Source organism: Ambystoma mexicanum, chromosome 4q, assembly GCF_040938575.1.
Source record: "Ambystoma mexicanum isolate Mex_15411 chromosome 4q, UKY_AmexF1_1, whole genome shotgun sequence".
Taxonomy (NCBI): Eukaryota; Metazoa; Chordata; class Amphibia; order Caudata; family Ambystomatidae; genus Ambystoma; species Ambystoma mexicanum.
Window position 1 is genome coordinate 175,764,497 of NC_090928.1, and position 72,089 is coordinate 175,836,585.

Here is a 72,089-nt window from a genome sequence, read left to right on the forward strand (position 1 = left end):
GTAAAATATACTAAACACATAAATACATATCTGGGTTTGAAATTGCTAACTCTGCAGTGGATTGTGAGATGATTCGCACTGCATCTCCCTCAGCCCTCCCTTTCGAATTTACTTTATAGAACTAATGGGAATCATAATCTAAAATAATTGTGACTACTGAGATAATGTGTGACATTTGGGAACAATTCTTTGTGCTGTGTTCATCTACAGTTCATTTAACCTACACTATATTGAATAGATTTGTCACATGCGCCTCTGCTGTTTTTCTAGTGCTCAGTGTTACAGTAGTCTCAAGCAGACAGGCAGACAGGTGAGAGTCCCCCTCTGTAGTAGTAGTCTGTTTATTATTTCATGTTGTTATGGCATACAAACTCTTACAGATCTAATAATCTTTCTACTATTGGCACACCACAGACATTATTTCAAACATTAGTACAAAAACTGTACAGACCTAATTAACCTTGATCTGGCAGCTCAGGCATATGTCTAGATTACTGGATAGTGGGAGTGAAAGTACATGGGCGACACAATGATACAAAACAATGAATTGTTTCCTGGATGAAGGTAGTGAAATTATATGTCAATTAATTCAATTTAATCAATATTTATTTTTAAAAATGTTTTTCTTTCACCAGATTTTCAATCCTGAAACTCTTCTTGACTTGTGCACTGTCTTCCATTTTGTGAACTGGCTTTAAACATTATATTAGGAAATTACATTAGAGCATCACAGGAAGTGTTTCAAATCCATGAGGAGCATCAAGAGTAAAAAGTTGCAACGTTGCAACATTTTTGCAGTCATCCTATGCATTTCTTTCCCTCTGTCATTCTTCCTTTCTTTACTACTACCACAGTATTGGACAGAGTAATGATGTTTAGTTAACTATTCATACTATGGCTGATGAAACTTCTGGTTCATTGCTGGTTATACATTTTTCTTGACAAACCACTTTCGGACTGATGGCTATTTGTGACAAGGTCCAAGACAGTAATTCTTTGCGAAACCCGCCAGCTCTTACGCCTGCAAATCCATGGTGGATATTACGATTCCTCAAGAAGGGGAGCACATCAATGTTTAATATGTCTTACAAAAGAATAAAACATAGAAGGCAGACTCTGGTATTGGTGAGAAAACTGGCACAATGCTGTTGAAATTTCTCTTTGTCTGCCAAGCAAGAGTCAGCGTCTGGCATTAAGATTCAAAGAATTAAAACAGTGTCTTGTGATTTGGACTTGTCATTTAAAAATAAACTGTGTGTGAAATGGGACTGATGTCTTGAAGGGCTTGAAATTACTTAAAGTGTTGAATTGTGGGTTCCATGTGATATTTTAGAATATTGAAGCTTGCGAACAAAAAATTTATTTTGGCCAATTTGGTGCCTTCTGTATTCCAAAATAGGGTTAGGTCTGGCAGTAGCTAGGTTAAAGGACACCAGGGAATGGTCTGTCCAGGGTAAGGGCATTATAGATGAGATAGTGGCTGTACAGTTGCAGTCAGCTATCCAGTCTAATGTTCTTCCCTTCAGGTGCGTAGGCTTGTCAACTCTTTGAGTTAGGCCAAGTGCGTGAATAGTGTTGGCTACCAATGTAGCATTGGTATCTGTGGTGTCATGGAGACCTAAATTAAAGTCCCCAAGAAGGATTGATTGAGAACGAGGTTTGAGGTTATTTGTGAGTAAGTTATGGAGATCCTCTTCAAAGGTGCCTAGAGGGCCAGGGGGTCTATATAAAAGGTGAATGATAAGTGTTTGATTATTATTTAGTTGACGTTTAGCAGATAGAGTCTCACAAGATTGAATTGATTGGGTGGGTACTAATCTGAGTGAAAGGCTTGTTTTAGAGATTATAGCAATAACGCCACCTCTAGCACCTTCTCGGTCGTTAACTATCGTGTAGCCATCAGGGATAGCTAGCATGAGCGAAGGTCCTGCTGCATTGTGTAGCCAGGTCTCTGTGATAGCGAGAAAGTCAAGGTTGCCTTCTGTAATTATGTCGGCAATGTCTAGGGCATGGGCAACAAGCGATCTCCCGTTAAGGAGTACTCCAACAATAGTTGGGGTCTTAGTGACCTCTGTGGCTTGAGGGGGTAGAATAGTGGACATATTGGGTGTTTTTGACTTATTGTTCTGAGTTAGGCAAATATAGGAATTAGGTTGTAAAGGTCGTCTAGTATGGCGAGGTTTACAGACCTGCTTGAGGTTTGTTTTAATGTTGGTAGAGGGCAGAGATCTGCGGAGGGGTTCATGCAGTTTAGATAGTCTTGCACAGAGTCTAAGGTTTCTGCTAGGTGTATCACATGGGTGAGATATCGCGGTGGCTGTCTCAAGGGGCTCATAGCTAGGATGTAAATATTGGTCAGGAGAGTTATCGTTCAAGTGTACTACAGATGTCAAAGGTGGCAAGGAGTTAGGTACGTTAACATCTGGCATGATGAGTAAGTGTAGGATAGTCCTCAGTAGGGTTGTGTAAATGGCTAGTAGATACATAGTTGTATAGTGGTGGCCTATCTATAATACCACATTAGTAACCAGTACGTGTGCAGGCAATCAATGACTTAGAGGCAGTTACTCAAATATGGCCGACTAGGTAAGTACATGTGCAGGCAATCAATGACTCAAAGGCAATTATTCAAATATGGCCGACTAGGTAAGTACAAGTGCAGTCAATCAATGACTCAAAGGCAATTATTCAAATATGGCCGACTAGGTAAGTACATGTGCAGGCAATCAATGACTCAAAGGCAATTATTCAAATATGGCCGACTAGGTAAGTACATGTGCAGGCCATCAATGATTCAAAGGCAATTACTCAGATATGGCCGACTAGGTAAGTACATGTGCAGGCAATCAGTGACTCGAAGGCAATTACTCAAATATGGCCGACTAGGTAAGTATATGTGCAGGCAATCAATGACTCAAAGGCAATTACTCAAATATGGCCGACTAGGTAAGTACATGTGCAGGCAATCAGTGACCAAAGGCAGTTACTCAAATATGGCCGACTAGGTAAGTACATGTTCAGACAATCAGTGACTCAAATATGTTATGTCCGTAGTTTCAGTTATGCAGTAATAGGTAAGCATAGGCTAAAATCGAAATTACTGGCAAGTTGCAAAGACGCAGTTTCAGTTATGCAGTGACAGGTAAGCATAGGCTAAAATCGAAATTACTGGCAAGTTGCAAAGAGGCAGTTTCAGTTATGCAGTAACAGGTAAGCATAGGCGAAAATCGAAATTACTGATATGATGCAAGAAGGGCAGTTTCAGTTATAATGGCAGCTAGAGTCGGGTGGGCACAGGAGGCGGAGAAGTACTACGGGTCACAGGAGATGTGCGTAATAGCACAAGCAATTAAAAATGCTAACTGTTAAGGAATGTGGAGCAGCTCATACAGGCACTGCGTGGACACAGGCAATGCTAGGAGAGAGGCTTAGTTCAATAAGAGAGGAGCTGGTGAGGCATACAGTAGTGGCAGACAGGATGGAAGGTAAACAAGCATACTGTAGAAGAGTGCCAAGTACGTTGGTTGGCTACAGGTGTTAGTATAGTTCAGGTGCCGTGGGCGCACTGTAGTAGGCAAGGAAAGTGAGTCGGTGGCAGGGTGGTGGGGAGGCCGTCTTTAAGTCAGTTGGCCACTGGGGTTACGGCGGTTATACGGGGCGGCGTTTCAGGGGATGTAGAACAAGTGTCTCACCGTAGTGTGCTGATGCCGGACAGCGGGCGCACTCCAGCACGGCAAGCTCGGTCAGGCTCAATCAGTAGAGTAGCCTTTGTCTGTTGCCTTCGTCGGGAGCCGGCTTCACCTGCCGGTGCACCCATGATTTGATAGGAGGTAACAGGCAACCAATCACGGGGCAGCAGGCTACTGGGGCTTGGCAGAGAGGCAAGATGGGTAGAAGGAAGCAGCGGCGGCCATCTTTAAATTGCAAAAACCTCGTGTTTTTGCATTAGCAATTCTGGTGGATGTGGGCTTCGTTTTCTGTGCCCATTAAGCTGAAAGGGCTGCTGTGCTTAGCAGAGCTGCACAGAGGGGGTGCCTTAATTTTGAAATAAATTTGGCCAATTTTCGGGTGGTGGAGCGCAGATGCCTAAAAGCATGAGGTGTAGCCTCCTGGCTTACCTAGCATCAGGCAGGGCTCGAGGCTGCATGGGGCTGCTCCTGCAGCTGGTGGTCGAGGGAGCTCCTGCTCGACCTCATGGAGCACGGGAAAGACAACCAGGCTCAGTCAGTGGAGTAGCCTTTGGTGAATCTGGCCGCCTTTGGTGAATCTGGCCGCTCCCCTACTGTTGAAATTCCCCTACATCATTGAGCTTGGAGATTTCATCATGTCAAAGAACGACATGCAAAACACTGGAACAGCAGAGATGGAGGCAGAATATCGAGGCACACTCTTATCCATGTTATTCACAAAAAAATATTGTGCAAATGTGAAGGTTCTTGCCTCTCTATCCAACACGAATGGATGTCAAGGACAAACTTGATAAATGTTCTTGATCCGTTTTGATAAGTAGAGGATGGTGACAGTGTAGTGGCATTGATCCTTCTTGATCTTGTGATCTTGTCTCGGGAGGATAGCCCAGGGGTAAAGTGCTCGCCTTGAAAGCAAGATGACACAGAGTACCACAGGTTCAATTCCCTGGTCCGCGCTTAGAAACCTCTGGTTATTAAGCACGCTATAATTATCATATTGTATTTCATATCTATTGGTCAACTTTGACCCAGCCGACAATCAGTCACTTGTCACCTGACTCTTCCACCTGGTGGTTAGTGGTTGAGCACTAAACTGGGTTCAATCTGTTCTTTCTGACCAGTTTATATCTGTTCCCATATTCCTCTTTCTCTCTTACTGTCTCCGGGGTCAGGGGGCTCCAGCTAGGATCAGTCTTATCCATATAATTTGTATCTAACCCCAGATTCACTTGTGAGATCAATGGAGTCACACATTTTTGTGTATACCATGATATTCAAATATTATTGCAACTGGATGTCAACCAAAAAGCTGGACATTTTAAATCCTGCCTCACAGTATTCGATCGACTCTTGCATGGTCCACAATTGGCTTAAACTCAATGGCTCAAAGACTGATATCTTGATTGCTCACTTTTCACAACTTGACTTTTGATCCCTTTTTTTCTGACCCCTTTGCCTTGGCACTGGCTACTCTATATAAATCCTTTCTCATTCATATTACAAAAGGCAGGGGTCTGGACAAAACACCTCTTTATCACACTCTACCAATATTCCGTCTGTGGTTCAGTCGTTCTGCTTGAATCTTCGCTCCCAGTGTCAAATTCTTCATATTTTCTCTTTCTCCGCCAAAGGTAAAATTATCAGCATTTTTACTTAGAGTAGCCTAGGCTAATGTGCTGCTTTCTCTCTAAATCTCCCCAAACTCTCTATCAGCTGACACTCGTGTGTGCAAAACGATGGTAAGAGATGCGTTTCCTTTACATCCACATGAGAGTTCTGTCTGCAGGGTTCTGCACCTTATTTTTAAATGCCTGTAGCCCTGCATTTTAACTCCTCAGCTTGAACCACCTAAAAGGCTAGAGCACAGCAAAATACCATTTCGTGGTGCTTACATATTTGCTGGATGGGAGTAGATTAGCGGGTTCTCACCCATTGTAGTTTAAAACCACAGTTTTAGTCCTTTTACCATTTCCTATACCGTTGTCAATTGAAAGTAAATATGTATATGCATCGGTCATCAGGATCACAGTCCCTGCCATGACAACATGATTAAATATGTGTGTGAGACCGAAACACTGGGATGTAATTATGTATCATGGGGCTAGTAGGTGGTGTATAATATCACACGCAGTCCTCTACAGCATTATCTGTCTTTCAGCTGATCACATATTTTCCTACTCCTGACTACAATATTTTACACTTGAAATGTGAAAAAGGATTTTCTGCTTGTTCGCATGAAATCAAACTATCAGCTATCTTTTAAGTCGTCCCTGACTTGAGTCTCTGTATACATTCTGGTTTTGCCCTTTTATAATCTTGTATCTGTTCAATCAATTTTCAATATTTACCTCTGTACTTCATCAATCTTGGGCTAGCAAAGACAGTTTCTTTTCTTCCAGTTATTTTTTCACATACTTATATCAGATTAATAGAAGCTTCCTTGCTTTTCTTTTTTTATATTTTCAGACCATAATTCACAACCTTCATAATGCTCCAACAAGATAAGTTCTTGGTTGAAAAGATTAAACTCTCGGGCAGACCTTCTCTATGACTCTTCTGTTGATATCTGTCAACTCCATACACTAGTGCACACATTGGCCAATGAAACTGAGTACCCTAAGGAAATGTGTGGCCAGGACTGTGGCGGCCATTCGCCTACTTTCACTAAGATAAAAGCCACCCAGCCCTTAATACACTACAAAAGAGGTTCTCATTATTGACATCGATTTGGCTAAGATTCTCACACAATCGTTTAATATGTAAGGACAGGGGACTACTTAGAGACCACAGATGAAAGTAGACTATTGATCCAGGGAATTAATCTATTAATGTAAATCCATAGAGGTAATTGACTTCTTCAGTCTATATATGTTCTAAATTAATAGGCAAATTAATTATGCCAGTGGCGAAATTTTTTATTTTTAGATCATCAATCCTCTTTAACAATTTGGACTACTACAAAACATGTGAGTTAATTTATTGCCAGCTTTTGGACTACTGGATAGTGTGGGATATCTGTTTTAGATATGTTCCTTGCTTATAATTAATCTATTCAACAAAGGTAGCAGGCGCCCCTCTCTCGGAAGAAGATATAATTAATCTATGAATTACACCGCCTACAATTAGGCATTTTGGCAAATGCAATTTTAGGGTCTGCTGTAGGCATCTGCATCTCTTGGTACAAATGCCATTGGTTTGCCAACCAATGCCAGCACTATCACTCCTGCAGCAAGGGAAATTAAAGGTTATGTAAGAAACCTGGTAAGGACTCATGCAGTGATGAAGAATAAACTGTGTTAGTGGACAGTTCTTAATGACAGCCCAGTTTATGAAGGGCAATGCAGAGAGACTATAGGACCTAATGAAGCACAGACTCCACTGTGATGTAGGCTGTCATGCGGCCAAATTCAAATGATGCAGGAGAAAAAACAAACAAACTGTCTTCAAATGCAAGAACAACCCACAGATGCAGCTGGACACGTCAAAAGGCATACTAAACCAAGAAGGAAAGAGCTCAGCACAAGAAAAGCTCTCACCTAGTTTGGTACTTGTTGCCTAAAATAAGGTGCATACTGAAAGGGAATCTCAATACAAAACAAGTAGCAGGAAAGTAAACAGAAACAATTAACCTCAAAGGGTGAATAGGCCTTGGTTAAGAAATCACCATAAAGCCATGACAAGGAATTACCAAATCAGAAGACACAACTTTGAGCTACCCAGGTGAACCTCGTTAATCTTGCACTCACCGCCATCCAACACCCACAGACCACATGCACATGCCCTCTCATCTTGCTCAATGCTCACTCCGCAGAAATTGCTGATCTCATCTCTTACAACAACCTTGAGTCCCTGTTCATCACTGAAACATGGTTTACCCCATCATGCCCCCAAGTTTTCCATGTCCTCCTACAGCAGGGCTACTTCATCCAACATACCTACTGGCCAGGAAGGACAGGAGGCAGAGTGGAAATCATCCACAGGAGCGATTGCCCATGCTCGATCATCCCCTCTCCCAGTACAAGCTCATTTGAATCACTCACCTGGAGGTTTCCTTTATCACACAAGGAATCAATCACCTTCCACCTCATCTACAGACCATCTCATAGGATGACTTTTTTATTGCTTCCATCTCCAATTTCCTCTCCTCTGCCAAATTAGCAAACTATATTAATGTCTTTCTCAGAGATTATAACATCCCTGAGTCACATACTCACAACCACACATGAAGCACACTTTTCACACTGACTGGTTCCATGGACCTTAAGTCAATTTTGATCACCCCCATGCACAACAAAGGCAACATCCTAGACTTAAGGCCTCATTCCGACTTGGGCAGTAAGGGATACCGGGCACCGGTAAGGAGACGGGTGCCGGTAAACCCTTTACTGCCCAATTCTGAGGTCCCTTAGCGGGAACCGTAAAGGACGTGTGGTCTGACCACACATCCTTTACGGGTCCCGCTAAGGGACCAGGGCGCTAATTACGGGCCGCTATTTGCGGGCCCGTAATTAGCACCTTCCCCATTCCCATTGAGCCCTATGGGGGCCCAATGGGAATGGGGAATGGTTGGTTGAATGGGGACTTATCGGGTCCTCCAGGGTCGGAATGACCCGGTAAGTCCCTATCCAACCAGACCGGACCCGGACCCAGTATTGGAGGCAGCCATGGCGCTAATAGCGCCATGGTTGCCTCCAATTTCGGAATGAGACCCTTAGTCTTAACATCATCCCCCCTCTTCACCTGCGCAGACCCTATCCCACTCATCTGGTCTTACCACGCCACCTTCCCACTATTAGTCCCCTACACCCACAAAGGTCAGGCTAAATGCCCCCTCACTCAACACCGCACATTAAAAACCTTCCGGTTCAATGAGCTAGAAGCAATCTTTGCAGACTTTCCCTTAAGAGGGAATGCCTCAGGCCCCCTAGAAATATTCAACAACTCTGCTGTGAAGCTGGTGGTCACTCATTCCCCCATAAAACAGCCACGCCATGACCAAAGCATATGCCCTTTGGCACACCCCGGAGCTCACCTCCAACAAACGTTCAATCAAATCTTGAGAGAATGGTTCACAAAAATCATAACCCTGGAGACCACATTAACCTCAATTTTATCTGCTCCAACTGAAGATTTCGTATCACTGAGGCCAAAGCTGCCCCTTGCGGCAGACTCTAACAGGAGCAAAGCCCTCTTTGAAGTAATAAAGCAGTAAAGCATTGTTACAAACCTTCACCCGACCTTGTGGTACCAGTAGCTCAGGAAAATGCAGCAGAATCAACACATTTTCAATTGAATAAATAGACAAAAACAGAGAGACCATTGAAAGAACCTTCCACAGCATTAGCGCTCCTTACACCCTAGCATGCACACTGCCCCTCTGGACTGAATTCCCTCCTCTCTGTCCCCCAAATCTCCTAAAATAATTGCATCCCTGAAACCTACTTCTTACTCTGATGATCTCAAACTTGGCCTCCATTATTAAAGAACTGACCGGCCCGACACTCAGCATCATTAATGCCTCCCTCACAGAAGGGTCATTCCCGACACATACAAGACTCATATGACCCTAGATCCAGATGACCTGGCCAACTACTGGCCCATTAAGAACCTCCCATTAATTAGCAAAATCTTGGAAAAGTCATTGCTATACAACTACTCGCCAGAATCAAACAACTTCCCCTCTTAAATGACTATCAGTCAGGGCTCCGCCTTAAGTGTAGCCTTGAGACAGCCACCATCCAGGTGGTGGATGATGCCCCCAAAATAATGGCTAAGGACGACTCATCCTCCTTGACCTCTCGACTGCACTGTGAACCACCACATAACCTCTCCCTCCTTGCTGACAGGATGAAATATCTGGCACTGTCCGGAATTGGTTTACCTCCTACCTCAAGGGCAGACATCAGGTCATCCAGATGAGTATTTGTTTTAAACAAACACTTGAACTTGTTGTGTTCTAACTGACTCCAGGTCCACTGCGGAGTCCCTCTCTCCCCCTCCCCCCCGACTCCATCTTCTCACCAATCCTTTTGATCCTAGACATTGAGCCTCTGGGCACTCTCCTCAAAGATCCCAATATAGCCATACAGTAATAAGCGGATGATACTCTGTTCTACATGAGAGTAAACAGTGCTCAGGATATCACGCTTCTCTGTGATTACTTCGCCATCATCCAGTCCCAGGTGCCAACTACTTACCTCAAACTAAACCCATCCAAGACTGAATGTATCCTCATTGGTCAGCCCACTAACCAATACATTGACCAACAATGGTTCAATGATAGGCGCCTAGAAGGATTTGATCCACAACTCTTGGACTCAGAAAAATCCTTAGGCTTCACCATTAACAGCAGCCTGTCCTTTGTGAAACACATAGCCAAGAAGGCCGAAGCAGCCAGTCTCTGAATCTCTCCCTATAGCAAATCAAACACTTCATCCTGCCGCAGGTCTTCTGGACCTTAGTGCAGGCCCTTGTGGTCTCACACATCATTGGGGGAAATGCCCTTCTGAAGGTGCTCCAAACTGCTCACTTGACTCCCATAAAAGCAGTCCATCACACTGCAGCACATCTTATTACTCGTGCATGGATATTTGACTGAATCACAACCATCCTACACAAACTACATTGGCTTCCTTTTCAGGCCTGGATACTGTTCAAGACTGCATGTATCATCTACAAAGCAGTCATGAGTAGCACACTAGCGTGCTTGGTGACAAAGCTCTACATATCTGTAGCAGACATTCCACAAGCAGCTAATTGACCAACCCTCTTGAATTACAACTAATTTGCAAAGAGAGGGCCTGCAAACAATCCTTGACTTGTCACTCACCCACTCTGTGAAATTCGATCCCAATGTCAGCTCTGAATGCCCTAACAATTCTCCAATTTTGCAAATCCCTCAAAACATGACTTTTTCAACAATACCTGACTAAGTACTAATTCCAATGGATGCACATACCGACGCAAAGACATAGGGCCTCATTACGATTTTGGCAGTAGCCGTGCTGCTATTGGCGGCATGGCTGCCGCCAAAATCGGGTCCAGGTCCGGGTTCCCAGAATGGGGAATTACTGGGCCATTCCGAGTTCGGATGGCCCGGTAATTCCTCCCTCCAGGAACCCGGGCACGGACCTTCCCCATTCCCATTTCAGCCCTGTGGGGGCTGAATGGGAATGGGGGAGGGAGCAAACAACGGGCCGATTACGAGCCGCCCTTTGTTTGCTCCCTCTTCCCCTCGCGGGACCTGGTAAGCACGCCTGGTTTGACCAGGCGTTACTTACCGGGTCCCGCGAGGGGAGCTTGTAATGAGGCGGAACAGGTTCATCGGGTCTGCCTCCTTCAGCGGGTCCCATTAACCCATTCCGCCTCACTTGTAATGAGGCCCATAGACTCATAGTACTGAGCTACTGTTAAAAGACGCCAGCCTAAACGCTGGCTGCACACATTCTGTAGATGCTCTGGTGCTCTCAAGCTAGGACTGCATTTTAAACAATAAAATAAAATAACATTGCCCTTGGTCATTCACGCTCCATGATCAGAACCTTGAGGAAAGAGAGCAACAGTGAAGCAGACAAACTGAACCAAAACACCCAGGGAATTGGTGAATAGATACTGCAACAAGATGAACAAGAAGTGCAGAGTTTTTGTTAACACAGTCAAATGTTCAAGTTCCCCCAATAGCACCTGCTATATTTCCCCCTTAATTCTCTTCCTGCTTGGCCCTATCTCATTTTTTCCTCAACCCTCCTTCCCTTTTTCCCCCATTTCCCATTACATTTTTCTCCTCTTTCTTCCAGTATTATTTGTTTTGCTGTTGTGTACTCCAATTATATTTTGATATCTTCCTAGGCAAAGGCTAATTAGCACAATGCAAATAATTAAAATGCAATTAATAGAAAAGGAATAATGAAAATTAATGTAAAACAAACAACAACTATCTATGGTGAAAATCCAAATCCAATTAATTCTCTTCTCATATGTTTTAAAAATTATGAACAGAGATGAACAAATTTGCAGCTTAACCTCATGCCAACTCATTTGGGGAAATATGCTCCTGTTCACTGCTAGCCTAAAATGGAAGGTTCACCTACAAAGTGATCAAAGTTGAAGGTAAAAAAAGGACAGATTTTCACTGGAACGATGAAACTAACTAGAAGATTGAATGAAAACATGTACATATTTCTTGACATAGTATTGCAGCTGATAATCGATAATGATGGTGATTAATAATACATTGTAGACTTGAACAGATTAATGGGAAAGTAATGTAAAGCGGAATGAAACCTGAACCTCTGGCTACTTATTGCATATGCATATGTAAGTAATCCACTGTGAGCACAAAGGACACCGATAGCCTCAGTGTTAGTGCTAACTTTAAATGTATTGTGTTGTCGAGGGAGGAACCTTAGATTATATTTTACTTGCCCAATGTGATGATGTGGATAATAATGTTATTATATTTGTTATGCTGTTATTGTTATTTACTGTGCTTCTATAGCGTTTTATTCCAAAGGGGTTTACACAATTATTGAATTGGTAAAACAATAGAAATAATGGCAAACACAAATGGAACAGAGAATAAAACAACAAGACAACAGAGTTCCTTCAATATTTAAATGTATGGTTAATCCAATAAAAAAATGAATAATGACGGTATGCAAAATATAAACACACATTTTGTAATACAGCAGACTACAGCTAACCCTCATCAAAAATTCTAAAAAATAAGCGAACACCAAAACATCTGTGAGACATCATTGGTATGTAAATAGACAGACCTGGGCATAATTAAGGTCAGTGGAATTCAAAATGACGTTAAAAATAATTCACATATGTTGCTGGATTATAATAATGTATTTGCATTATTTACAAAAAACATTTGTGGGACTTATATTAACAAATAATATTTAATTATTTATTTTAACAAAGGGATGGGGAATCAGAGTGCCAAACAAAAATAGGGGAATTTGGAAGTTGTACGTTTTCATAATTTGGAGATTTCAGGCTAGAAATGTCATCAAACATGCTTATTATAATAATGGTCAGGCAAAGATTGGGGTGACAGGTACAAGTGAGGCAATGGAAATCAATATTACGGATTACATGATTCTTTACACCCCTTGCACTTGCACGAACTGAATGACACAGGGCCTAGTAAGACTGTTTAGTTTGTTCCCCTTTGTCTTCCCCTTCCTTGTCTTGTCACAACTATAAACACGTGTGTACAGGCACTTATATCATATCATATCATTACACAATTCGATAGTTTAACAACTTGATTTTTTAATTCAGAGTATATAATTCATTAATGTGTGTTTCAACATTGCCCTTAGTCCGTCATTGATATTTGCAATTGCTTCCTCATGATTATTGTCCTGAATGTTTCCCTCTTGAACTTTGTGGAGAATAAGATATATGGAAAAGATGTTATTTAATAACTGATTGTTAACCTGCATTATTTCAGTGCATTTAAATATATATTTGTGTATTTCCCATGTCATCTTTAGGAAAGTACTCCTCCAGCCATTCAAGTGAGCATACCATTTCTGTAGAAATATATCATGGCTATTTTCAGTTGTTAAATATTATCATACATTTATTTACTTCCTTTGGAAAATATTTTCAATAAAAAGGAAGGTAATGTTTACTTGCTAAGTACAGAGAGTCTGTTTTCTTGTGTTGTGTTCTTTTTCTTCATTTCGTATAAGGTGTTGAAGTGCATTGTTTACATAAGGTGTACAGTTATGCTTAATATTTTGTATAATCCATAATATTGTGTAATGTGTAAATAACATATTTTTTAGATTTAGAGCCATATAAGGGTGTATACGTGTACATTGGGGTTGTATCAATTGTTTTTAATGTTGCTGTATGTATATTGTTTCTGTTAAACCAAAAGATAAAAATTGTGTTGTCCCCTGTGTTTTTTGGTTGGGTTGATGCCACCTGCTCCCAGGTATGCCCACGGATGCACGATACAGTCTGCAGACTTTGGAACTGCTGCATAGTGGGCAGAATGATGTTTTTATGTAAAGGAGGTTTATAGTTGTTTCATATAAGTTAAAAGAGAACATATTAATAACGTATATACAGTACTGTAACATCATGAAACATATTGACTTGTAAAAATGATTGAAATTCAGTGAGAAACCTTTGTTAAAGAGATGTCATAATTAAGTTAAACTAATAAAAACCTATCAAATTCAGTGAAAAAACATTGTTAATGGGATGTTATGCTTACAAGTAATATTGGGAAAAAACCAAGAAATTCACCAGTTATGGTAAGCTATGCAAATATAACTCGTGCCACCACCATGAACTACTAAAACTAACACCCAGGACATCAAAGATGACATCACAAATGACACCACATATCCAGGGAAGTTGTTTTTGTTCAGTCACAGTGAGAATGTTAAGCGGACGACTCAATCTGGTCACAGTGCATTGAAAACATACTGTGGTATCCTGCATGTGTATGAATGAGGTCTGAGTCAGTGTAAGAGGTGAGTGGAATGTTAGGGGAGCTTGGAGGGTTCAGGCTCTTGGAGATTCCAAGGGAGACGGTTAGGTACTTGGAGCTGGGCAGGGAACCAGGGAAGAAGCTACTAATGATCTCTCTCTCCTATATTCTATACTGAACCTGTAACCAAGAGAATAAAGCGTGTTTCCTATTTTCTACATACCTGAGTCAGCCTGGTTCCTGCTCCTTGTTATTACTGGCTCAGGGTAGATCCTGCAGGAGGCAGGATACATCATTTGGCGACGAGGATGTTAGCGAAGTGAACTTTGGAGAAAGCTGGGAGAGTGAAGGTTTGCTGGAGAAATGCCCATTAGCAGCATCAAGCAGCGTCGAAATTGGTGAGCTGGTAGAATTTAATGGGGAGTTGATGCCATTCAGGGAAACGGCTGGCTGTGGCATCAGGACAGACGAGGAGCTTGTGAGCCCACCCATAGGACATAAAGAATAGCCAAGAGCCGTGCCCAAGCAACATGAAGGAGACTAAAGTGCCAGGAAGAGATTGCCAGAATCTGCCAAAACTGAACTGTGCATTAAATAGAGCTGAGCGCCGTCGCGCTCATGCAGAGAAGAGGATTCTGGGACTTGCAGTCCAACGCCAGGATATCGTGAGTGGAATAAAAAAAAAAAAAATAATAATGTTTTGGGCAGTCCAGGAGGGTTGTATGGGGTCCTGGTTGGCGCGCACCCAGTTGAACCCCTGCGTTCCAGCTCTGCCGTTGAGCTGGAACGCATGTAGTCTGCCCTCCATTGTTGCTGGCGAAGCTCCGGAGCCTGCGATGTGATGAAGGCCGCTTTTGAGGAAAGGCTTTCAAAACGTGTGCAAACGTGATGACGTTTGCGGAATTGAAGAGCATCTGCTTCTATATGGAATGTTGGAGTGAATAAATTTAAGTCGGCAGCGGCTGCTCGAAGACACGTATTATGGACTGCACTAGTACAGAACATTCAAAAACAAGCAACGGATTGCAGTTGTGGTGTTTAGTTTTGTGCGGATTATCTAATTATGGCAGCACTGAACGGAGGATTTCTCTAGGGTCTATCAAGGTGCTGACAAGTGGATGTTACGAGCTTCCCAAATGGAGAGTGAGGTACATTTGTATATGCGACCGCAGAGTTACGGCGCACAAGCAAAGGAGTTGCATATTATTTTAGTGACACCAATACTGAGCCACAGGTTGGTCTCATAGTATACTGACACCTGCGGTCGAATTTCTGTTTCTGCAGCATTGTGGAGGCAGCATTTGATATGGGGAGCAACATGTGTAATGTTTTGTTTAAACTGACACGTTTAATTCTGGGAGAAAATGTTCAGTATAAAATGAACATTTGATGCTGAAATACAAATTATGCATTTTAAGCTATTTTGTGGGATTGTTGCTGAACACTGGCATTGTGTTTGAGTTTACGGATTATTAGAGATGAATGATGTGACATGCATGGGCTGTTAAGTACAGTGTGAGTTTATAGGCACTGTATAAAGGAAATGCAATCGGTACGATTTGCCCTGTTTTAGATAGGCACAATTGGAGATATTGTGAAGCAAAATTTTCTTTTCATAGTGATGAGATTTTTCTTTTGTTGCAGAGGACTTTGATAACACAAATAGGCACTTTAACGGAAATTGAAGCACTATACACACAATTTTTGAAGTATTTATGTAGAATTGCTCAAATTATTGTAGAATTGCACATTATATGTTGTTGGGGTATCATGATAATTTTTATACTTAATGAGAGGTACACTTTGAAAAAGGCAAATTTTAGGAAATGCAAATTTTAGAAATGCAATATTTATATGTGTGTATTACATATATTGAAGTTATGGTATCAATGTGAATTGAAGCTTGTGTATGTGTGTGCAAGTGGAGTTTAGTAAGTGGCGCAAAGGTGCGCACAGGAGGCAGCTGGTTCTGCAGCAGTGTATTTGTGTATGTAATCGCGTATGTGTAGTAGGTGTGCGTGCTTGGAGTTGCACGTACTTAGAGTTGCACATTGTTTCTAGTTGTTTTGTTGACGTGTGTGGGTATGCACGTTCGTAGTGGAGTAATTGCGAAATATGACGGAGTATTTAGTTGCATGCATGCAAAAAGGGGTTAGGCTTATACACTTTGGCCAGGTGTATGTGGCAGTTGTACTAAAACCTTCAGGAGTAACCCCAAGGAGTTTGGACACAGTAGAGTGTTCCATTATTGGATACCTAAGGGCACGGGGCCCGTTTTCTTTTCTTTAGGTTGTTGTAGAGTTCAACGCAGTTGTGCGTAAAAGGAAGGGAAAGGAGAATTTTTTTTTTCTCTAGTAGTGTATATTTACATATTCGGGGCTACACTAGTTTGTCTGCGTTGTAGGTAACCGCACGGCAAGATGCTTCCTTTTGTTGAGTTTAGGGTTTTCCCTAGTTAGTTCTGTGATGCCAGGCGGTGCATGTGGGAGGAGGATATTTGTTGTTTTTTTTGCACGCCAGTTTACAAGTGGTATTTAATAGTAGTGGAGGGCACACAGTGTTTAGCCAGTATTTATGTAGTATTGAAGTTGTGGACTGTACACTGGCATGGGTTACTGAATTTAATTTCAGTTTGAATTACATTTTTTCAATATATTTCCAGAGTTTTCAGGTCACACCATTTGATTTTTCATCCCAGTGGTGTGTCGGAGCTTTTGGGTTTTGCAAAATTTTGAAATTGCACTACACTACTGGTTTCTTTTCATCTGGTAGTGTCAAAATGTTTACATCTGAATTTTTGGTTTTTGCAAACGTGAATGTGCAACGCATTACTAATTTTGTCATCTGGTAGTAATTGCAGGTTAACAATTTTCATAGCTTGTGCTATGCAATTTTTAAGCCACAAATTCTTCCTTTTGTGGTTGTGTTTTCCGTGATCTTTGTGTTGTATGTCTCTTTCCTAGTTTTTCATTCCTTTTTCATGTTTTCCTTAGGAGAGGAGGATGAGGCATGGTTGTTGGGATAGTTGATAGAGTACATGGGATCCTTGATGGCATGTTTAGGACTATTGTGATGGCCCTGTGTAAGTTTGCAAGATTCGTGGCTACACAGTTTTGGCAAGGTAGTTAGCCTATTTTTGGGGCGTTTTGGGTTGTGCTCAAGTGTGGCAGACTTGAGGCCAAGAGTGGCAGTCTTGGTGGAAGGTGTTTAGTTTAGGAGGGTCGATGGCTGTAGTTTTGTTTTGTTTGTCCATGTGGCAAGGTTGTGCTTGGTGGTGGCGGCACCAAGACCCTGGTGTGGCAGGCCAGGGTGGAAGGAGCACTAGTAAAATATTGTGGTTGTTAGTCCTTACGTGGTTGTGAGTTTGGGTGTTTTCTTTTGATTGAAAAAGGGGGGGGATATGTGGTATCCTGCATGTGTCTGAATGAGGTCTGAGTCAGTGTAAGAGGTGAGTGGAATGTTAGGGGAGCTTGGAGGGTTCAGGCTCTTGGAGATTCCAAGGGAGACGGTTAGGTACTTGGAGCTGGGCAGGGAACCAGGGAAGAAGCTACTAATGATCTCTCTCTCCTATATTCTATACTGAACCTGTAACCAAGAGAATAAAGCGTGTTTCCTATTTTCTACATACCTGAGTCAGCCTGGTTCCTGCTCCTTGTTATTACTGGCTCAGGGTAGATCCTGCAGGAGGCAGGATACATCACATACTCTAAAGATGCTATGGTCTTGAGATACTTTCCTTAGGGTTTGGTTTTTCTCATTGCTCAACACATGTGCTAACATCTCAAGCTGAAGTTGTGTGTTTCAAAGTGATTTTAGCCTTCAATAGGCAGCTTCAAACTCTGGGAATGGAGTTGTAGCAGCCAATTAGACACCTCAAATCACCAAAGGGTGATGCAAAGTTTTAAAAAGCTGAACTCACTTCTGGTTTTCTTTGTGGGTTTTTCTATATGGGTTTTTAAAAGGGTGAGGTCACACTTTGAGGCATACCACCATGCTGTTAACTTTATGAAGGCATTTGTGGGAGTTTTAGGAGTGTTTTTGATGATTTGTTAGAGTTAGGATTATTTTTCTTTTACCCATTTGTCTCTTTCATACCGCTTTGTCATATTCCTCTGCCTGCTTTGTGTTTTTGTAACCAAAAATCGCAAATCTGATTCTGCGGTCCATGTTTCACTTCACTTTCCCTAAAAACAAAACAAAAATAACTAAAGGATGCCCCCTTTCCACATAGGCTCTTAATTTTATGACCCCTGTACTTGTCAATTGTTTTGGTCAAACGTTTTGTGCTTGTGTTTTTTGCATTTTATTTTAATATTAGGGATCTTTTCATGGCCTGAGAGAAATGATTTTTCATTTTGAGGATACCAAAGAAAGCAAGAGAGAGAGAGAGAGAGAGAGAGAGAGACGAAGGAGAGGTGCATTTCTTGTCTAAGGAGGAGGATGTGACATTGGTCATGCAGGAGGGTGATGAACCCTTTGCGGCTGTGGGTGCAGGTGTGCAGCGACATCATCCACAACAACAGCAGGTAGAAGAGGAAAAGCCTTTAGGGTAAGCTCAGCCCAGAAGATAGAAGAAGGGCCATTAGAGAATGGTCTGGCAGAGGAAGTCAAGGCAGAGTGCGTGAAGGATGGTTTTGCAGGTGAAGAGTAGGCCAATGTAGGGGGCATGACATTGTAGGAGGGGGTAAATGTAGTGGAGTATGAATTCATGGAGCTTTCTGGTAAATACCTTGTCATGTTGCTCATACATGAGCAGGTCTTAATTGCTACTGAGACTTTGGATTAAACAATGGAAATCATTTCAAGTTTGGTGGAGCAGTAAAAAAAGTGGCTGTAATTCTGTTACCAAAACAAAAGAGGTAATGGCTGGAAGAATTAGAATTAATCTTAACCTCAGGCATTGCTCTGTGCAACCCTCTAAACCAGTGTTTTTCACCTGCTAATCCATTACAAAAGGGGAAAGTCCTTATGCAAATCAGGCTTGGTCCCCACCCCAAAATGGTCAGTCCAGCCTGAACTTATTATTATTATTATTAACTGCTTGGCCACATCCCTTATGGATGGGACCACAAGCATCCCCAGACATGTATCCACCTTGATGGCCTCATCATTGAGAAGACGCTCAGGTCTCTAAGCCCAGCATGTACCGGCCCCACATCTGGGCATACCCTTCCTACTCAGGCTGATTATGACAAAACAAAAGAAGTGAAGGCTGGAAGGTTTGGAATGAATCTCAAACTCTGGCATTTCTCTAGGCAACAACGTGTTTTGGCAGTAAAAGGAATGACTTCAATTTTTACCACCCTACCAAATCCCTAATTTGGCCCTGAAGTGGCGGAATTCTCCATTTTAATGCAAACAATGGAAGATTCACTATGGCGGAAGCACTACTCGCATTCATTCTGCCAAAATCCCCATGGAGTCCTATGGAGTCCAGAAATGGGGACTAACACAGCCCTTTCCCAACTTGTAATACTGTGGTAAATCCACGGGACCATGTGGCGGTGACAGTTTTTCTTATAATTACAATTGTTCTTTTATAACACGCTTAATACCAAAGATTGGTTTCTAAGTGCAGGATCGGGATTCAAACCTGTGTTGTGCTGCGTTGTCTTGCTTCCAAGAAAAATGAGTTGCTCCTGACCTATCCTCCCCACCAACAGTAACACATTTTGGTGGTAATTAGTGGATTTACTGCCAAATTACTGCCAAACTTGAACTGAAGTCCAGTGTCTGGGCTCACACTCATGCTGAGGAAAAAGGTGAGATCCATCGGAAAGAAGATCCAGATTAGATGTGTAAAGTTGAGGAGGAGCGGATCACTAGGCATGAGTGAAGGTATATATGGCAGTAGAGACAATTATCTAAGTGTAGGTGAGCAATGTGGTTTGTATCCTCTGCAACAAGGAGATGGTCACAAGAGATCAGACAAGTAAGGGCCACATTATTGGGTCTGATAGCAATGCGTAGCCACAATTTCTGATGGCACCATGAAACTTACAGCTTGCATGTGTTGCTCATCAGTATGGACCCTATCACTGACCACGTCAGCGCAGGACCCCCCAGTGGTGCAGGAGAGGTGGATGCTATAACATCAAGTGATCCAGTATGGTGTCGCGATTCATACCATAACGAGTACCAGTAAGCACCACCACCAACTATGCCTGTCCTTTCACAGCCAGTGTTAGATGTGTCATCAAGCATCAGCAGGTGCATTTTGGTTGGACTAACTGACTCTGGGTCAGGTGATGGCTGTGCTTGCATATGGGCAAATTTGGTGGGACCAGATGAAGAGGCGTGCATGCGCTTACTGAATGTATTGTCCTGTTTCAGTCAGGCGAACCTGGAATACACAGCAGTACATGATACAGAGAGGCACAGTATCCAACACCATCCTTCCCTACTCTATGTGGTTGTGAAGGTAGAATCTTTAGTGATGAGGATCTGTGTCAAAGCCAAATGAATTGCAGGAGTAGCTGCACTCAATGATGAACCCTTTGTTAAGGTATGAGTTTTTTCGCTAGGTGGTGACACCTTACAAAGTACATAAATAGTTCTGCTCTCTGGCTAAACCTTCAAAACTGATCATGTAGTTCAGTTCTGGGATGAATCGTCATAACATATATGAGTGGTTCGGCTCGAACAGAAAATTAAAAATTGCAGCAATAATTCCACTCTGTTAAGAACTCTATTAGTTGCAGGTTTTGTTCCACTCTGCAGTGGAGTCTTTAAAATTTCAGGAGTTGTTCTCTCTGTGGCCAAGCCTCAAAAACCTGATGAGTAGTTCTGCTCTTGGTAAAAGCCTTCAAAGTTGTACCATTAGTAATTAGAGATCTTTGGCAACAGCCAGCAAATTGATTGATTGATTGATTGATTGTTTATTTATTATGCGATTATACACAAGTGTTTCTAAGCACAAACATGAATGGGGGGGAGACATAAGGAAGACAAGAAAAACAATCTTACTAGGCGCGGTACATTCAGATCATGCAGGTGCACAGAACAGGAAATGCATGAGGGGGGTAATAGGGACCAAGTCTGCCCAGTCACGTCAGAACATGGTTTAAATGCAGAGAGATACCACTCTCATGGGTCGAAACTGAAGTGCAGTAGTGCTGCAGCAAGTACAAGGCCAGGAGGCAAGTGCAGGAGACTGGCAAGGGAGGTTTGGGACCTGTGAGACTCTGAATGTACACCAGGCAACCAGTCAGCAAAACTGAGCAGAAGTAGAGAAAGAGAGTGATAGAGCAGAAAGAGGTGATTAGCAGGGGAGAGGGAGAGAGAAGGAGGAGGCGAGGAGGAAAGTCTTGGGGAGTTTCTAAAACTTAGGAGATCCGACTCAAGGTGGAGAGAGGCAGGTAGGCTGTTCCAGAGGGAAGCACCTGCAGTGGATAAAGATCTCCCCTCATCTCTCTGCTTGAAGAAGCAGGTCACCCACACAGAGTTGCAGGAAGACTAGCGGAGGCTTCGGGAAGGAGAGTATTTAGGAAGAGAGTGTTGCAGATAAGAGTGGTCCCAGGCCCCATAAAGCTTTGTGGACAATGCAAAGGGTCTTGAACTTAATCCTTCCAGCCACGGGGAGCCAGTGATGGGATTTCAGAGCTGGAGAGATGTCGTCCCTGGGCTTGAGGCCAAGGATAGTCACAATAATTCAATTGAGATCAGATGGGTTGCGCCACTTTTGTTTATTATTAGTTGTAACAGTTCATTGATTTGCAATAATTTTCTAATGCACACAATAGACTCTTGATTTTCAGATGGGCTTGGTTTGCCAATTAAATAGAAAATGTTTAATGTCCATCGACACATGACTGGTATGAGTGAGAAAGAAGCCGAGGGTAGCCTGAGGAAGAGCTGTGCGTCATCCGCGTACCACTGAACGTTGGAGGTGAAAGTGGCTATCCTACAGGCCAGAGGGGCCATGTAGCCATTGAAAAACCAGGGGGATCGGTTAGATCCTTGAGGGACACTGCAAGTAGAGTGAGTGATAGGGGAGAGAAAGGACCCCATTTCAACATGGGATAGGTGGTCTGAGAGAAAAGAGGTTAGCCACACCAGGGCCTAATGAGTGATACCCAGGGTATCATGGAGACATACGATCAGGGTGTTGTGGTTTACCGTATCGAAGGCAGAGGAGAGGTTGAGCAGAATGAGGACAGAGAGAGAGTTAAAATGAAGATTTGAGAGCAGATCTTCACTGGTGTTCAGAAGAGCAGTTTCTGTGCCTCTGGATGCTCTAAAGCCAGACTGATTGCATGGAAGCAACCAACAGATTCAGTGTGGAGGGTAAGTTGGGAAATAGCCAACTTCTCCAGGAGTTTTCCCAGGAACGGAGTGATGGAGATCGGGTGATAATTTGCTGGAATGGATGGGTCAGCAGAAGGTTCTTTGAGGAAAGGGTGTACAAGGGAGTGCTTAAGAGCAGTGTGGAAAACTCCAGTGGTGAAGGAGAGGTTGCAGAGGTCAGCCAAGGCTGGCCGAGAGAGTCAATGTTGTCCTTGATGGTGTTGTGGTTTTGGAGGGACAGGAGTCCACCTATCTGGAGGAGCCTTTCATAGACCGGACTTGTCTAGTGACCTCCTCAGGAGGTGATTCAGTTTTCGGTGTCGACACAAAATCTGCATGAATAGTTCTGCTCTATAGTTAATCCTGAATAAATGCAAAGTACTTCTTCTGTGTCGCATATCTATAACACTTGCAGGAGTAGCTTTGCACTTTCCCGACCAGCATTGCGAGCGTGACATTACGCTCATCAGCACCTCTCTCTCCCGGCCAGCACAATGCATCACTCCATCAACTGAAACTTTCTACATACAAAGAGGCATAGGCAACAAGCAGAGCGCAGGAAGAAAGAAGGACTGATAGCATTTCAGGAATTTCAAAGTACAGATCATTAAGGAAACTAAGAAGGAGAGATAGCATTCAACCAGGCAAATTACCACAGTTGGAAAGCACAGTTTATAAAACATACAAAGACTGATAGCATTTCATAAACCCAGCAATTTTAAAGTACAATCTATTAAGGAAACAAGGAAAGTGTGATAACATTTCAGCAAATAAAAATCAAATCCAGCCATGGCAACTGCAGCGATACCTCCCCCACCCCCATTCCTGGCTGAACCTCGGACACCACCAATACGATGGGAGAGATGGAACAAAATGTTTTAAACGTACATTGTGGCCATGGGTGGTGACAAGTTTAAACCCTCTAGGAAACAATCCTTATTCCTCCACAATCTGGGCCCGGAGGGGCGCAGTGTATTTGATGGTCTTCCAGAACCACAAAGTGAAAGAGCAGGGGGCCTGGATGAATTCACCTTGGCTGTGAAGATAATCGAGGAACATTTTGAGCCAAAGAAAAATGTGACCTTCGAAAGACACACATTTTTCCAAAAAGGCAGAAGACCAGATGGAACCAGTAGAAGGGTATGTGGTGGTACTGATGACATTGAGCCACACTTGCACGTTTGATGCCTTAACAAATTCGCTGATCTGAGATGAACTGGTCAGGTGCACCCAACAATCCCAGGAAGCAAGAAAAAGTACTAGCAAGGGACTTGACCCTGGACAGGCTGTGGAACTGACCAGGGGCATCGAGCAGACGAAGCAGTATATGAAAGATATGTAAATAGAAAAAAACAATCAGGAAGAGTGCGCAGTGAGCCAGAGAAGACTCTATGGAACAAGGAAGGAGCGAACAGGACACAAGTGCTTCAGATTTGGCAACCCAAGACATTCAGCAACCAGTGTGTTCTGTCCGGCGAGGAATGCAGAGTGCATCAAGTGCAGACGCAAGGGTCATTTACAAGCAACATCATTGTAAACAAGGGAGTGCTCCATCTCTCCAAAGTGGGGAAATCAACCCTCTACACATATTTGAAATATCAGCAGTGTCTGGGGGAATGGAAGGTCCTGTGGACGTTTTTCATATTGATGGCTCAAAGATACCAATGAAGGTAGACAGTGCCTCTCCATGGACTATTGTATCGGAGGAAACCTTGACAGGAACTTTATCAAGAGAATTACAGGAATTGGCACTGCCTCAAGTCCAGCCATGTGGCTACGATGAGTGAAATAGAGCTGCTATCAAGGTTTTGAGGGCTCATTGGCTATAAAGGTAGGGAATGTGTGGCAAACATTTTAGCGGCAAAGAAAGGATCATCCTTGTTGGGAGGGGAGGAGCAAAGGAACCTAGGGGTTCGCATTCAGGCAAACCCACCTATTCCAGTGACGATAGCGGAAGTGGATGATAATGGGCCTCAGAATTTCCAAAGGTGTTCACAGAGAATTTGGGGAAGCTAAAGGACTTTGAAGACTGTATCAAGATGAAGGCAAGGACACAGCCTGTAGTGCACAAGGTGCGGCCAGTTCCCCACAATATGAAGGAACAACAACATAAATCACCCCCAAAGAAAACTACCTTTAAGAATCAATAAAGAAGAAACTATAGTGACAAGTAATAAACATAAACACAATTACACCATTGGTGTTGAAATCTAAGCACAAAGTAAATCCTTAAACTTGACTGGAAATGTCTTAACTCTTCCACGTACACGTCCCCATTCCAGCATCGTACTTCTCTCATCACAGCTCTCCACTTCTTGACCACCGCCTCTTCTTTTATCTTGTGCTCTTCCTTCCGCCGCCTTGTGTGGACTGAACTTCGCCACCTCATCGCCACTGATGGGTGGAATGCCGTAAACAGGACACAGTAAGTTTGGCAGGAATACGTTTATTTCAGAAGAAGCACAGAGCACCTCTGCCAAGCTCCCTTTCAACTGCCGAAGGTGTTCCAGAACCACTGGTGGTTATGGAACACCTTCTGAACATACCACAGAGCCTTAATAACTGCAGCAGTTCTCCTCTCTAACAAGGAAACACTTAACATGTACAATAGTTCTACTGGTTGGCAAATCCTCAAAATTGCAATCGAAGTTCCTCTTTTCAGGACCTTCAACATTTTGGGAGTAGTTGCACTTGTGGTGGCGAATGCTGCGCCTCACAAATAAAACACTATCTTCCTAAACATGTCATAGTTTGAACTGCCTTTAACTGGCAGAATAAATTAAGGAACTCTCTATGTCACACATACTGCAACATTCAGACAGAACTAGAAATGGACAGATCAAGCAGGAAATTAAAAAAATGGCTGTGCCAGTCAGAATTAGAAAAACAAATATCAGACAATATTATGAAACTGGGGCAATCAAGAAAACATCATCACCACCTGGGCCACACATAAGCATTAATGCACAGACTGTATTTGTAGCAGCAGTGCAAGTCTGCCTTATAAAAAATCAAGTATAGCAATCGAAACAGATGTGCAAGCTTCATGCATATAATGGGGTAGTGAGCCATAACGTTATTTCTACTGTGAAAATCCCTGGGAATTCCTCATACGTTTACCTCCACAAAGATATGGGGTAAATTACTTTGTTACCAAACATTTTTGCTCTCTACTAAACCACGTGTATGAGCATGTGAAGAGATGAACGATTGACATAAGACATGACAAAAGATGAACGAAATGTGCAGATTTGAAGGTGCCCTTATGTTCCCCTGAGTAAAATGGAGGAACATTTAGTGGTAATAAAGCTGCATTTGTAGGCATTCCAATGTGAATCTCATATTCAGAAAATGGAAGCATCTCGCAAAGAAAAGTACAGCATGCACAACAGGTTCAACATGGGCGAGCTTCACTCGACACAACCAAGTACAGCACAATGGAAGCATGCCGCATGTGCAGGACCAATGCAAGCTTCCTTCTGAAAAACATATGCAACACATGTACACGCTTTAATCTCACACATACAAGTTTAGCATGGGCAGGACCAGTGAAAGATCATTTCTCACATTAAGCATTATATAGTCAATAGTAAACATTACACAGCATGGCCTCATGTGTGGGGCAAGTGCGAGATTCATTATCACACAGAGAAGCAGGAACAGGGCAAGTGTAAGTTTCCTTCTTACATAAACAGTATCATGTGTGAAGGATCAGTGCAAGTGGCCATCTCACAAAAAAAACTGCAGGCTTCCCTCTCACACATACCATACAATATGGACAGGCCCAGTGCAAGGTTCCCTCTCACACATACAGAATGGCATATACCGGGCCAGTGCAAGCTTTCCTTTCACAGAAATAGGTACAGCAAACATACCTCACATATATAAGTACAGTATTGACAGGAGCAGAGCAAACACATTCAGCATTGGGAGAACAAGTATACGTTTTCTTCTTATATAGGCAGGTGCAGCAAAGACTGGGTCAGAGCAGGATTCCATCCCATGCAAAATAGTGCAGCATGTGCAGGGCAAGTGTAGAATTGTCTTAAACACAACATGTACATATTGTGTATAGAGTGTCAGACCCCACCCCTCCTCAACTGAGTACAGATAACATGATAGGCACATCAATGGTTCCAGTATTGCAGAAATCAGAATTATAGTGCCATTAATTTTCGGTAAAAAAGAGCATGTGGGGTGGCGCATATTTGGGTTAGAATGACCCATGAAGTGAAAAGTGATTCAAGTATTACACACACAACATAAATATGTAAAAATATATTATGACAAAGAGATACAAAGTAAGAAATGAAATATTGACTCACCGCTGGGTAGCAAGGTAGGCAGACTGGGATATATTGTAAAATAGATGCTCAAACACAAAATAGCGTCTTAAGGGCAGGTGTGGAAGCCCTGACTCATGCTGGTAAAGGAATGATCTTTGGCAGCATCTCACTGTGAGATTATTATGTTGGAAGGTTAAATTTGGCAGGAAAACCAGACACAAGACATAATAATGAGGACAAAATCAGCTGCAGTACTTGCCATCAAATAAATTAACTTATTTGTTTTTCCATGGTATGAGACACTGACTAAACTTGGCAGAACCTCGAAGAGTAGATAAGAATTGACAAGTGATGTTGTTATAATTGTTCTTGGCAAAAGATGAAGAATGTGTAATTGTGTTCAGCTGGGATTTCAAATAGCCTATCAGTCTATGTGTCAGACAGCAAGTGTTTGCCAAATATGAGCTAATGTGGGCTTGGTGAGTAACAGATGACCGACCCAATCAAAAGATAAGAATGGCTTTTCCATGGACCTATCAGATATATGCTCTGACAAGGTAGTAATTTGCATGGGGGTGTTGCATCATTCAACTAGGCCTATATAAGCAAGGGAGGGCAGAATGACTGTGTGTGCCTTCCAGAGTGTCTTGTAACCTGTAATAAAGATGGCTGTGAAACTCACCCGTGCGTTCGTTCGTTTGTTCCCGTCTCAGAGTTCACAGATGCCAGAAAGCTTGATGGGATAGAGAAGGACCCTCATATACACTTGGCGACCACAAAGGGACTTGAAGTCTTTCTCAAGATCCACGGACAACAAGCCAGGCTTCAAGTTGGCGTGTTGACAGAGATGGTGAGATGCCTGAAAGAGATGGGTGAGTGGCAAAACTGCAGTGTGCTCTCATACTTTGTCTTGGGCATCTCCCCATGACTGTCAGCATGGTGCACTTGGCATCTGTGAATTATGGTATGTATTATAGGGGACAGAGGCAAAGGAAAAATCATGTTATGTATATGTTAAGGGGATTGTGGTAGTTTAGAAAGTAACAGGAAAGTAATGGGGAAGAAATACAAGTAACACAAGATTTTGTTTGGTTTTGTGTAACGAGAGAGAGAGAGAGAAAGTCTGGGAGTCCTAACCCTAGTGGATTCAGAAGAAATTGCTATGCACTTCAGTTAAAGTAAAATAGGCCATGTATAGGACAGGCCGATATAAGATAAAAATGTAAATTCTGTGATCAGGGTATTATTAGGGGCAAGATAATGAGGGTGCTCACCATGATTTAAATGTGAAGAGTCGACCACTTTGTCTGTTTGTGTATTTATGTTGAAAAGAAGTCAAAGAGCGACATATGTGTAAGGAAATTGAGGAGAAGTTAAGAAGTTATATTAATTATTTAGGGAAGTGGTTGGCGGCAATCAAAAGAATAGATAGGCTAATGAAAATAGAGGTTTGAGCAAGCCATTGATGGGGCGGGCTCATATTTGCTGTTTTGAGATGTTCCAACGCTGCTGTTAAAACAAACAAAAAAAGAAAAAAATGCAGTCAAATTATGACTCCACTTTGCACCTTTAAAACACGTGAGTGAAGGCAGGCAAACGTTTACATTTTATGTACTCACAAAGATAAGACTTTTAATGATCTAAAACATTTAAAACGATAGAAAACTGACAAGCTAATCAGCAGAGCGAAGAGACAGATAAAAGACATATAAGAGACTCTGCAGGCATTTTCATAGCTAGGGGAAAAAAGTTATTAAATTGAGTTATGACTCAAAATCCGACAGTAGGTTCTCATTCTGGTTAAGCAAATGAAGGTAATTTGGTACATTACATGTTTTAAAAAATGCATCAAAACAGAAATATAGCCACTTTTGCCACAGTACACAGCTGAAAAACATCTAGCACTGACATACACAAGTGAAATTTATGTTCGAAACCACGATGCAGTTGAAAGATTAGCCAAGGCTCTTCTTCCAAGGACTTTGTTTCAAAGTTAAAAGATAAAAGCTGACTGAGCCAAGAAGTAATTAAATAAATTGCAGGAATCTAAGGCTGCATGAATTTTGAAAAAAGATAGCTTTTCCAGTCAAAACAGCTATGTATCAGTTTGCACAGTGAAGCAGATAATATATTTTTGAAACATTTGCGAAAAATTGTCAGAAACCTAGAGAGAAAGGAAGTATGTATATTAAACATTGTAATAGAAAAATACATAAAAAGTCATGAAGGAATGATTGAAACAAGTGACAATCAGTAGGGCCAAAACTGATGTATATATGTTTGCTTGAAATAAGTAGTGGGTCATTTGTATATTTTTTGGGAAATAGTCATATTTTTGGTACCAAGCTGAAAGTGAGCCAGGGCTACCCCTAATCCTTATGGAAATATAATTTTGAAACAGAACTCACTGAATTCATTTTTGTATTTTAAAGATTTTTTAAGATATGTATGTGTAATGCTTGTGTCTTTGAGTAGGCACGCTCAGTTATGGGTCGAAAATGACAAACACTAGCTGAAGAAAATGACAATTGAGTAAGTTTTGAGAAACAGCATTTTTTCATGGCATTCATGTATGTTTATTGAAAGCCAGGTGTTAGAGAAACACTGGATTGGTTTAATACATTGTGGGGTAATTAAACCCCTGGTATTTCAGTCAAAGGATATATATTTTGAAGAATTGTTGATTCTGCCAGGGTTGAACTCTATTTTGAATATAGTGTTTTGTACTGGAGGCTGCTTCCGGTTATTGTACATGTGTGAGCTGGGGAGGCCCCATTGAGTCACTGGTTGGAAGTCACACAAGTCACTTCACACTGGGAACCCAGTGGATTGCCCCTGATTTGTTGATTCTATGTTGGAAAAGATGGCCGTTTATTGTGGGTGATTGACGGGACATTTTTGAAAAAGTATAGATCATAAGGCACGCATGGCCAATTGCACAGATGAGGAAAAGAGGGAAAATGTTTTGCTAAGAGGTTTTCAGTGCACTAGAAAAAGAAAGACAGTTTGCAAATGAAAGCACAGGAGAGTGCTGTGGTTGACCAAAATAAAATAGTGAGAATATTGGTAGTTGGGGACAGAGAGAAGGCACGTGATATGCACCATAAAACAATGCAGAGTCGTGGGGATGTTATATATGCAGACTCAGCCATGTGCACCAGGGCCACAGCAGATTGCGCAGGTTTCAAGAGGGGGGACAATGTTTCTCCCACTTCACAAGTTAACTAATAGAGGCATTTGAAGAAGAAAAAAATATATATGTCTAAAGGAAAAACTGTGAAAGGATGTTGCGAGAATAAAAATGTAATTATGAGTGCACATTGCATGAAATAGTACATTAATGCAATAATGAATGATATTAAAGTATGCACAGTGAATAGTTATGCGGAATAGCAAGCATTAATAAGATAAAGACACTTTTTCCGGCAATGATGTCAAAGGTGCATGTAGTGATGCAAACATTTATATTTAAAAATAGGGGCGGAGTAAGTAATGAGGGGAAATACTTGAAAACGCACCAAGACTAAGGCTACACACAATATGGATGAAAGCATGATATATTTAACAGTTGTATTGAGGAGAAATCTCAGTAACTAACTAGGCAATAATGTGCACTAGTTTAGGGATTAAGCTATGAAGAACACACAAGAAAGTGCACTAGTATTTTCCACGGTCTGAGCATACAAAGAAGTATTTTTTATAGAAATACACACCCTGATTGGCCTGACTCTAAGAACAAGGAGTGCATTATTTATTTATGGGTTTTGCAGGGTTTGTGTAAGTGAGGCTGGGCACTGACAAAGAGAAATGAGGATGCCTTGGCACAGTTATTGAGCACAACATGGAGTATTATTATACGTGATGAAATAATACACTAGGAAAACAAGTAGAATTTGGAGACATGAGCAAAGAAGACATTTTGTAGGAGATTGGGGAAAAGTTGAGATGATTAAGGTTAGAATCTCTTTCATGATATGCTTATAAGGAGAGGAGGAATGACACACACGCACACACACACACATGCATGCACACACAAAGATGTGCACACATACAAACACAGGCACACACACACACAAACATGCACACACATGCACACACACATGCACAAATGCACATACACACACATGCAAATGCAAACACACATATGCATGCACACATACATGTACTTGTGGAAGTACAGGCAATCAATGGTTTGCAGGCAATGCATATAAAAACACACATCTGTAGTCTGGGAAGGAATTCAATATTGCAATAAGAACACACACACACATACATACACATGGGATGTTTTTGTTTTACATTATGAATACCAGATAGGAACATTATGTCTTATTGAAGGGAAATATAAGATTAGCTAGATTTTGGAAACTATAAATGGATGAGAGCTAGGAATACTTTGAATTTACTGGCTTAAGAAGGGATAAGAGAAGGGGTTGCCCCCGATCCAACTTGTATTAGACGCAAGCGCTGAGAGTGCAACTGGTACAGCAGCCAGGGCAAGTGCAAATGAATTCACTACAGGGGCAATGCAACAAGCCCCCATACAGACTTAGCAATATGCAAACAATGGACAGGTATTGACACCCAGAATAGGAGGTGCCATTGTGGTAGGAGGACATCCTTTGACAGGAACGGGGGTATGCATGTACTCACAATAGCACAGCTCACAGGATGACTTGATGTGTTCAGAATTATCAGTGACACCAGACCCCCGAGATGAGCCAAGGTTAATGTGACGAGAGGAGACAAAACCTTTGCTGAGGCTATATGTTCATGTATACGGGAGGGAAGGTATCCAATGTTGAGAAGTGTTATGAGATACTCAAAGGGTTTCGTTTTTTTGGAGCCACGAGTTGAGTTCCTTTTATTGATGTATTACCAGTCTCCTTAGTAGAGTGTGACATGACTGTTCCTTTTGTTATATTTGCAACAGGCTCCAGTTAATATTATGGGAAGAGATTTAATGAGAAAACTTAACATGACGATTTCATTTATTGACCAAGGGATAGTGTGTTCCACTCCTGGAATACAATTTTTAATCATGGGTGAATTTATACTGCCATTCCCAGGACAAGTGGCTCTGTGAGGCATTCCAGTGGAGCCAGGGGCCTTTCCTTTATCGGGTGAGGATTTTATTAACATTGCTAGATGGTTTAGTGGGGAGGACTGTGAGCATACCTGCCGAATTTGTGTTCAGACCATAGATACCTATGGATGAAGAGGGGAGACTGACAATCCCTCTAGAGTTAGATGCAGCCATAGTACGAAGGGAAATGGTGATGCACGAAGAAATGGATGAGGGTGGATCATAGAGAACAGTGATAGCTCTTGAAGAAGGGTCTAGGTTGACTGACATCACTGATGATGACATATTTTGAAAGGACGCAACAGATGAGGAAGTGGTGGTATTTTATGAGCATCACATACTGGATAAAAATAGAGAAAAGGGGAACCACAGCGAATGATAAAAATGCGGCAGATCCCAGCATATATGCAAGAAGACTTGGAGAGAGTGCCAAGTGCCCTGTGGACCACAGGCCCTCATGAAATGGGTCTATTGGAAGGAATAGGGGCACAAAATAAAAGATACACACATACGGGATTATAAATATGTAAAACATGAGAGGTTTGTGTTACAGTTAAACTAATTAATGTAAAATAATCATAAACAATTATAGCTAAAAGCGCTGAAGTAAGAAGTTCAAAACTAAGAAGATTGACGTTAATTCTGGGGAGAAATAAATAAATAAATAATGAATGGATGAAGGAATGAATGGATATTAAAACAGCTAAAAACACAAGTTGACAGGAGGTATAAATAAAGGAACAAAGACTAACATTGTGAGACAATGGTGATGGAGGAAGGTCTAGATAAGATATCCAGATTTGCAAACAATGAGCACAATGGATGGTGCTTGTTTCAATAGATCAGTGTAAAATATTTGATGAAAACAAAATGTGATTAATGAAAGGCCAAAAAGGTATGGATGGCCAAGATTGATCCAACAATAGGAGAGAATGTTTAGTAGAATGGCACAAAAGAACATACAAGAGTAAGTAACAAGAACATTGTTCATGTTTATATGAAGATGCTGTTTCATGTTTTTCAGATGAAAAATATTGTCACTTTTGGAGCACAGAAGGATGTCTATATGGCCTTAGTGGAGTATAGCAATATAATGAGAAGAAAACATTATGACAAAAGTAAGAACTAGTGGAAAAGTAGAGAATGAAAAGGTAAGTACCAGTTGACACAGTAAGTGTGTGAGCAAATCTTATTGATCATTATTAGGAGTAAGAAGACCCAGGTGAGTACAGAAAAAAGGTAGTAAGGGATACAGTCCTTTTGAATAGGTAGCATTTTCCCAAGAAAGGTGCAAACAGGTGTGAGCATAGAATAGAATATATATGCCTGTATATCCATATTTAATGACAAGAATGAAGAAGATTTTGGATAGAAGGTGGAGTAACCGTTTTGTAATTCAAGTAATAAGGAAATACCGAATATGATTTTTTTTTGCAAATGCATGAAAAATTAAGGATAGGCAAAACAATATATTTCTATATGACACACTCACATGATGCACTTAATAGAATCAGTGCTGGCATTCAAATAACAGGGGTAGGCAAGATTAGTCTAGGAAGGGCAATGAAAAATGTTAATTATGTCTCAACAGAATAAATACAGCAAAGAAAGAAAAGACCGCAGTCACACACCATCAGGAGGAGGACTTCAAAAGTACAGAGAACATTTTCAACATAGCAGAAAAGACTAATACCGGCCTTTCACTACACTTAAGAAAATTTGAAGGAAATTAAAAAGTGCACCTACAATAGGGAAGTAACTGATCACTTTGCCAACTTAAACATGACTTTGCCACTCTTTTGTGTTTCTACAGGGAGCAAGAACTTATACCAGCGTCCTCTTCTTCAGTTATGGATGCAGCAAGAAGAAAGAAAGGAAGCGACTGAGGAAGACGCATCCATTTTTCAAAAAAATGCTTTGAATTTGTTTGTTTTGTCTTTTATTATTTTTATCATAAGGAAGGAGACTGTATTCCTCTATCGTGTGAAGAATGACAACAACAGAGAAAATGTTTCCTTTATACAGTTTTTGGGGAAAAAAGCCCATGAAAAAAATAGGGAAATGCCAGGAAAAGAAAAACATGTATATGCTTTATGGTCTCATGGCATAGCCACACTCAGGTATCAGCCAGAATGTATGGAGCATAGGTGATACAGCAAAGGGAGAAAGAAGCAGCCATTCTATTATATTAGAAAAAGAGAAAATGCAGTAATGATTGTTTTTAGGAGGTAGGAGTGTTTAAAGGAAGGACATGAGTATTCTAAGGTTTGGGTTTGAGGAGGCAGTACTGACGATAAACATTCACTTACTTTTTAAGAAATTAATTACGTTTTTTATTACAGATGGACGGGAGGAACCTGCACACCAGGTGATTGATGGCAACCGATCCTACAAGCAGGGAGAAAAGCCCAGAGTCAAGAGGGCTTTGAGGGACCCAGCCAGATGCCCAGTTGCAACTTCCTTCAAAACACTTTTTCCCTATGAGACTCTGCCACCCTGGTGTTCCCCAGAAACAATTGAATGCCCTTCCCTGGACTATTCTATGTGAATAAAGAAGACTGAAAGTTTGAGTTCTTTGTGATCAGAAACAGAACCAAGTAAATACAAAAGGACTGGCCAATTAAGGGGCCTCTGTACTTGCTACAAAACAGCTCAAAGGACAAATAAAACAAATAGGCTAAAAATAAAGAAGGTATTTGGACGCAGAATAAGCAAAATAAGATGAATCGGGTGAAAGATGTGCCGATGGAAGACGAGGACGAAATTCAAATGTGCATGGGGAAAGGGCAGGAAAAAATTGATATAAACAGTGAAATGTGGCATATGAACATAATAGGAGAAAATGGGCTGGTGGGTTCCCTTAAGGAATGATCTCTCCCGATTCCTGTGGTGGCTGAAATCACTTGTGCATGTTATGTTCATTTTAATTGGGTAATAGGGGTAGGATCCAGACAGGAGGAAATAAAGTTATTCTTAGGGGATGCGTACATACAATGGTTCAAAGAGGGAGAAACGGTTACAATGGTCTTTTGACAAAAGGAGATACATATATGTCTTAGATTAAAAGAGTACAATATGATTGAAGACACTGTTGATTCCTTAGAAATGGGTTTTATGATACCTCCCATTTTGAGATGAAGCTCCACTCTGAGGGGGGTGACTGAGATACGGATGTATAGGTACACTGCATATGAAAGAGGGTGGACATTGGGTGTAGTGGTCTTGTATTGAACAGTGGTTGAATACTGACCAGAGGGAGGAGTGTATAGGGGTGTCAGACCCCTCCTCCTTCGACTGAGTACAGACAGAGCCGGCCTTGGGGGGGCGAGCCGGGCAAACGCCTGGGGTGCCACGACCCCAGGGCGCCTTTTGCCCCTACCACCCCAGCTCAAGGGAGTCTTTCAAGGGCTCCCCCGAGCTGGCGTTGTGGGCGAAGGCGCAGCAGGTGACCTTTTACTGTAAAATGTGCCTGCGGCGGTGGTGCATTTAAATGTGCCCCTCTGCCGTGGGCACTTTTCACAAGAAAAGGTGCCATTAGCACCCCACCACGCCAGCTCCGGGGAGTCTTTCAAGGACTCCCCGAGCTGGCGTGGTGGCAGAAGGCGTGGCAGGCGCCTCATTGTCATTGAATGAACCCGCGGCAGCGGGCTCATTCAATGGCAATGGGTTGCTAACGCACCCTATTTAACCTCCTCGCCGGCCATCCTGGCCCTGCCCCCTGTTAACCAGGGGGGCGTGGTGGGCGAGGGGGGGGTGCCAATTCACCCAGGGCGCTGCTGCCCTTAAGGTCGGCCCTGAGTACAGATAACATGGTAGGCATATTCAGAATTATAGCACCTTTATTTTTAGGTAAAAAAAGAGCACGTGGGGCTGTGCATATTTGGGTTAGAATGACCCAACAAGTCAAGAGTGCTTCAAGTATTACACACATATCATGAATATGGAAAAATATATTATGAAAAAGAGATACAAAGTAAGAAATGAAATATTGGCTCATGGTTGGGTAGCAGAATAGGCAGACTGGGATATATTTTAAAATGGATGCTCAAACACAAAATGGTGTCTTAAGGGCAGGTGTGGACCTTCTGACTCATACTGATATTGAAATGATCTTTGGCAGCATCGCACTGTGAGGTAATTATGTTGGAAGGTTACATTTGGCATTTGGCAGGAAAAACAGGCAAAAGTCATAATAAGAAGGGCATGATTACTTTTATTATTTTGCCATTAGCTTGACCGAAGCAACGCAGAAACAATAAGCAAGAAATCCTGTGTAAAGTCTTGCAGATGCTTAGATGCAAATAACCCCAGGAGCACCTGAGGAACCTGGTAGAGCCATAAAGCGACTAACCTACGGGCAGTATAGAATAGCAATGTAGAAGCCTGTTATGGCTTAGACAAATTACAACATGCTGCAGACCCTCGGCTGAAGCTGAACGAAGCAGTGTAAGGCTGCCCAGAAGAGCGAACGTGTGGGACAGGACCTGCTGCCAAGCGTACTAGATTTGAGTGACATTCCATTCCCTGACCTACAGTAACACTGACTGCAAGAAATGCAAATAAATCACTTTATTCAGACTAATTCAGAGCTGCAGAACCCAGAAACCTGATCTCTGGACATGTGACCAACCGAGCTGATGATAAACCGAAACTAGCAGCTGGGAAAGCAGAGCCGGCCCGACAATGGCTTGCAACAAGTTGTTAAAGAGGAAGCCGAGTGTTGCATGATGAGAACGAGCACTCTCATAGTCTGTTGGTGGTGCACACACAATACAATGCAGACACATAGTTCCTCTTGTCACCTTGATAAGATATACTTTGTGCCGAGAACTGTCTTGGGTCCCAGGTCTGGGGGCAACAGCTCTAACCAATCACAATACAGGACCCTAGGGGTGGGTAGAGCGGGGCTACAACCAATCATCAGACCCTCACACTGCAACATTAAGAAGAAGCATTTTTTGGGGATGAAACAGGTCAGCCATCTGACATGGGAGAGCCAATAAACTAACGGCTATAGGGTCTGCCATAAGTGGACTATCACTCAGCTCCCAATCCAGTTGTACCACAGGATTGCTGGAGAGGTGCCCAGTTTGTGACGTCATTGTGATGTGGATTTGACTAAAAACTGGCCTGTGAGCCAGGGATCACTGAGACGATCCAGGAGCCTGTTCCTTGTTCTGATCCCTGTTGGATTTGTTTGTAATAAACCACAGTTTGAACTTGCTGTCTGTCTGGGCCTGTGTTCGTTTTGGAAAGGGAAGGGGTTAGGCCTTCCATGAGTTTGAAATTTGCGAACTCCTAGTAGCCCCGCTTTCCTACCTGGAAGTTTATCCTAATAAGTGGAAGAGTTTTGATAGAAGGAGTCGTGAGAGGACTGAAAATGGCCATGGCAATTTCTTTAAGAAAGCAGAGTGTATGGATGTTGGGAGACTCATGGGTCCATTGGTTGAAGAAATCTTAGATTCCCTGAATTAGTTAGTGTTCTGGTATGGAGTGCAAGGCATGAAATGGGTGGACTTGCTCCCATTTTGTGCAAATATGGTTGAATTGAAACATACAGACATTATTATTGTTCATTGTGGAGGGAACAGTTTGGGGTATGTGACTAGTGAGTTTAGGGCCCTTTAGGAACCTGCATACAATGGATGGGTTCACACAGAATAACTCTGAGTCCAAATAACCGAACCAACTCAAGAAGATGGCAAAGTACTGTTTTATTAACAATTATCTAAAACAAGGAGTTACAATGAACATCAATGGGCGTATGCTTGATTTCTCTCAGCGATCTTTTCACAAAACAGAGGTTACATATCCAAAATACGTCAGAGGTGACGTCATACTACGTGGCAAATAATGAAAAACCTACTGGGGATAGGGATAGGTTTAAGGGGAACATCTAAGTATATCATTGATAGGAACTGGGATTATGATTGGCTTCCCACTGTCAGGTGCACAATATTGCCTACCTCTAAAACATGTATTCTTCAGGAACATTAGATACACAGTTTCTTATCGATTTTTAAACTATAAAGTCCTTCATTATGTGGACCACCACAACTGGTTGGCACGCTTGTGCCATGTCTGGAACATTCGGTTCACTTAGTAGCACGTAAGCCCAGACCGAGGTGCAAGGAGATGGGCCTGACTCTACCTCCCCAGCCAATTAGCACTAAAACTCTCATCACCCAAGCCTTATGCCCTGAAGATTGTCTTTGAACTTGGCCTTGCAAAGTATCCTTGTATCTGAGAATACATGGGAGTGCGGGCACTCACTAGCGTGTTCTAGGACTCCAAGTTCAAACTCTATTTTCATCCTTGGCTCACGTGACAGGAGACCACGATTTGGTCAATTTTGCAGGTTTTAAATTTCTTAAATGAATTAAACTTGGCACCCTTGGTGTTCTTTCTTTGCACCTTAACAAGTGATGATTCATCCTTGCATGTTCGCTCCTTTATAGAATAGTTAAGCGACCTTGACCGCATCAGTCTTGACTTATAGTCAAACAGCATTGCCATGTTGCACCATGAGTCAGCTTATTCTTGCTGCAACATGGTTTTTCTTCTTCCCTCTTCATCGGTCCTGGCTTACTAAAATTCATGATACCGATGTCCAGCTTCTTTACAATGGCGGCTTCACCTGCATTCTATTCACTACATATACCAAGCTACTATGATAACTCAGTCTACTTGCGTTTCAGCATCTGTACAATTATTGAACGCTTGATTCTCTGCAGCACTTTGTGGGTTTGTAATCTTCATTTTCATATCTAAAAGTTCACTTGATTCTTTACTTTGTTATTAGTTTTCTTCAGCCATTATCTTGAGACATCGCTCATACTTTTGTGATGCCACAGGCTTCTTTCTTTGCTCTTTTTTATTTTCCTTCAGGGAGTTCCTCCCTCACATTGTCGTCACTTTGGAGATACATTCAATAGTGTTCTCTCAATGGGTAGCTTCTTTCGAACATACGTTGCGATATTGGCACAACTGCTGGTGTCAAACACGGCATAATCTCAGGCTTCCAACATATGGGAGGTAGGCAGTGGGGTTTCCTCCTGAGGTATACAGCTGCTCCTCTACATTAGACTGTCATTGCAGTTTGCAATAATGCCGACATTGGGAAGGTTGAAAGAAATGTTTCTTAATTCGAAAATTATTTTTTCACACCTTGCACCAGAGACACATGTAGATGCGCTCGAGTTTATTTGGTCCGCAAATGGAAAAAGCGAGGCACAACGTCAATAAAGCTGTGTGTGATTTTCTGCGAGATGTTGGCATGACATTGTTTCATAATGAGAACATGAAATTTAATACTGCCAACATTTTTCTCTGAGATCGAGTCCATCTAACTCATGTGGGTAATCAGATTTTTGTGGAAAATATTAAAAATGCTTTGAAACAGTTTTTGTAAAAAGTGAGAAGAAATAATTAAATTCAGTAAAATGTTTCTTATTTCAGTTTGTAAAACCAAAACTGTAAAAAAATATATAAAAGCAAAAAACACAAAAAAGGTTCTTTTAGGAGCCACCATTTTTTAATGCGAAACAATTAAAATGATTTCAATTCTCCCACCAAACACCTGGAAATTTTAGATGTCCACGGACTGCTGTGCGGTCCATGGACTATACTGGCTCCACAGGGGCCTGTGACTTTTTTCTCACTTTGATTTTTTAACAGTGAAAGGTGGCTCCTAAAGAAACCTTTTTTGTGTTTTTTTAGTTTTGTCATTTTTTGGGGCTTTTTTTCCAGGCGAATAACGGTAGGCAGGGAAGGGAGAGAAGGGGCACCAACCTCAGGAATGAAGGCACATGCGGACAAAAGAAGATGTTGGGCGTGCCTTAAATTGAAGGTGGGGGCGGTATTTCTTGTGTTCTGTTACCGCAGCCTTGAAAGCACTTCAAAACCGCTCCCTCCTACAGATTGGTGCTTCACAGTACAAACATAGCATTGTGACCATCCAAAAGTAAGGGTAAAGAGCATTCTGTATGGCCTGTGAAGCTGCTGCTGGGGTCCTGTGCCCCAAAGGAGTATCCTTTGTGATAACAGGAGCAGATGAAGATCATGGGAGTGGAGGAAGTCAACCTACTCTTACCTGAAAAAGGTATCGCCTTTCTCAGAGCAGTCGGGTGGTTAGATTTGATGTGGCGCCTCATGGAAGTTTACCATTAGGAATATAATCCAGGTTTCTCACGACTGAGTACAACTTTGCACTCAGTGTATCAAACCTTGCTTGCACGAGCCTTTGGGACAATACCAACGGTAGTAAAAAATGGCCACACCCAGGACTCACTCTGAGTACTGGTGATAGAGACTTCCTTCAACTCATCATCTTCTTCCACTTGATCCTCATCTGTATCTCTGCACCTGTTCCCCTGTACAGGCCCTCCAGGTTGTTGTGGTGGTGGTCGGGGTTGTTGGGGAGCAGAAGTGGCCATAACAGATGCCATGATGTCTCCACAGATTTGCAATGCAGAATTGCAGCAAAAAGGTGCTTACTCCTGGATAGCCAAATTGAGAATAAGGAAAAGTAATGGGTGGATCCCTTTAGAGGAACCGTCCATAGACAGTCATGCTGTCTGCGGACTACTGAGTCACAAAAAAGCCTTGACAAGTTGTAAAAAGTTGCCAGAACAACCAAGAATGGGTCTGGAAGCTGTGGAAGTGCAATGTTTCTGCTTTAAACAGCCTGGATTGGCTGGAAATACACTTTTAAACTGTCTGTGGCCACAGACACCATTCGTGGCCACCGCTGTCATGCCGCACACGTGCCGTCAATTGATGTCCGTGGACCCCCATCGGGCAGAATTGCAGGGGGCATGCGCGGGGTGTCCGTAGAGCAGTCGCAGTGTCCACGAAATAATTAAAAGTGCATCATGCAAAACCAGACATGTCCAGACATCGTGCCTGTCTGGGGGCACCTCCATTTCGAGTTCGGACACTCCGGACAGTCGAAGGGCCTCATTACACGTTATGCGCTAAATTCCGGCCTTTACCGGCATGGCGCTAATAACGTGCCTGCCTTGGGAAGAGGCCGCTAATTGGGTGCCATTACGAGTACGCGGACACGAGCACAGCACCATGCCGGTAATGATCCTACCGCCATGCCGCTAAAGACCCCAAAAAGACCCTTAGCAGCACAGACGAAAGCGCTGATAGCACTTCTGACCTCCTGCAACATGCTAATAGCGGTCACCGTAAAATTGCGGAAACGGAAATAGCGTCATCGCACAGGAACGGGAAAGAGCACGGCAGCCATCTTTAAAAACCCAATCCATTGCCATCCTCTGCCCACAGGACCTGTTTCCACACTAGTGCAATCCCAAATCCTCAAGGATCCCCTCACAATGCCAAAGGCAATCAAGAAAGGCGCAGATCGCCAGCGCAAAGAGAAATTCACGAATGAGGAGCTGATATTGCTGACGGAGACCCTTGCAGCAAACACTGATGTTGTCTTTGCTACTGACATGCGGCGGGAGACCCAGATTAAAAAAAAGGCCATCTGGGCAGAGGTGGCCCTGAAAGTCAGTGCGGTGGGCACCACCACCCGCACCGTTAAAGAGTGCAGGAAGCGGTGGGACGATCTGCGCCTCCGGTTCCGCAGCATACTGTCTGCTAACCGTAACCTGGCCATGGCCACAGGAGGTGGCGCTGATTCTCCCATCAAACTCAGTGAGTGGGAGGAGACCTACGCCAGCACGACTGGCGTAGAATCCATCGAGGGAGTCGGGGACATGGAGTGTGGTGCGGCCACAACATCAGATGGAGGTGAGTGTACACATGAAACAATGCACTGTGAATGGTGAGGCACCCCCCAAATGTGAGCCCGGAATCACCTCATGGATGCGGCCACAAACATACATGCACACAACCCTGCCCATGTGAGTGTCACACCCCAACACACACACATGCACGCATCACCACAGACACGTGCCACACAGACCCATGCATGGATGACCCACTCAACAGCCCCATGACCTGAATGCCCTCTAATGAAGTCCCAATGCACAGAACAGCATGATGAACAGACTCTGCATGAAGCACGTTGAACCATCACCAATGCCATCCCCCTCTTTGTCCCCCACAGGCTCACGGACTGACAGCGAAGAACAGGACACAGCGACTCAGGCTCCCCCTGCCAAAAAACAAGCCATGGCATGGGAGACAGGGAACACCGCCACCACATCAAGGGGCACAGAGAGGAATGAGCACCTGCAGAGGGGCAAACATAGCAAGGGTGCCACTGCACCAAGACCTGAATCCACGGCTGCAACAATTGCCGCACACACTGCTGTGCTCCCCCCAACACAGGACACACCCACGGAGGGCCCACTATCCCCTGCCATCAGTTCGACTGGTGAAGCAGCAGCCACTGCGCCATTCTCTGACGTGGAGGACCCCAGTGAGTTCCCCATGCAAATGCACACCCCCAGCCCCCCGAGAAGCAAGCCACGGCCAACACCACCATCCAGTATCCATGGCCAGTCTGGCGAGGAGACCACGGCAGGGTGCTGGAGCCCACAGGTGGCCTCACCTGATGGCTGAGACATAGAGGAAGGTGCAGAAGCCACACCACGAGCCGGCAACAGTGGCCATGACCTGGCCACCATCAGGCAGCGCCAGGAGGATATTACAGCGCTGGTTGGCCAGCATGTAGATGAGGCTGCCCGTCTGAGGGGGGAGGTCACAGAGAGAGGTAGGCAGTCGAGGGAGGCCATGGAAGCCTGTACCAACAGGCTGTGCGAGGAGATGGCACAACTGAGGCAGGTCCTCACGCGCATAGCGGACGCGATGGAACGACAGTACCCACCGCCACCACAGGGACAAACAGGCACCTCCCCCTCTGAAAGTTTAAGGCAGACAAGCCCCCGCCACCGCTCCTTGCACACCATGAGGCGCACACCCTCCCAACCTCCTAATGGTGGTGATGGGAATGGGAATTAGGTACAGCAGGGTCTAGCTGGCACATGTGCAGCAGGACACCAACGCTGTGCAAGCCACACATGGGGTTGTTGTGGGGGGAGGGGGGAAAGAGTGTTTTGGGAGTGTTGTGGGGGGAGGGGGGAAATGTTGTTTTGGGAGTGTTGTGGGGGGAGGGGTGAACGGGTGTTTTGGGAGTGTTGTGGGGGGAGGGGGAAAGGGTGTTTTGGCAGTGTTGTGGGGGGAGGGGGGAAAGGGTGTTTTGGGAGTGTTGTGGTGGGAGGAGGGAAAGGGTGGTGGCATAGTTGGGGGCATGCACTTTTTCATCTCATGATATGTTCAATACACTGCTGACTAGTTAGAACACAGGCTTGGACTTCATCATTGTGTATGTGTACTTTATTGGGGACAGGGCCCATTGTGCGCTTCACCACAAACACCAGTGCACTAATATCCATATCCAGCCAACAGAGTTGAACCATGTGTCACAGAATATTTGGTTGATCAGATGCTGACGCACATCGCGCCCCTCCTGGGCATCGCCTCTTGCATGACCTGCAGCCCCGTCCCCTCCGTCCTCATCCCCATCATCATCCTCATCAGGAGGTTGCATTTCAAAATCAGGGGGCAGTGGCACATTCCGTCTGATACACATATTGTGCAGCATGACACATGCCATGGTGATCTTGGCCACCTTCTCATGGCCGTACACGAGAGCCCCACCCGACCTGCTTAGGCACCGGAACCATGTCTTCAAAAGGCCAAATGTATGCTCAATCACAACGCGGGTACGGGTATGTGCACGATTGTAGTCCTCTTCGTGCCTGTTCTGTGGGTTCCGTACAGGGGTAAGGAGCCACCTCTTCAGGGGATTGCCAGCATCACCTGCATGGGTGGAAGAATGGGGACTTGTTACTGTTCACCTCAAGTGCAACCTGTACATATCACCCTAATCCACTTTGCATTGTGATTGGCATCCACAAATCCCAGCATGCATGCAGATGATATGTGTAACTGCAATGTGCGAAGGTGAGCTCGTCCCTGCAAGTGGACATGCCCCATGCATGCCTCCGACAGTCATTGACATGTCCTGGGTGAGGACTGGTCTTAGGTGTCCCTGGGCCCAGGCAAATTTGGTACCACACTGCTAGTGTACTGCCATTCTGACATCGATGTTGCCATGCTGTGAAGCGTCACTTCAGTGGTGGTGTAGGGGCGTGGTTCAGTGCAATGGCTAGAGGTGATCCCTTTGCATGCACTCAAGGGCGCATTGCTGTATTGATGTTGTGCAGCGCTAATTTTCTATTACTATATTGACGCCATGTTGCTGATTTGTGTCATATGTGGTGTGGCATGATGTGCAATGTGCATGTGGATGGATGTGTCATGTCTGGCATCTTGGATTGTTTTCAATGTTGTGCAGCTTCAAATTGCATGTGGGTTCTTTTCCAGTAAATAGTGGCCTTCCTTGATGGACATTGGCGTACATCTGTATGTCCATTTGTTCTACGGACGACAGTCCACACCCATGCATCTCTCCCCCCCCCCAATCAGACCCAGTTGGAGTATGCATCTCTCCCCCCCCAATCACACCCAGTTGGAGTATGCATCTCTCCCCCCCAATCACACCCAGTGGAGTATCCATCTCTCCCCCCATCACACCCTGTTGGAGCATGCATCTCTCCCCCCCAATCACACCCAGTTGGAGTATGCATCTCTCCCCCCCAATCACACCCAGTTGGAGTATGCATCTCTCCCCCCTAATCACACCCAGTTGGAGTATGCATCTCTCCCCCCAATCACACCCAGTTGGAGTATGCATCTCCCCCGCCAATCACACCCAGTTGGAGTATGCATCTCTCCCCCCCAATCACACCCCACATCACACTGCCATGTGCTTGCCCTGCTACTCACCAAGTAGCCACGAACGTTGTCCGGCTTGTCGCTCCATGTAGCGTGGTATGGTTGAGTTCTGCAGGACCATTGAGTCATGGGTTGATCCGGGATATCAGGCACAACAATGTGTGATTATCTTGTTTGAGTCACATACCATTTGAACATTGATGGAGTGGAATTGCTTTCTATTTCGGTAGACTACTTCATTGTGATGTGGGACCACCAATTCCACATGGGTACAGTCGATGGCCCCAATGCAACTTGGGATGCCTGCCAGTAAATAGAAGCCAACTTTGGTGTTTGCCATCTCCTGGGCAGTCCGTGGCAGGGATATGTGTTCACTTGTGTGCTTCAGGAGGGCATCGAGCACCTGGGTCAGCGTGCGTGAGAATACTGGTTGTGAGATGCCATTCATCTGCCCTACTGTATGCTGGTAGGTGCCTGTGGCCAGGAAGTGGAGCACAGTCACCACCTTCAGTAGAGGGGGGATGGCAGTTCGGATGTCTATGAGGCTCACAATGTCATTTAGTATCATGTCCACAATGCTGGTGATGGTATCCAGGTCCAGACGGTACAGGGCGTGTATCTGCTCAGGGGTTAGGTTGAATGGACTGGCTCGGATCCCGGGGATTGGTGGCTGCCTCTGTGGTATTACTAGGTGCCCTGGTGGTGCTTGCTGCGCCTGTCTCGCCCTCCTCATCCTCCTGCGTCTCCTCTGTGCTGCCTGTTGTTGTTGGTGCTGCAATGCAATCATGTCCTCCAGCCCATGTAATGCTGCTAGTATTGGAACCATCTTGGTGTGGGAAGGGGTGTGTGAAGGGGTGTGGTGTGCTCCTTTTGTGCTGCCACAGTCTCCATTGCCTCCAACTGTGCTGACTGTGTCCACCTGTGGCAGGTGTGAACAATGCTCAGTTCTCTTAATGGGTGGTTCGCGATGGCGGTATTTACGCCATGCCGGTATGGGATTTTGAGGGCTGATCCATGCCGCTATTAGCACGTCCGCATGGCTTGTGATTGGGTGCTAATAGCGCCATGCCGCTATTTATGGGATGAGGGGTCACGCGACCGCGGACTATCTGCTATTAGTGGCACCGTTCTTAGCTGTGCCGCTAATAGCGGTTGGCCGGGTCATAATCGGCAAGGGAATTTAATGATACCGGTAATCCCTTACCGGTATTGTTATTTCCTTACCGCCATCCGTGTAATGAGGCCCAAAGTGTCTGCTGACTCATAATTGGAGTTTTAAAAAACAAAATATCACACAGCAGTATGCAAAACATTTATAGTATAAAGAATATATGTATTCCAGAAAGGGATGGGGTATCGGAATGGGAAACATAAATGGGAGAATTATGAGCTTTTGTACAATAATAATGAGGGGAGGAAGGGTGTGAGGTTTCATCAAAGAGTCTTGATTAAAATTTTCAGAATTTAATGGGGATGATTGCTGTGGACAAGGCGACAAGTACAAGAAGGACAGTGATAGGCAACATTTTTAATGGCATGATTGTTCACATACGAAAATTATGTACTGTAAGAAAAACAGAATTATTATTTTAGTAAGTGTGTACAAAATACATTATTTGTTTACATTAAAATATGTAATGTATACCATTGGAGATGTTATTGTCGCTTATTTCATCTGTTGAGAAGTTCTCCTCTAACCACTCAAGTGCACTTGCCATTTCTGTGAGAAAAAAAGTGCTTCTGTCTTATAACAAATGTTTATATAATTATAGCTAATAATAGAGAAATAAATACAATGCTCTTACTATTTAGTGAGAATGTGTTACCCAAAAAGCACCTGATGTTTCTTAATCTGTATGCAGAGTTGTAGTGAGAAGATTATATGAAGTGTACAGTTATGGTTTGTGATTGGCGCATTCCATTTTAATGTGTTCTAAATAAAAATAATTTGTATTTTTTAAAGTAAGTTTTTGTACAAAAAGGTATATTTGTGTGTCGTAAACATTAGTTATCATTTTATGTGCATCTATTTGTTCGTTGATGGGTATAACTTTTTTTGGTCTCCCATATGATAATGAGCCTTGTGAATGCTGTCCGATGTCCGCGGACTACCGCACTGTACGCGGACTCCATATCTGCCATGGGGGGGAGTATAATATAAGAAGTTTGTAGCAGATTAAAGGTGCACTAGTAAAAACCTATGAAATTCACTGAAAAAAAGTTGCTAAAGGGACATGATGGTTAAATTGCACTAACAAAAACCCATGAAATTCACTGAAAAAACGTTGTTAAAGGGACGTTATGGTTAAGTTGCACTAACAAAAGCCCATGAAATTCAGTGAAAAAACAGTGTTAAAGGGATGTTATAGCTACAAGTAAAACCAAAAAACCCTTGAAATCTGTCAGTTATGGTATGCTAAGCAATCATAACTTGCGCCACCTCTGTGCACTGCTAAGACTAAGAGCCAGGACTTCAAAGACGACATCACAAATGTCACTGATGACATCACCGAGTTGGTGAAAAGCAGTTTTTGGATGGCTTATAACTTTGGCACCACTGAATGAAACTGTATGAAATTTGGGAATTTCATTCTAGTCCTGCAAACAGTGGCATTGTTTTGTCAAGAGGGAACAAAATTAGAGGGGGTGTTCCAAAATATTTTAAAGGTTTATAAATGTGGTGCCATTTGACGGATCTGCACAAAAGTTTGAAAAAAGATTTTAGACCTAGATATGCATGCTTTTGCAAAGTATGATGGGATTTTGGCAAGATGGGACAAAATTAGAGGGGGTTCTCAAAATATTTAGATGGATTATAACTTTGTTGCCATTTCATGAATGTGGAAAGACGTTTTCAGAAAGATTATAGACCCAACCTTGAATGTTTGTGCAATGTTTGTGCAAAGTCTGAATGGATTTGTCAAGTGGGGGAGAAGTTAAATGACTATTTTATGTACGTACATTTTGACACTTTTCTAAAAATAAAACATAGGCGGATTTGCAGCAAACTCATACAAGCTGAAAGCATAGTTTTGCAAATGTATTTTTTTTATTGTTTGCTCTTTAGGCGCTTTTACAACAAGAATATACTGTTTCAAGATGCCCACAGTGCAGGGAGGGAGGTAGGGTGGACAATACATTACAACACAATATTAAGAGCAGAGGGGGAAGAGGAAGAGGGACAAACCTACTATGCCTTAGTGGGTATTCAGAAAGTGCAAGTGCAGAAAGGAAGAGGGAAGAGGGGGAAGTGCTAGGGTGTCCGAGCTCATGGGTGAGACATGGATGAAGTGCTAGGAATGTTGAGTGGTACACAGTCTGGGCCACGGGAGGTGTAAGTGCAAGTCTACAGAGAGGAGGGTGTGTAGATGCAAAGTGCTGTGTATAGGCAGGAGCTGGGAAGAATTGGTGTGAGAGGTCAAGGAAAGTGAGCAACCGCCTGCCATTTTTAGCAAAACGCTTTACACACAAAGAGATGGTGCCAGAGGAGCAAAGTGGTCTAGAGGGAGAGTATTTAGTGAGATAAAGTTGAAGATACTGTGGTCACCGGGCCCAGACAGCCTTGTGGATGATGCAGAGGGGTTTTAATTTAATCCATGCAGCAGCTGGGAGCCAGTGAATTTTTTAGTGCAGGAGAGATGTGGTCTCTGGGCTTTGAGCCAAGAATAAGTCTTCCTGCCCTATTCTGGATAAGCTGAAGGGGTCACAGAGTGGAATAAGGAAGATTCAGGAGGAGGCTATTACAGCAGTCAAGTCTAGAGAGAACTAGGGCTTCAGTCAAATTGAGCCTCTGAGGGAAAGTGAGAAAAGGTAGAATTCCTTTGAGAAGGAAGAGCTGATAGTTGGACTTCTTGGCAATGTCCTGAGTGTGAGGGGGGAAGGAGAGAGAGGAGTCGAAGATGACTCCAAGGTTTCTTGCTTCAGTTGAAGAAGCAGGGGGAGAACCTAAGGAGGCAGGCCAGAGTGAGGGGAAGAAAGAGGGAGCAGGGGTCCAATGGGAAGGATTTCAGTTTTACAGGTGTTGAGGCAGAGATCATGACAAACCAGGACTGGATGGCAGAGAGGCAGTCAGGGATGATGGAGGGTTCCGGAGGATCAGCAGGGAGTCTGAAGAAGAGCTGTGTGTTGTCTGCATAACACTAGAAGTTGGAGGAGAAGGAGGAGATAAGGCGTCTAAGGAGAGCAAGGTAGATGTTAAAGAGACAGGTGGAGAGAATAGAGCCCTGGGGGACACCACAGGTAAAGATGGTCGTAGGAGAGGAGAAAGGGCCCAGGATGACTTAGGAAGAGCAGTTAGCGAAGAAAGAAGATCGCCCATCCAGTTCCCGTTCTGAGATACCAAGTGTATCGTGGAGCTTTTGTATGAGGATGGAATGGTTAACTGTGTCAAATGCAGAGGAGAGATCAAGAAGGATAAGGACAGATAGGTAGCTGGAGTCCAGAGATGCGAACAGTTCTTCCCGGGTGTTCAGAAGAGCAGATTCCGTGCATCTGCATGCTCAGAATCCAGATTGATGGTCGTGGAGGCCACCAACAGGTTCAGCGTGAGTGTTAAATTGGGGCAAGGCCAGCTTCTCAAGAAGCTTCCCTAGGAAGGGGCTGATGAAGATAGGGCGATAGCTGGCAGGGCAGGTAGGGTCAGAGGAAGGTATTTTCAGGAGTGGGCGCACAAGGGAGTGCTTAAGGGGGAGGGGAAAGATCCAGGGATAAAAGAGTGATTGCAGAAGTCAGCGAGAGCAGGGGCAAGGGGGCCAATGCTATCCTTGATGGTCCTGGATGAGCAAGGGGAGACCTGTTAAGAAGGAACCTTCATGGAGCGGACAACTCTGGTGACATCTTCAGGTGTGACAGGAGAGGAGAAGGAGGGGGGAGGGGTGTGGATGTGGGTGTGGGATGTGTTGTGAGGGAGTGTGGAAAGGGAGGTCAGAATGTTCTGGGTTTTGGTGGCAAGTGTGAGGTCAGTGCATTGCAGAGGGCCTGGGAAGGAGAAGGGGAGGAGGAGACTGCGAATGGGTCAGCTAGTTTTCTGCAGATTTTGAAAAGTTCAGCCGAGTTATTGGATGTGCCGGAGACCCGTGCCTGAATGTGGGCTCTTTTCTTAGCACGGATGGTGAGTCTGCGTTGCTTTTGGAGCAGGCGGCAGGCCAGTTTTTCAGAGGATGAGACTGAGGTTAGCCACTTCCGTTCTGCCACCCTGCACTTTCGTTCCAGGACTGCAGGTTCGGTGTCATACCAAGTGTTATGCTTTCAGGCAGATTTCAGACGGATCCTCATGACTGCGGCAAGAATGTCAAGAGTGTTGGTGATGGAAAGCTGGAGGTTGCTGAAGGCAGTCAGAGGTAGAGTCAGAGGTGGGCGGTTGAGGAGTTGAAGGTGGAGGCGAAGGCAGCCGCAGTCACTCATTTCATTGGGCGGGTGTTAGTGAACGAGATTGGCAAGACTTTTGGGGTGTTATCAGGGGGCCAATGGTACCCATACGGGAGGAGAGGAGAGAGCGGTCAAACCACGACAGAGGGGTGACTAATGTGGGTGGGGGTGAGAGAGGTCAGAGTGTATGAGGGCATCCAGAGTGTGTCCAGCTGTGTAGGTTGCCCCAGAACGGAAAATGGAGAGGGAAAGCGAGGAGCAGCGGTCAGTGAGTAGAGTGGGATTGCAGAGCCTCGGGAGTCCAGTTGAATGTTGAAATCACCCAGGAGGAGAAGGTTTGAAGTGGAAGAAAGTAAAGAAGAGCAGAAGTCAGACCATTCAGAGAGGAATAGGGAGGCAGTGTCTTGAGGAAAGTAGATGGTAGCAATGGTCAGGCTGGAGGTGGGAGAGGTGACCAACTTGCAAACCAGGCTTTCAAAAGAGGAATAGGTCTTGGTAGGTAAGATGGAGGCAGGAGCCCACTCAGTGCAGTGAGGTCAAGGCTTGGAGATGATCTCGAAACCGACAGGGAGGAGGGAGTCAAAGGCAGTGACTGAGCTGGCATTGAACCAAGTCCCGGTAAGAGCAAGAATGTCGAGGTCAATGAAGGGGACAGATGTCAGAGGAGTGTTTGGTGGCTTAGTGGGCGTTAAGAGTTGCCAGGTAGAGGTGGTCAGTGCTTTTGAAGGATTTCTGAGGTGGGGTATAGGGGCATGGTACACAATTCAGGGGGGGAGAGAGTAGAAGGGGAAATGCAGGCAAAGAAAGGAAGTTAATGAGAGAAGGCAAGATTTGGTCAAAGAGAAGGAGATTGGGTTGTGGCCCCTGAACCAGAATGGTGCCAGTGTGATAGACCATGTCCCCGAAGTAATTAAAAGTGCTACATGCGTGCGGAGGACAGTTGCAGACAGGCACGATGTTCGTAGTGGCAAGGGTGTGTTACACATGCACGTGGGTGTTCTACGGACAGTATTCAGGTACCTGACCAAAATAAATGTGCGTCATCTGTGATACTACGTCATCATGTGACCGCACCCGCGCTAAGAGTAACGAACACTGTCCGGGCCCCCGGACACCTAAAAAGTGTCTTTTTCAGCAATCCAAGGTATTTTGCACATCTCCCACACCATGTCCCTGGCGATCTGCATACTTTTTGGATTTCTTTAGCCCTTTCTTGGTGTTCGTAGTGTCCTGGGACAGCGCGGGTGTCTGCGAAGCGTGCCCCAGTACCCCTATAAAGGGGGGTGGGATGGAGGGGTTTGTGGGACTGTGTTGTGTCCCGATGTTTAAGTTTGAAGAAATGCCAATAAAAATATTCTTTAAAAAAAAAAAAAAGGCCACGCTCCAGAGCTGCTCCTTATTCTGTTTTTGGGCTTCCAGGACAGAGACTGCTCCTTGTTGCATTGGTTTGCTCTTGCTTTTTGAAACAGCTGTCCTAATGGCATCCATGGCTGCTGCTGGTTATTTACCGCTGTTGATGGAGTACCAAAGGCAAGTGCACACATGGTGAACTGCAATCAGTGCAAGATGGTGCTGAGTTGTGGGAAACTGGGTTTGTACAGCTATGGTACGACCTCAATGAAGCGACACCCAAAACATTCCACGGTGGGGCTATTCGTAAGGTTGTACCTTGCGATAAACGTAGCAGGTTGAGTTACCCTACAACATCCTCTGCTTCCACTCCTGCCACCACAAGAGACAGTCCTGTGGGGCAGTGCATCCCTCCGCTGCCTCGCAGGCCATACATGATGCTGTTGATCCTTACCGGTCACAGCTTAAAGGTCACAGTATTTTGTGCATGTACTGTGACACAGTGACACAGTACTCTGCAGAGGGCAGAACCTTCGAAGTGCTTTCGAGACTGTGGTCAAGGAGCATCAGAAGAACTGCTCCCTACCTGAATAAGACACACCCTACATCTTCCTCTCTCCACCTGCCCTTTCTTATCCCTGTGGTTGGTGTCCCTTCCTAACCCTCCTTTCCCTTCCTTTCTTGTGTGTCATGTTTAAGAAACCAAAAAAAAAAATAAGAGCCGCCTTTCACAGTACAAAAAGAGAAGTGTCAATGAAATGCGCAGGGCCCTGTGCATTTTTAGACGTCCGCGGACAGTCCGCAGACATCTAAAATCTGTACAGTGCTGCCCTGTCACAACCATTGCACTTTTCTCTGGGAGGAAGTGGTGGGTATGAAAAGAGCCTTTTGGGGATTTCTTTTGTGTTTCGAAAACTTCAAATGGTCAACACCTACTGCAAAATGGATTGCTCTAATTCCAAAAAAGGTTGTAATGCATTTTGTATATTTCGCAGAAAAATCTGATTGCCGGCATAAGTAAGATGTACTCCATCTCTGCGAAAAATGTGTGTAGTACGAAACATAGGGCCTCATTACGACCCAGGCGGTAAGGGGTTAACGGCAGCGTTAACAGCGCCGACCCTTACCGCCTGAGTACGAGGTCCCTTAGCCCCATGGCGCTTTTAACACCTGCTTTTAGCAGGTGTTAAAATCCATGGCGCTAAGGGACCATGGAGTTAATTACGCCACCGTAATTTACGGTGGCGTAATTAACGCCTTCCCCACTCCCATTATGCCCTATGGGGCAAAAATGGGAATGGGGAAGGGTAAATGGGGATTGGGGACTTACCGCCCCGCCAAGGTCGGAATGGGGCGGTAAGTCCGCCAACCACCATGGCGTAAACGTAGTTTACGCCATGGTGGTAAAGTCACGGCCCAGGCGGTAACTTACCGCCTGGGTCGTAATGAGGCCCATAATGTTTTCATTGTGAAAAGAGGACATACCAACATCTCACAAAGAGGCACAGACAACCTTGTTAATATTGCATCTTGCTTTCTCCATTTGTGGACCAAATGAAGAAGAACGCAGCCACATTTGTATCAGCGCAAAATGGGAAAAAATTACTCTAGAGTTTGGATACATGTCCATGACTTTCCCAAGTCCTTCTTTCATTGCAAATTGCAAAGAGATTCCAGACACATGTCCTAAACTGTTCTCTCCACAATGAATAATAATAATGTCTGGATGACACTGTGTCACCAAAGAAGCACAGAGAGGTACCAAATCCAGCCACTTCATTCCACGCACTCCATGCCAGTGCACTTCCACATGAGGGAATCTAAGATGTACAGTCTCTCTGCAGCGATATGCATGCACCTTCACCCAATTTATCCAAAAATCTCCCAAAATCCAGACAATCTGCTGTCTGAAACACACAGCCATAGCTATCTCCTCTCTTCGCAGGAAAAATACTTTCTGACAAACTCTCTGCTCCCACACTGACCAATCCCTTCCTGTGCTACGTCTCATTTACAACCTCTCAACCTCAGAAACCGTGTATGTAATACGCGCTGCCAGCGGACTACCGTGCTGTCCGTGGACACATCGAAAAATCTGAGGGTGGGGAATGAATATTTAAATAGTGTGCCCCACTTCCCCTTTGAGGTTGGCTCTGAAAAGAGCCTTTTGAGATTTGTTCAGGCTTCTTTTTAAGCTTTTTCTCAGATTTTATCTGTTACATGACTTCACAACAACTTCCCGATTGAGGTCTGCATTTCACCAAGAAATATTGCATGACCAAAATCTGTGAAAGTCATTCCATTACAGGAAAAAATTGCACCATCTTCCAAAAGGTTCTCATTTTGGAATGATGACATGCGCATAGAATACATAAAACATGATATTCCTTCATTAACAAGACATCTTGCTATGTCTTGTTGAGGATTACATTCATGACAAGGCATCCAAGCAGTCCTAGCTGGTATTTGTGAAAAATGTATCTTAGCAGATGGAACCAGGCGCAGGTGCATCCGTTCCTTTAGCAACTGCTTCAGTGCACCCAGCAAACTTGTTGCACTCAGATAGCCCAAATACATTGCTCCACAATTTACCACCAGAATATCAGGAGTGTTAAAATAAGCCATATTTCTACAAAGTGTATAAACACCTTGCACATTGTTCCCTGGCACATCACACCAGGTAGCCTCCACTCTCTGCATTCCAACATTGTCTGAAATGCCACACATGTTTGCATACCGCTGCAGATTAGTAATATAATGATCTCCCACTATCAACACTCTAAGGGCCTCATTACACGGATGGCGGTGGACCAAGGTGCTATTAGCACCTTGGTCCATGCCGGTAAAATACCGGCACTGCCTTGGTGGAAAGGGGAATTACCGCCCTATTCCAAGGTTGGTGGGGCAGTAATTCCCCCTTCCCCCATTGCCCTTCCCCATTCCCATTTTTGCCCCATAGGGCTCTATGGGAATGGGGAAGGCGCTAATTATGGTACCGCAAATTGCGGTACCGTAATTAGCTCCCTGGTCTCTTTGCGGGTTGGTTTTTTAACGCCTGCAAAAAGCAGACGTTAAATTCCCCAACCCGCAAAGGGACCTCGTAGTAAGGCGGTAAGGGTTTACTACATACCGGTACCGGTAAAATACCGGTACCGGTAAACCCTTACCACCTACCATGTAATGAGGCCCTAACTCTGTCCATCTCATCAACCACAGCCATATTCACAGCATACAGCAATGACACAAATGAATACCCTCTCTCCCTATGAATGACACCCTCAGCACCTGATTGGCTAATTCCCCTAGTCCTATTTCCATGCCAGATATGCAGAAAATCCCTGGATGTGTCATGTCCTGTCTGTGAACAGCCGTGCTGTCCGCGGAGTGCTTCACACTGGGGCATCCCTTCTACCCTTTCCACTTCACTCTCTGCACCATTCCCTCATCGGCTACTGTAAAGCAGTCAAACAACCATCCACCAATCACATCCAAGAACTCTACATCTAACTCCATCATCACAGTTCTGCACTTTAGATGTACTGTTGATCACTCTGAGTACACTTGTGCTGTGATTGCAAAGCACCTAGTGGCACCGTTCTTAGCTGTGCCGCTAATAGCGGTTGGCCGGGTCATAATCGGCAAGGGAATTTAATGATACCGGTAATCCCTTACCGGTATTGTTATTTCCTTACCGCCATCCGTGTAATGAGGCCCAAAGTGTCTGCTGACTCATAATTGGAGTTTTAAAAAACAAAATATCACACAGCAGTATGCAAAACATTTATAGTATAAAGAATATATGTATTCCAGAAAGGGATGGGGTATCGGAATGGGAAACATAAATGGGAGAATTATGAGCTTTTGTACAATAATAATGAGGGGAGGAAGGGTGTGAGGTTTCATCAAAGAGTCTTGATTAAAATTTTCAGAATTTAATGGGGATGATTGCTGTGGACAAGGCGACAAGTACAAGAAGGACAGTGATAGGCAACATTTTTAATGGCATGATTGTTCACATACGAAAACTATGTACTGTAAGAAAAACAGAATTATTATTTTAGTAAGTGTGTACAAAATACATTATTTGTTTACATTAAAATATGTAATGTATACCATTGGAGATGTTATTGTCGCTTATTTCATCTGTTGAGAAGTTCTCCTCTAACCACTCAAGTGCACTTGCCATTTCTGTGAGAAAAAAAGTGCTTCTGTCTTATAACAAATGTTTATATAATTATAGCTAATAATAGAGAAATAAATACAATGCTCTTACTATTTAGTGAGAATGTGTTACCCAAAAAGCACCTGATGTTTCTTAATCTGTATGCAGAGTTGTAGTGAGAAGATTATATGAAGTGTACAGTTATGGTTTGTGATTGGCGCATTCCATTTTAATGTGTTCTAAATAAAAATAATTTGTATTTTTTAAAGTAAGTTTTTGTACAAAAAGGTATATTTGTGTGTCGTAAACATTAGTTATCATTTTATGTGCATCTATTTGTTCGTTGATGAGTATAACTTATTTTGGTCTCCCATATGATAATGAGCCTTGTGAATGCTGTCCGATGTCCGCGGACTAACGCACTGTACGCGGACTCCATATCTGCCATGGGGGGGAGTATAATATAAGAAGTTTGTAGCAGATTAAAGGTGCACTAGTAAAAACCTATGAAATTCACTGAAAAAAAAGTTGCTAAAGGGACATGATGGTTAAGTTGCACTAACAAAAACCCATGAAATTCACTGAAAAAACGTTGTTAAAGGGATGTTATAGCTACAAGTAAAACCAAAAAACCCTTGAAATCTGTCAGTTATGGTATGCTAAGCAATCATAACTTGCGCCACCTCTGTGCACTGCTAAGACTAAGAGCCAGGACTTCAAAGACGACATCACAAATGTCACTGATGACATCACCGAGTTGGTGAAAAGCAGTTTTTGGATGGCTTATAACTTTGGCACCACTGAATGAAACTGTATGAAATTTGGGAATTTCATTCTAGTCCTGCAAACAGTAGCATTGTTTTGTCAAGAGGGAACAAAATTAGAGGGGGTGTTCCAAAATATTTTAAAGGTTTATAAATGTGGTGCCATTTGACGGATCTGCACAAAAGTTTGAAAAAAGATTTTAGACCTAGATATGCATGCTTTTGCAAAGTATGATGGGATTTTGGCAAGATGGGACAAAATTAGAGGGGGTTCTCAAAATATTTAGATGGATTATAACTTTGTTGCCATTTCATGAATGTGGAAAGACGTTTTCAGAAAGATTATAGACCCAACCTTGAATGTTTGTGCAATGTTTGTGCAAAGTCTGAATGGATTTGTCAAGTTGGGGAGAAGTTAAATGACTATTTTATGTACGTACATTTTGACACTTTTCTAAAAATAAAACATAGGCGGATTTGCAGCAAACTCATACAAGCTGAAAGCATAGTTTTGCAAATGTATTTTTTTTATTGTTTGCTCTTTAGGCGCTTTTACAACAAGAATATACTGTTTCAAGATGCCCACAGTGCAGGGAGGGAGGTAGGGTGGACAATACATTACAACACAATATTAAGAGCAGAGGGGGAAGAGGAAGAGGGACAAACCTACTATGCCTTAGTGGGTATTCAGAAAGTGCAAGTGCAGAAAGGAAGAGGGAAGAGGGGGAAGTGCTAGGGTGTCCGAGCTCATGGATGAGACATGGATGAAGTGCTAGGAATGTTGAGTAGTACACAGTCTGGGCCACGGGAGGTGTAAGTGCAAGTCTACAGAGAGGAGGGTGTGCAGATGCAAAGTGCTGTGTATAGGCAGGAGCTGGGAAGAATTGGTGTGAGAGGTCAAGGAAAGTGAGCAACCGCCTGCCATTTTTAGCAAAACGCTTTACACACAAAGAGATGGTGCCAGAGGAGCAAAGTGGTCTAGAGGGAGAGTATTTAGTGAGATAAAGTTGAAGATACTGTGGTCACCGGGCCCAGACAGCCTTGTGGATGATGCAGAGGGGTTTTAATTTAATCCATGCAGCAGCTGGGAGCCAGTGAATTTTTTAGTGCAGGAGAGATGTGGTCTCTGGGCTTTGAGCCAAGAATAAGTCTTCCTGCCCTATTCTGGATAAGCTGAAGGGGTCACAGAGTGGAATAAGGAAGATTCAGGAGGAGGCTATTACAGCAGTCAAGTCTAGAGAGAACTAGGGCTTCAGTCAAATTGAGCCTCTGAGGGAAAGTGAGAAAAGGTAGAATTCCTTTGAGAAGGAAGAGCTGATAGTTGGACTTCTTGGCAATGTCCTGAGTGTGAGGGGGGAAGGAGAGAGAGGAGTCGAAAGATGACTCCAAGGTTTCTTGCTTCAGTTGAAGAAGCAGGGGGAGAACCTAAGGAGGCAGGCCAGAGTGAGGGGAAGAAAGAGGGAGCAGGGGTCCAATGGGAAGGATTTCAGTTTTACAGGTGTTGAGGCAGAGATCATGACAAACCAGGACTGGATGGCAGAGAGGCAGTCAGGGATGATGGAGGGTTCCGGAGGATCAGCAGGGAGTCTGAAGAAGAGCTGTGTGTTGTCTGCATAACACTAGAAGTTGAAGGAGAAGGAGGAGATAAGGCGTCTAAGGAGAGCAAGGTAGATGTTAAAGAGACAGGTGGAGAGAATAGAGCCCTGGGGGACACCACAGGTAAAGATGGTCGTAGGAGAGGAGAAAGGGCCCAGGATGACTTAGGAAGAGCAGTTAGCGAAGAAAGAAGATCGCCCATCCAGTTCCCGTTCTGAGATACCAAGTGTATCGTGGAGCTTTTGTATGAGGATGGAATGGTTAACTGTGTCAAATGCAGAGGAGAGATCAAGAAGGATAAGGACAGATAGGTAGCTGGAGTCCAGAGATGCGAACAGTTCTTCCCGGGTGTTCAGAAGAGCAGATTCCGTGCATCTGCATGCTCAGAATCCAGATTGATGGTCATGGAGGCCACCAACAGGTTCAGCGTGAGTGTTAAATTGGGGCAAGGCCAGCTTCTCAAGAAGCTTCCCTAGGAAGGGGCTGATGAAGATAGGGCGATAGCTGGCAGGGCAGGTAGGGTCAGAGGAAGGTATTTTCAGGAGTGGGCGCACAAGGGAGTGCTTAAGGGGGAGGGGAAAGATCCAGGGATAAAAGAGTGATTGCAGAAGTCAGCGAGAGCAGGGGCAAGGGGGCCAATGCTATCCTTGATGGTCCTGGATGAGCAAGGGGAGACCTGTTAAGAAGGAACCTTCATGGAGCGGACAACTCTGGTGACATCTTCAGGTGTGACAGGAGAGGAGGAGAAGGAGGGGGGAGGGGTGTGGATGTGGGTGTGGGATGTGTTGTGAGGGAGTGTGGAAAGGGAGGTCAGAATGTCCTGGGTTTTGGTGGCAAGTGTGAGGTCAGTGCATTGCAGAGGGCCTGGGAAGGAGAAGGGGAGGAGGAGACTGCGAATGGGTCAGCTAGTTTTCTGCAGATTTTGAAAAGTTCAGCCGAGTTATTGGATGTGCCGGAGACCCGTGCCTGAATGTGGGCTCTTTTCTTAGCACGGATGGTGAGTCTGCGTTGCTTTTGGAGCAGGCGGCAGGCCAGTTTTTCAGAGGATGAGACTGAGGTTAGCCACTTCCGTTCTGCCACCCTGCACTTTCGTTCCAGGACTGCAGGTTCGGTGTCATACCAAGTGTTATGCTTTCAGGCAGATTTCAGACGGATCCTCATGACTGCGGCAAGAATGTCAAGAGTGTTGGTGATGGAAAGCTGGAGGTTGCTGAAGGCAGTCAGAGGTAGAGTCAGAGGTGGGCGGTTGAGGAATTGAAGGTGGAGGCGAAGGCAGCCGCAGTCACTCATTTCATTGGGCGGGTGTTAGTGAACGAGATTGGCAAGACTTTTGGGGTGTTATCAGGGGGCCAATGGTACCCATACGGGAGGAGAGGAGAGAGCGGTCAAACCACGACAGAGGGGTGACTAATGTGGGTGGGGGTGAGAGAGGTCAGAGTGTATGAGGGCATCCAGAGTGTGTCCAGCTGTGTAGGTTGCCCCAGAACGGAAAATGGAGAGGGAAAGCCAGGAGCAGCGGTCAGTGAATAGAGTGGGATTGCAGAGCCTCGGGAGTCCAGTTGAATGTTGAAATCACCCAGGAGGAGAAGGTTTGAAGTGGAAGAAAGTAAAGAAGAGCAGAAGTCAGACCATTCAGAGAAGAATAGGGAGGCAGCGTCTTGAGGAAAGTAGATGGTAGCAATGGTCAGGCTGGAGGTGGGAGAGGTGACCAACTTGCAAACCAGGCTTTCAAAAGAGGAATAGGTCTTGGTAGGTAAGATGGAGGCAGGAGCCCACTCAGTGCAGTGAGGTCAAGGCTTGGAGATGATCTCGAAACCGACAGGGAGGAGGGAGTCAAAGGCAGTGACTGAGCTGGCATTGAACCAAGTCCCGGTAAGAGCAAGAATGTCGAGGTCAATGAAGGGGACAGATGTCAGAGGAGTGTTTGGTGGCTTAGTGGGCGTTAAGAGTTGCCAGGTAGAGGTGGTCAGTGCTTTTGAAGGATTTCTGAGGTGGGGTATGGGGGCATGGTACACAATTCAGGGGGGGAGAGAGTAGAAGGGGAAATGCAGGCAAAGAAAGGAAGTTAATGAGAGAAGGCAAGATTTGGTCAAAGAGAAGGAGATTGGGTTGTGGCCCCTGAACCAGAATGGTGCCAGTGTGATAGACAATGTCCCCGAAGTAATTAAAAGTGCTACATGCGTGCGGAGGACAGTTGCAGACAGGCACGATGTTCGTAGTGGCAAGGGTGTGTTACACATGCACGTGGGTGTTCTACGGACAGTATTCAGGTACCTGACCAAAATAAATGTGCGTCATTTGTGATACTACGTCATCATGTGACCGCACCCGCGCTAAGAGTAACGAACACTGTCCGGGCCCCCGGACACCTAAAAAGTGTCTTTTTCAGCAATCCAAGGTATTTTGCACATCTCCCACACCATGTCCCTGGCGATCTGCATACTTTTTGGATTTCTTTAGCCCTTTCTTGGTGTTCGTAGTGTCCTGGGACAGCGCGGGTGTCTGCGAAGCGTGCCCCAGTACCCCTATAAAGGGGGGTGGGATGGAGGGGTTTGTGGGACTGTGTTGTGTCCCGATGTTTAAGTTTGAAGAAATGCCAATAAAAATATTCTTTAAAAAAAAAAAAAAAGGCCACGCTCCAGAGCTGCTCCTTATTCTGTTTTTGGGCTTCCAGGACAGAGACTGCTCCTTGTTGCATTGGTTTGCTCTTGCTCTTTGAAACAGCTGTCCTAATGGCATCCATGGCTGCTGCTGGTTATTTACCGCTGTTGATGGAGTACCAAAGGCAAGTGCACACATGGTGAACTGCAATCAGTGCAAGATGGTGCTGAGTTGTGGGAAACTGGGTTTGTACAGCTATGGTACGACCTCAATGAAGCGACACCCAAAACATTCCACGGTGGGGCTATTCGTAAGGTTGTACCTTGCGATAAACGTAGCAGGTTGAGTTACCCTACAACATCCTCTGCTTCCACTCCTGCCACCACAAGAGACAGTCCTGTGGGGCAGTGCATCCCTCCGCTGCCTCGCAGGCCATACATGATGCTGTTGATCCTTACCGGTCACAGCTTAAAGGTCACAGTATTTTGTGCATGTACTGTGACACAGTGACACAGTACTCTGCAGAGGGCAGAACCTTCGAAGTGCTTTCGAGACTGTGGTCAAGGAGCATCAGAAGAACTGCTCCCTACCTGAATAAGACACACCCTACATCTTCCTCTCTCCACCTGCCCTTTCTTATCCCTGTGGTTGGTGTCCCTTCCTAACCCTCCTTTCCCTTCCTTTCTTGTGTGTCATGTTTAAGAAACCAAAAAAAAAAATAAGAGCCGCCTTTCACAGTACAAAAAGAGAAGTGTCAATGAAATGCGCAGGGCCCTGTGCATTTTTAGACGTCCGCGGACAGTCCGCGGACATCTAAAATCTGTACAGTGCTGCCCTGTCACAACCATTGCACTTTTCTCTGGGAGGAAGTGGTGGGTATGAAAAGAGCCTTTTGGGGATTTCTTTTGTGTTTCGAAAACTTCAAATGGTCAACACCTACTGCAAAATGGATTGCTCTAATTCCAAAAAAGGTTGTAATGCATTTTGTATATTTCGCAGAAAAATCTGATTGCCGGCATAAGTAAGATGTACTCCATCTCTGCGAAAAATGTGTGTAGTACGAAACATAATGTTTTCATTGTGAAAAGAGGACATACCAACATCTCACAAAAAGGCACAGACAACCTTGTTAATATTGCATCTTGCTTTCTCCATTTGTGGACCAAATGAAGAAGAACGCAGCCACATTTGTATCAGCGCAAAATGGGAAAAAATTACTCTAGAGTTTGGATACATGTCCATGACTTTCCCAAGTCCTTCTTTCATTGCAAATTGCAAAGAGATTCCAGACACATGTCCTAAACTGTTCTCTCCACAATGAATAATAATAATGTCTGGATGACACTGTGTCACCAAAGAAGCACAGAGAGGTACCAAATCCAGCCACTTCATTCCACGCACTCCATGCCAGTGCACTTCCACATGAGGGAATCCAAGATGTACAGTCTCTCTGCAGCGATATGCATGCACCTTCACCCAATTTATCCACAAATCTCCCAAAATCCAGACAATCTGCTGTCTGAAACACACAGCCATAGCTATCTCCTCTCTTCGCAGGAAAAATACTTTCTGACAAACTCTCTGCTCCCACACTGACCAATCCCTTCCTGTGCTACGTCTCATTTACAACCTCTCAACCTCAGAAACCGTGTATGTAATACGCGCTGCCAGCGGACTACCGTGCTGTCCGTGGACACATCGAAAAATCTGAGGGTGGGGAATGAATATTTAAATAGTGTGCCCCACTTCCCCTTTGAGGTTGGCTCTGAAAAGAGCCTTTTCAGATTTGTTCAGGCTTCTTTTTAAGCTTTTTCTCAGATTTTATCTGTTACATGACTTCACAACAACTTCCCGATTGAGGTCTGCATTTCACCAAGAAATATTGCATGACCAAAATCTGTGAAAGTCATTCCATTACAGGAAACAATTGCACCATCTTCCAAAAGGTTCTCATTTTGGAATGATGACATGCGCATAGAATACATAAAACATGATATTCCTTCATTAACAAGACATCTTGCTATGTCTTGTTGAGGATTACATTCATGACAAGGCATCCAAGCAGTCCTAGCTGGTATTTGTGAAAAATGTATCTTAGCAGATGGAACCAGGCGCAGGTGCATCCGTTCCTTTAGCAACTGCTTCAGTGCACCCAGCAAACTTGTTGCACTCAGATAGCCCAAATACATTGCTCCACAATTTACCACCAGAATATCAGGAGTGTTAAAATAAGCCATATTTCTACAAAGTGTATAAACACCTTGCACATTGTTCCCTGGCACATCACACCAGGTAGCCTCCACTCTCTGCATTCCAACATTGTCTGAAATGCCACACATGTTTGCATACCACTGCAGATTAGTAATATAATGATCTCCCACTATCAACACTCTAAGGGCCTCATTACACGGATGGCGGTGGACCAAGGTGCTATTAGCACCTTGGTCCATGCCGGTAAAATACCGGCACTGCCTTGGTGGAAAGGGGAATTACCGCCCTATTCCAAGGTTGGTGGGGCAGTAATTCCCCCTTCCCCCATTGCCCTTCCCCATTCCCATTTTTGCCCCATAGGGCTCTATGGGAATGGGGAAGGCGCTAATTATGGTACCGCAAATTGCGGTACCGTAATTAGCTCCCTGGTCTCTTTGCGGGTTGGTTTTTTAACGCCTGCAAAAAGCAGGCGTTAAATTCCCCAACCCGCAAAGGGACCTCGTAGTAAGGCGGTAAGGGTTTACTACATACCGGTACCGGTAAAATACCGGTACCGGTAAACCCTTACCACCTACCATGTAATGAGGCCCTAACTCTGTCCATCTCACCAACCACAGCCATATTCACAGCATACAGCAATGGCACAAATGAATACCCTCTCTCCCTATGAATGACACCCTCAGCACCTGATTGGCTAATTCCCCTAGTCCTATTTCCATGCCAGATATGCAGAAAATCCCTGGATGTGTCATGTCCTGTCTGTGAACAGCCGTGCTGTCCGCGGAGTGCTTCACACTGGGGCATCCCTTCTACCCTTTCCACTTCACTCTCTGCACCATTCCCTCATTGGCTACTGTAAAGCAGTCAAACAACCATCCACCAATCACATCCAAGAACTCTACATCTAACTCCATCATCACAGTTCAGCACTTTAGATGTACTGTTGATCACTCTGAGTACACTTGTGCTGTGATTGCAAAGCACCTAGTGGCACCGTTCTTAGCTGTGCCGCTAATAGCGGTTGGCCGGGTCATAATCGGCAAGGGAATTTAATGATACCGGTAATCCCTTACCGGTATTGTTATTTCCTTACCGCCATCCGTGTAATGAGGCCCAAAGTGTCTGCTGACTCATAATTGGAGTTTTAAAAAACAAAATATCACACAGCAGTATGCAAAACATTTATAGTATAAAGAATATATGTATTCCAGAAAGGGATGGGGTATCGGAATGGGAAACATAAATGGGAGAATTATGAGCTTTTGTACAATAATAATGAGGGGAGGAAGGGTGTGAGGTTTCATCAAAGAGTCTTGATTAACATTTTCAGAATTTAATGGGGATGATTGCTGTGGACAAGGCGACAAGTACAAGAAGGACAGTGATAGGCAACATTTTTAATGGCATGATTGTTCACATACGAAAATTATGTACTGTAAGAAAAACAGAATTATTATTTTAGTAAGTATGTACAAAATACATTATTTGTTTACATTAAAATATGTAATGTATACCATTGGAGATGTTATTGTCGCTTATTTCATCTGTTGAGAAGTTCTCCTCTAACCACTCAAGTGCACTTGCCATTTCTGTGAGAAAAAAAGTGCTTCTGTCTTATAACAAATGTTTATATAATTATAGCTAATAATAGAGAAATAAATACAATGCTCTTACTATTTAGTGAGAATGTGTTACCCAAAAAGCACCTGATGTTTCTTAATCTGTATGCAGAGTTGTAGTGAGAAGATTATATGAAGTGTACAATTATGGTTTGTGATTGGCGCATTCCATTTTAATGTGTTCTAAATAAAAATAATTTGTATTTTTTAAAGTAAGTTTTGTACAAAAAGGTATATTTGTGTGTCGTAAACATTAGTTATCATTTTATGTGCATCTATTTGTTCGTTGATGGGTATAACTTTTTTTGGTCTCCCATATGATAATGAGCCTTGTGAATGCTGTCCGATGTCCGCGGACTACCGCACTGTACGCGGACTCCATACCTGCCATGGGGGGGAGTATAATATAAGAAGTTTGTAGCAGATTAAAGGTGCACTAGTAAAAACCTATGAAATTCACTGAAAAAAAGTTGCTAAAGGGACATGATGGTTAAGTTGCACTAACAAAAACCCATGAACTTAAGTGAAAAAACAGTGTTAAAGGGATGTTATAGCTACAAGTAAAACCAAAAAACCCTTGAAATCTGTCAGTTATGGTATGCTAAGCAATCATAACTTGCGCCACCTCTGTGCACTGCTAAGACTAAGAGCCAGGACTTCAAAGACGACATCACAAATGTCACTGATGACATCACCGAGTTGGTGAAAAGCAGTTTTTGGATGGCTTATAACTTTGGCACCACTGAATGAAACTGTATGAAATTTGGGAATTTCATTCTAGACCTGCAAACAGTGGCATTGTTTTGTCAAGAGGGAACAAAATTAGAGGGGGTGTTCCAAAATATTTTAAAGGTTTATAAATGTGGTGCCATTTGACGGATCTGCACAAAAGTTTGAAAAAAGATTTTAGACCTAGATATGCATGCTTTTGCAAAGTATGATGGGATTTTGGCAAGATGGGACAAAATTAGAGGGGGTTCTCAAAATATTTAGATGGATTATAACTTTGTTGCCATTTCATGAATGTGGAAAGACGTTTTCAGAAAGATTATAGACCCAACCTTGAATGTTTGTGCAATGTTTGTGCAAAGTCTGAATGGATTTGTCAAGTGGGGGAGAAGTTAAATGACTATTTTATGTACGTACATTTTGACACTTTTCTAAAAATAAAACATAGGCGGATTTGCAGCAAACTCATACAAGCTGAAAGCATAGTTTTGCAAATGTATTTTTTTATTGTTTGCTCTTTAGGCGCTTTTACAACAAGAATATACTGTTTCAAGATGCCCACAGTGCAGGGAGGGAGGTAGGGTGGACAATACATTACAACACAATATTAAGAGCAGAGGGGGAAGAGGAAGAGGGACAAACCTACTATGCCTTAGTGGGTATTCAGAAAGTGCAAGTGCAGAAAGGAAGAGGGAAGAGGGGGAAGCGCTAGGGTGTCCGAGCTCATGGATGAGACATGGATGAAGTGCTAGGAATGTTGAGTGGTACACAGTCTGGGCCACGGGAGGTGTAAGTGCAAGTCTACAGAGAGGAGGGTGTGCAGATGCAAAGTGCTGTGTATAGGCAGGAGCTGGGAAGAATTGGTGTGAGAGGTCAAGGAAAGTGAGCAACCGCCTGCCATTTTTAGCAAAACGCTTTACACACAAAGAGATGGTGCCAGAGGAGCAAAGTGGTCTAGAGGGAGAGTATTTAGTGAGATAAAGTTGAAGATACTGTGGTCACCGGGCCCAGACAGCCTTGTGGATGATGCAGAGGGGTTTTAATTTAATCCATGCAGCAGCTGGGAGCCAGTGAAGACATTTTAGTGCAGGAGAGATGTGGTCTCTGGGCTTTGAGCCAAGAATAAGTCTTCCTGCCCTATTCTGGATAAGCTGAAGGGGTCACAGAGTGGAATAAGGAAGATTCAGGAGGAGGCTATTACAGCAGTCAAGTCTAGAGAGAACTAGGGCTTCAGTCAAATTGAGCCTCTGATGGAAAGTGAGAAAAGGTAGAATTCCTTTGAGAAGGAAGAGCTGATAGTTGGACTTCTTGGCAATGTCCTGAGTGTGAGGGGGGAAGGAGAGAGAGGAGTCGAAGATGACTCCAAGGTTTCTTGCTTCAGTTGAAGAAGCAGGGGGAGAACCTAAGGAGGCAGGCCAGAGTGAGGGGAAGAAAGAGGGAGCAGGGGTCCAATGGGAAGGATTTCAGTTTTACAGGTGTTGAGGCAGAGATCATTGGAGACAAACCAGGACTGGATGGCAGAGAGGCAGTCAGGGATGATGGAGGGTTCCGGAGGATCAGCAGGGAGTCTGAAGAAGAGCTGTGTGTTGTCTGCATAACACTAGAAGTTGGAGGAGAAGGAGGAGATAAGGCGTCTAAGGAGAGCAAGGTAGATGTTAAAGAGACAGGTGGAGAGAATAGAGCCCTGGGGGACACCACAGGTAAAGATGGTCGTAGGAGAGGAGAAAGGGCCCAGGATGACTTAGGAAGAGCAGTTAGCGAAGAAAGAAGATCGCCCATCCAGTTCCCGTTCTGAGATACCAAGTGTATATTGGAGCTTTTGTATGAGGATGGAATGGTTAACTGTGTCAAATGCAGAGGAGAGATCAAGAAGGATAAGGACAGATGGGTAGCTGGAGTCCAGAGATGCGAACAGTTCTTCCCGGGTGTTCAGAAGAGCAGATTCCGTGCATCTGCATGCTCAGAATCCAGATTGATGGACGTGGAGGCCACCAACAGGTTCAGTGTGAGTGTTAAATTGGGGCAAGGCCAGCTTCTCAAGAAGCTTCCCTAGGAATGGGCTGATGAAGATAGGGCGATAGCTGGCAGGGCAGGTAGGGTCAGAGGAAGGTATTTTCAGGAGTGGGCGCACAAGGGAGTGCTTAAGGGGGAGGGGAAAGATCCAGGGATAAAAGAGTGATTGCAGAAGTCAGCGAGAGCAGGGGTAAGGGGGCCAATGCTATCCTTGATGGTCCTGGATGAGCAAGGGGAGACCTGTTAAGAAGGAACCTTCATGGAGCGGACAACTCTGGTGACATCTTCAGGTGTAACAGGAGAGGAGGAGAAGGAGGGGGGAGGGGTGTGGATGTGGGTGTGGGATGTGTTGTGAGGGAGTGTGGAAAGGGAGGTCAGAATGTCCTGGGTTTTGGTGGCAAGTGTGAGGTCAGTGCATTGCAGAGGGCCTGGGAAGGAGAAGGGGAGGAGGAGACTGCGAATGGGTCAGCTAGTTTTCTGCAGATTTTGAAAAGTTCAGCCGAGTTATTGGATGTGCCGGAGACCCGTGCCTGAATGTGGGCTCTTTTCTTAGCACGGATGGTGAGTCTGCGTTGCTTTTGGAGCAGGCGGCAGGCCAGTTTTTCAGAGGATGAGACTGAGGTTAGCCACTTCCGTTCTGCCACCCTGCACTTTCGTTCCAGGACTGCAGGTTCGGTGTCATACCAAGTGTTATGCTTTCAGGCAGATTTCAGACGGATCCTCATGACTGCGGCAAGAATGTCAAGAGTGTTGGTGATGGAAAGCTGGAGGTTGCTGAAGGCAGTCAGAGGTAGAGTCAGAGGTGGGCGGTTGAGGAGTTGAAGGTGGAGGCGAAGGCAGCCGCAGTCACTCATTTCATTGGGCGGGTGTTAGTGAACGAGATTGGCAAGACTTTTGGGGTGTTATCAGGGGGCCAATGGTACCCATACGGGAGGAGAGGAGAGAGCGGTCAAACCACGACAGAGGGGTGACTAATGTGGGTGGGCGTGAGAGAGGTCAGAGTGTATGAGGGCATCCAGAGTGTGTCCAGCTATGTAGGTTGCCCCAGAACGGAAAATGGAGAGGGAAAGCGAGGAGCAGCGGTCAGTGAATAGAGTGGGATTGCAGAGCCTCGGGAGTCCAGTTGAATGTTGAAATCACCCAGGAGGAGAAGGTTTGAAGTGGAAGAAAGTAAAGAAGAGCAGAAGTCAGACCATTCAGAGAGGAATAGGGAGGCAGCGTCTTGAGGAAAGTAGATGGTAGCAATGGTCAGGCTGGAGGTGGGAGAGGTGACCAACTTGCAAACCAGGCTTTCAAAAGAGGAATAGGTTTTGGTAGGTAAGATGGAGGCAGGAGCCCACTCAGTGCAGTGAGGTCAAGGCTTGGAGATGATCTCGAAACCGACAGGGAGGAGGGAGTCAAAGGCAGTGACTGAGCTGGCATTGAACCAAGTCCCGGTAAGAGCAAGAATGTCGAGGTCAATGAAGGGGACAGATGTCAGAGGAGTGTTTGGTGGCTTAGTGGGCGTTAAGAGTTGCCAGGTAGAGGTGGTCAGTGCTTTTGAAGGATTTCTGAGGTGGGGTATAGGGGCATGGTACACAATTCAGGGGGGGAGAGAGTAGAAGGGGAAATGCAGGCAAAGAAAGGAAGTTAATGAGAGAAGGCAAGATTTGGTCAAAGAGAAGGAGATTGGGTTGTGGCCCCTGAACCAGAATGGTGCCAGGGTGATAGACCATGTCCCCGAAGTAATTAAAAGTGCTACATGCGTGCGGAGGACAGTTACAGACAGGCACGATGTTCGTAGTGGCAAGGGTGTGTTACACATGCACGTGGGTGTTCTACGGACAGTATTCAGGTACCTGACCAAAATAAATGTGCGTCATTTGTGATACTACGTCATCATGTGACCGCACCCGCGCTAAGAGTAACGAACACTGTCCGGGCCCCCGGACACCTAAAAAGTGTCTTTTTCAGCAATCCAAGGTATTTTGCACATCTCCCACACCGTGTCCCTGGCGATCTGCATACTTTTTGGATTTCTTTAGCCCTTTCTTGGTGTTCGTAGTGTCCTGGGACAGCGCGGGTGTCTGCGAAGCGTGCCCCAGTACCCCTATAAAGGGGGGTGGGATGGAGGGGTTTGTGGGACTGTGTTGTGTCCCGATGTTTAAGTTTGAAGAAATGCCAATAAAAATATTCTTTAAAAAAAAAAAAAAAAGGCCACGCTCCAGAGCTGCTCCTTATTCTGTTTTTGGGCTTCCAGGACAGAGACTGCTCCTTGTTGCATTGGTTTGCTCTTGCTCTTTGAAACAGCTGTCCTAATGGCATCCATGGCTGCTGCTGGTTATTTACCGCTGTTGATGGAGTACCAAAGGCAAGTGCACACATGGTGAACTGCAATCAGTGCAAGATGGTGCTGAGTTGTGGGAAACTGGGTTTGTACAGCTATGGTACGACCTCAATGAAGCGACACCCAAAACATTCCACGGTGGGGCTATTCGTAGGGTTGTACCTTGCGATAAACGTAGCAGGTTGAGTTACCCTACAACATCCTCTGCTTCCACTCCTGCCACCACAAGAGACAGTCCTGTGGGGCAGTGCATCCCTCCGCTGCCTCGCAGGCCATACATGATGCTGTTGATCCTTACCGGTCACAGCTTAAAGGTCACAGTATTTTGTGCATGTACTGTGACACAGTGACACAGTACTCTGCAGAGGGCAGAACCTTCGAAGTGCTTTCGAGACAGTGGTCAAGGAGCATCAGAAAAACTGCTCCCTACCTGAATAAGAAACACCCTACATCTTCCTCTCTCCACCTGCCCTTTCTTATACCTGTGGTTGGTGTCCCTTCCTAACCCTCCTTTCCCTTCCTTTCTTGTGTGTCATGTTTAAGAAACCAAAAAAAAAAATAAGAGCCGCCTATCACAGTACAAAAAGAGAAGTGTCAATGAAATGCGCAGGTCCCTGTGCATTTTTAGACGCCGGCGGACAGTCCGCGGACATCTAACATCTGTACAGTGCTGCCCTGTCACAACCATTGCACTTTTCTCTGGGAGGAAGTGGTGGGTATGAAAAGAGCCTTTTGGGGATTTCTTTTGTGTTTCGAAAACTTCAAATGGTCAACACCTACTGCAAAATGGATTGCTCTAATTCCAAAAAAGGTTGTAATGCATTTTGTATATTTCGCAGAAAAATCTGATTGCCGGCATAAGTAAGATGTACTCCATCTCTGCGAAAAATGTGTGTAATACGAAACATAATGTTTTCATTGTGAAAAGAGGACATACCAACATCTCACAAAAAGGCACAGACAACCTTGTTAATATTGCATCTTGCTTTCTCCATTTGTGGACCAAATGAAGAAGAACGCAGCCACATTTGTATCAGCGCAAAATGGGAAAAAATTACTCTAGAGTTTGGATACATGTCCATGACTTTCCCAAGTCCTTCTTTCATTGCAAATTGCAAAGAGATTCCAGACACATGTCCTAAACTGTTCTCTCCACAATGAATAATAATAATGTCTGGATGACACTGTGTCACCAAAGAAGCACAGAGAGGTACCAAATCCAGCCACTTCATTCCACGCACTCCATGCCAGTGCACTTCCACATGAGGGAATCCAAGATGTACAGTCTCTCTGCAGCGATATGCATGCACCTTCACCCAATTTATCCACAAATCTCCCAAAATCCAGACAATCTGCTGTCTGAAACACACAGCCATAGCTATCTCCTCTCTTCGCAGGAAAAATACTTTCTGACAAACTCTCTGCTCCCACACTACATCCAGTAAACCCTATTGACCAATCCCTTCCTGTGCTACGTCTCATTTACAACCTCTCAACCTCAGAAACCGTGTATGTAATACGCGCTGCCCGCGGACTACCGTGCTGTCCGTGGACACATCGAAAAATCTGAGGGTGGGGAATGAATATTTAAATAGTGTGCCCCACTTCCCCTTTGAGGTTGGCTCTAAAAAGAGCCTTTTCAGATTTGTTCAGGCTTCTTTTTAAGCTTTTTCTCAGATTTTATCTGTTACATGACTTCACAACAACTTCCCGATTGAGGTCTGCATTTCACCAAGAAATATTGCATGACCAAAATCTGTGAAAGTCATTCCATTACAGGAAAAAATTGCACCATCTTCCAAAAGGTTCTCATTTTGGAATGATGACATGCGCATAGAATACATAAAACATGATATTCCTTCATTAACAAGACATCTTGCTATGTCTTGTTGAGGATTACATTCATGACAAGGCATCCATGCAGTCCTAGGTGGTATTTGTGAAAAATGTATCTTAGCAGATGGAACCAGGCGCAGGTGCATCCGTTCCTTTAGCAACTGCTTCAGTGCACCCAGCAAACTTGTTGCACTCAGATAGCCCAAATACATTGCTCCACAATTTACCACCAGAATATCAGGAGTGTTAAAATAAGCCATATTTCTACAAAGTGTATAAACACCTTGCACATAGTTCCCTGGCACATCACACCAGGTAGCCTCCACTCTCTGCATTCCAACATTGTCTGAAATGCCACACATGTTTGCATACCACTGCAGATTAGTAATATAATGATCTCCCACTATCAACACTCTAAGGGCCTCATTACACGGATGGCGGTGGACCAAGGTGCTATTAGCACCTTGGTCCATGCCGGTAAAATACCGGCACTGCCTTGGTGGAAAGGGGAATTACCGCCCTATTCCAAGGTTGGTGGGGCAGTAATTCCCCCTTCCCCCATTGCCCTTCCCCATTCCCATTTTTGCCCCATAGGGCTCTATGGGAATGGGGAAGGCGCTAATTATGGTACCGCAAATTGCGGTACCGTAATTAGCTCCCTGGTCTCTTTGCGGGTTGGTTTTTTAACGCCTGCAAAAAGCAGGCGTTAAATTCCCCAACCCGCAAAGGGACCTCGTAGTAAGGCGGTAAGGGTTTACTACATACCGGTACCGGTAAAATACCGGTACCGGTAAACCCTTACCACCTACCATGTAATGAGGCCCTAACTCTGTCCATCTCACCAACCACAGCCATATTCACAGCATACAGCAATGACACAAATGAATACCCTCTCTCCCTATGAATGACACCCTCAGCACCTGATTGGC

The 72,089-nt window shown here is 44.3% G+C and overlaps 1 long non-coding RNA gene across 1 annotated transcript; it reads left to right on the forward strand.

The window, feature by feature from the left end:
- Positions 1-14,965: 14,965 nt before the first annotated feature.
- Positions 14,966-37,030, forward strand: LOC138467563 (uncharacterized). Its single transcript, XR_011268111.1, has 3 exons — positions 14,966-15,296; positions 27,434-27,592; positions 33,398-37,030. It is a non-coding gene; the product is annotated as an uncharacterized lncRNA (long non-coding RNA).
- Positions 37,031-72,089: the final 35,059 nt, after the last annotated feature.